At 41.2% G+C, this 72,089-nt stretch overlaps 1 protein-coding gene and 1 pseudogene across 1 annotated transcript; both read left to right on the top strand.

Annotated features, from left to right (window-relative positions):
• The first annotated feature begins 47,651 nt into the window (after positions 1 to 47,651).
• On the top strand, positions 47,652 to 51,722 carry LOC115828650 (extracellular calcium-sensing receptor-like). Its single transcript, XM_030792712.1, has 6 exons — positions 47,652 to 47,788; positions 48,392 to 48,683; positions 48,825 to 49,640; positions 50,259 to 50,486; positions 50,584 to 50,707; positions 50,824 to 51,722. Exons 1-6 carry the CDS (start codon positions 47,763 to 47,765, stop codon positions 51,720 to 51,722), a joined length of 2,385 nt encoding a protein of 794 aa, XP_030648572.1. The 5' UTR covers positions 47,652 to 47,762.
• An 815-nt stretch (positions 51,723 to 52,537) lies between these two features.
• Positions 52,538 to 55,442, top strand: LOC115804759 (extracellular calcium-sensing receptor-like; annotated as a pseudogene).
• The last annotated feature ends 16,647 nt before the right edge of the window (positions 55,443 to 72,089 follow it).

Below are 72,089 nucleotides of genomic sequence, written 5' to 3'. Positions count from 1 at the left end.
ATGCTCTTAGAATTGAGGCTTTAACAACATCATAGTCTGCACTTTGCTCCACTGACAAGGATGAGTAAATTTCTTGCGCTTTCCCAACTAAGACGCATTGCAATAAAAATGTCCAAACTCTCTTAGGCCACTGCAAAGTCGTGGCGACACGCTCAAAGTGAGGGAAATATTTTTCCACGTCTTTTTCAATGAACGGCGGCACCATTCTAATATTTCGGCCTATATCAAAAGAATCGGAGGAGGAACACCTTCTTTTTTTGCCTCAATATCAAGTTTTCTTAAAGCCAGTTTAGTTTCCAGTTCCTGCTCCCTAGCTTTTAACTGTAACCGCTCACGTTCAAAGTCAATTTCTTTTTCGCGCAGGGCGAGCTCCTGTAAGCGAATCTGAAGTTCAAGCTCTATTGTTGTTGCACGAGTTTTCGATTCTGTAACTAGAAGAATTTTTTTGTCAATTAAAACTTTCTCCAAAGCAGCTCTAATAGTTTCTTTTAAACGCTTTTCAGCGGAAGTAAGCTCAACCTCGTAGATCGTTACCAGTTCCAATAATTGCTCCTTAGTGAACTGCGCAAGTAACTCTACAGAGGGTTCTTTAACGAAATCATCTACTGATACCATTATGAAGCGATCAGATAGACTAAGTAAAAATGAAAGAAAACGAAACAGTCAAAAAGCTACAATTAATGGTAGCTGTAATCACAAAAGTTGTCGAAATAATTACACCAGTGACCACGGGTCCATCCACGAAATTCACACTAAATACCAGTGATTAAAAACATACACTGGCGACTTTACTATAAGCACAATTAACACTATTACAAAACCACACGACTTCCAGTACCTAATGGGCAATAATGCGACGGAACGAACACCCCCAATTCCTGGGCTATCTAACAACAAAATAACAAACAAACACAAAAAAAACCTACCTACCTATCTATCTATCTTCAGTGGTTTACTCAGCTCGAGGCAACTTTAAACGTCAAACTCGAGAGTGCAAAATAGACCATAGACGCAGTCTACAATGCAGCTCCAAAACGTACCCCCACTGAGATATCCACCAAAAATAATAAAGAAAACAACAAACTGACAAGCTTCCTGCTTGCCCGCCACTATCTAACTAGGGAACTAGGGTGTACAAGAGAAATTGCCTAGCAAGTACTTACAAAGCCAGTGGTTAATCCACATAGTCCCGCTAAAACTCTATATCTAAATCTGTAACCTCTACGAAAAGCTCCCGGACGAGCACCCAATTATGTTGCGGCCGATCACCAGCTCGTAGCGTAAAGGGGGAGACGCACACGATAATGGGTCAATATCTAGGGGTTTTATTATCTGAAATATGTAGACAAAGAATTAACAAAGCGAATTTAGGAAGCGAAGCGGGAACACCATCACGTTGTGCTGGGATGGACCAGTATCCTCTAGGGCACCCATGCGCGTCTCGCGGGAACGGTGCCAGGAGGGTCTAGAAATAGGCTCAGCCCACAGGTTTCAGGTGCCCCTAATCAAAAGGTCAGAAAAAAATACCAAAAAAAAAACAAACAAAAACATAATCGCCACCAGAAGGGGTTGCCAGTGCTGCCTAGCTGCAATTATATAGGCGGTAACCAGGACTGGGGAACGTAACATCATCATACTTTTTGTATACCACTTTTTATACAAATAATGCAGCTCAAAGTGCTTTTTCATTTCAGCATATAACAGAGGTAAAACAGTAATAAATAGACCACACAATAAAAAAAACAAGGATAAGCCACAAAATCCAAGGAACATAAAACAGAGAAGATCATCTAAGTTAAAGAATAAAACAATTTAAGTAAAAATAAATAAATAAATAAAAGAATGGATAAAATGGATATGGATGGATATTATGATGGATAAAAAAAGAGAGAGAATAAATTGCCAATATTAAGCTAGATTGAAAAGGTATGTTTTAGTTGCCATTTAAAAAGGTCCACTGAGCCTGCCTCTCTAATACTTTTTGGTAGGGTGTTCCACAGCTTAGGTACATAGTGGATGAAGACAGCTTCCCAAATTTCTTTTTGGAGACCTTTAGAATGTTTAAAAGACCTGCTTTAGAGGACCTAAGGCCGGAGATATAGTTGCTTTTTAACCACGCATTAGCGTAGACAACTTGCTGCGTCATGAACATAACTGTTCACAAACTTGACTATGTACTACACATGTTATTGGAGAATTCCATTAGAGGGAACAGCTTGTCTTCAAAAAGTTCTACCATTTTTATCGCTGCTGACATGCCTGCTGGCCCTGTCATGTCCCATCCCCATACTGCCCCTACCGTTCATGTATGTATTGCATCTTGCAGATGCGTAGTGCTAAACTCTGAGGACATGCACAACCGAAGCACCAAACGGACACAGGATATGCGAGGCAGCCATCATGCACGTAAGAACATGTAGTTAAAAGCAAGCATATCTTCAGCCTAAGGGCTCATAAAGGACCATAAAAAGACAAAAAATCAGTGATGTAAGAGGGTGCTAAACAATTAAGAGCTCTGTGTAGAAGTAGAAGGACTTTAAAATCGATTCTAAAAAGATGCAGGGAGCCAATGCAGTGTAGCTAAAACAGGAGTAATATGCTGTCTCTTCCTTGTTTTAGTTAAAAGTCTAGCAGTGGAGTTCTGAATTAGCTATAGTTTCTCAATAGACTTTTCTGGAAGACCAGTAAAAAGCGCATTACAGTAGTCCAGTCTACTTGAAGTAAAAACATAAATGAGCTTCTCAGCATGCTGTTGAGTTAAAAAAGAAGTACTTTGGCAATGTTTCTTAGGTGGAAGAAGGCTGCGTTGGTTACCTTGCCTATGTGGAATTTGAAACTTGAATCTGAGTCTAAATTACACCCAAACTTGTTACTTCTAGTTTATTTTAATGACTTATATTTCCTAACATGGCAGAAAGTGCATCTCTTTTGGCTTTGGGGCCAACTAATAGTACTTCAGTTCATCTTGCGGCAGGACACGAGTGAGGCCTCTTCCCCTTCACCTACAGAACTGGACATTGGACCATGATGTGGGGGCGAGTGGTGTGGAGTATGCCATGGTGTTTGTGTTGGCTCCTGGTCCAGTCCACAGGTTGCTCTCAGGATTTTTCGCCGGCATCAGATAGCATTGCTCACTGATTTCAGTGGTGGGGGTGGGAGCAATGGGTGGACATTTCCAAGCAGGAGGCTTAAGTGTCACTGCGTGAAAAATGGTGTATCTGGAAATATCTGGACAAAGTAAACTTCCACAAAACGTACTGTTTGCCGGGGGTATTCAGATGCCCGCAGAACTTTGTTATGCGGACCTGCAAACTCCCGCAAATGTCCAAATACAGCTGTCAGACGGAGGTTTTCGTGCATCCACCTGACCACAGTTGTTAACTGATAGCTTGGCCTTTCAAATGCTAAAGACAGTCAATGGTCTGGGTGGGACTGCGTACAGAATATGTATATGTAATACTATATGTAATACTTAGCGTATATTTAGCGTATATTTTGATAACCACACAAACTTGTTAGGTGTTGCATGGTGTATAATACAGCAGTGGTAGGCCCATAATGCCTTTAATGTCATTGCACTATCATGCAACTAAATTAAGATGGACTCTTCAAATGGAGCATACAAAAACACATTGAAAACATCATTTAAAAAAAAAGTCTAAATGAAAGGCTCATTAATTACATATTTGATGGTTATGCAACTGTCCTTTACTTAGGGTCAAAGTATAGGGTGACCAGATACAAACAGACCAAATGTGGGATGTGTCGTAAGTTTGTGTGGGACAATGTGGGAAATATAAGCAATGCTGAGAAATAATGTAAAACTTAGATATAATGTCTATATACCTGAATAAGAAACACTGGCATTCTGCCTTTTGACTTGTAAACACTGATACTTTGTCCTGTATTCGATTCCAAAGCACACCAGTGAGGCCATGAAAGATACAGGCTACAGCTTTTGCTACATGAAAGATATGATGAGCACAGGCACCCCAAAGGCACACTAATTTTGCAACATAACATGTCTTTATTGATAGACATCCAACATGCATTGGCCATTACAGACCCATCAAAGGCAACTGTGCTTAACACTAGAAGCGCCGTGCCGGTTTGACCTACTTATACCTAGAGGCGCCGAGTGCCGGTCATTTGACCGCTGTGACGACCTACTAGGAGCGCCGTGCTGGTTTTACCTACTTAAAGCGCGGCTAGGCGGTCAAATGACCGCCGAGTCATTAGACAAGGACACTGTTACTGACACATAATGATCGCTAGATGGCGCTTCTTGCACGAAGCAAATAGTTTGCTTACAAGATCAACTCGCGTTCGGCCAATGTATCATTCATTTCAGTGTTAGCCGTCGATTATCATTTCATTAGAACGTTTGTTGTCCAGCCCTTCCATCATGCAACATAATGTTTTGATTATTTATTTGTGGTAACCGTGTTTTCAAAGGCATAAATTCCGGAGGAAGTCTTGATCAAATTCGACTGAGAAAACCAATCTGAACAAGACTAGTTCAGGCATCTTTTTCATAGTATTTGTTTTTTTTAACATTTAATCTTCTACCTTGGACAATTAGTGTATTATACGGGATGTCATACACGTTGCGAGTTAGACTGCGGTTGGTCTGGAAATGCGTAGCCCGACTGTATCAACATTCAGTTGTCGACTGACAATGATCACGTCGTTGCCCCTAGTGATTAATTTATTGTAAGGGCACGGTCCAGGTAGTGCAAAAATCAGAGACAGTTGTGATTGTAAATTAACTACTGTAGGGAGCGATTACAGATTTGAACATTCTAATTGTTGGGCATGTCGGGTGACGGAGTAAGCTATAAACTGGACTATGCTTACTCAATAGAACAACCTATCGGAATGACAAGACAGGCAATAATTGGTTGAGAATTACAATGCGTGTAAATCAAAACTTGTGGAAGTTTAGAGTGTGAGACTGCTTTGGGTGGCGCTGGAGGAGTAAACTAAAGCGTTTCAGTTCCGAACTCGTCTGTCTCCGTGAAATTATCGCTTATACCACATAATAAGCCCAGCCGAGCATATCAAGCTTTACACTTGCATTTTAATAAATTAATTATCTACCACAACTAACAGATCATTCTATGCCATGATAGAAGCAAACACTACGACTTTTCAAGGCACTCAGTGGGCTATGAGAAGCCTAACACCTAGCCTGCCAAGTAACCTACGAGTAACACCTCCCAACCCCCTCCAATAAAGTGCCATAGTCTATTGTTAGTCTCCCGCACTAGAATGATTTGGCCAAAAGTAGTTCATACCACGAGTAGCCTACCGCCGTCTATCATGAGTCTCAGCTAAATCTAATTCCACACATATAATAGAAAATGTAGGCACCGCTTGAAAATGAATAAATATGCATGGATGTTGTTTTTACAAAATATGCATGTCGCAATGGATTTTCGTAAACAAAGCTGTGTCAGGTGTGTAGGCTTTTAGAGTAAATAACGTAGCATAAGATGGCCGAATTTTTACCATTTATTGAAACTAAATTACAGCACGAAAAAAAGCCCTTCTTTTTGGTAAATCGACAGCTGTGTAGTTTATTTACAGTAAATACTTAAGAAAGAATGAAATACACATTATACAAGATAGATACACGAGATAGTGTATACAGTGAAATGCACTAAGTAAATAAACAGATAAAGTACTTTTCGAGCTATTTAGTATCCTGTGTGTCGGGATGCTGTAACCACTATTACACAGCCTGTCCAAGTAGGGAATGTTGTACCTCGATGTTTTGTGTTCCCAATTCAAGTGGAGAGATATTCGACCGACAGCCTAGAACAATAGCCTAGGTGTGATCCCAACCCCCTCCCAACGACCGCGTCATGAATCACTTGGTCAACCAACTCAGAAGTTCCCTTCAACGTAGACCAAAATATTGTTTGCCAGTGCCAACGAGGTGAAGAAATTTCCGGCCTACTGCCGGCCTACTGTCATCTTTCCCTAGATAGAAAATTGCGCTCAACATGTATTTTGTTTCAACGTCAGCGGCCACCCAGAATTTAATAGCAAATTAGTTTAATGGCCATGTTCTGTGTGAAACGACACAGTAACAACTTGATAGAGAACAGTTGTTCATCTACAGCTATGTTCTCACTAGGTGTGTAAGAAGCAATACTTTATCGAAATTCTAATTAATCTGTCACAAGATGGGCAGCCCTTGCATTCTTGTCATCAAAGCGCAGATAGCGCATGATATCGTGGAATCTCGATAATGGGATTTCCGTCTCTGAAAATGGGATTTCCCACGTTAGCAGACCAGTAGTCGCCCGGGTTTATGATTTTACCGCCCGTAATACCTCCCAAATAAAGGAGACCTGCAGTTTGAACTTATTTTTGATCATCATTTCGATCAGTTTCTGCTTCAGAGTATTTCTGAATCTTTCACCACATTTCTGTGTCAGTCAAACACACTAAACTGCCCAATGGACTTGTAATATTGTCCTTGGCATAACATGTGGGCCCTGGGGTTTCTCTCATGATATTGCACTCTCGCGCCAGCAGTTTGTTCAATCCTTACTGTGCCGTCTCTTGCGTAGGGTGTTATTATATTGAGTGAATTAGCATTCGCAAAATTCCTGCTCACTATCTAGGTCATATAATAATTAGTTACGCCCCTCTACGTGAAACAAAAATGCGTTTATTACACGTTTTTCCGCTTTACAAAACATTTGCATTTTAATACTGTAAATTATTTTTGCAGCTTTAAAATAATGTAATGTCATGACATGAGAATAAAGCTTACCATAGTTTACACACGAACTATCAGTCATATGATGGCTAATTACGCATGGTTCAAGTAGGCTAGTCCAAAAATCAGTGACAATTGATACGCCAAATGAAATAAAAATGCGCTTCATAGTTATTAAATTGTCGTCATTTTTGCACATTATGTAATATTTATTTATGACTCTTATAACTCTCGATATATATATATATATATATATATATATATATATATATATATATATATATATATATCAGGGTTTTATATATATATATATATATATATATATATATATATATATATATATATAAAAAAGACAGAAAACTAGTACGAGCGAACCCTTGCGCCATCTGCTGCGAGAAAAGAGAATCGCAGCCTTGAAAGGCAGGAAACAACATGGCCGAACGCGAGGCTGACATCAGGTTCACAGAATTAGAAGCAAAATAGCTTTAAATTAGCTTGTACCGGGGTGATTTTGAAAATTTAAGGATACTGGTTGATTAAATGCACAAATCTAGGAAAAGTCATGGAAGGACGGTCCTGAAATTTGACCGAGTGCAAAGATTTAATTTTTTTTGGGGTCACTGCGGTCAAATGACCGGCGCTCGGCGCTTCTAGGTATAAATAGGTCAAACCAGCACGGCGCTTCTAGTAAGACGTCACAGCAGTCAAATGACCGGCGCTCGGCGCTTCTAGCGTTAAACAAAGCAGCAGGCATCATGCAGCTTAAGTTTTCAAGTTAAACCCGTGACCAAATCCAACTACAATATAAATAAGGCACAAGATAAAATATTATATAAAACAATTTCAATGCCAATCTTTATATCAAACCAAAATCTCTATTGGATGTGTAGCATGATCAGAAGAGAAAAAAGAAGATCTTTTTCTTTCCTTTTTGACCATGATGCCGGCTGATAGCTTTTACCTTCATATCTGCAAAGTTTTTCTAAGGTTGTCACATAGCAGAGGAGTTGACTGGCCCCAAGTCCACACAGTTTGATTGACGGCTGTCACAGCCTCTTGATGACAGCCCCCAATGCTCTCTTCTCAGCCACTGGGTGAAAGTGAGGTTTTAGAAAAACTTGGCTATGTTGCATTTTTGCTTTTGAGTTTGCTTTTGAGCGGTATTAAATAGATTAGAAACTATGCCGCAACGCCATAAGCGGCTCATGTATCAGGCGGGTAAAAGAACGCATCCATTTGTTCTTATTTCTGACAGTTAAAAACAAAAAAGACCAAAGAAAATGCGGGACATTATCTCAATATGTGGGATGTAAGACAAAGGGTCAAAATGCTGTGCAGTCCAACGCAAAGCAGTACGCCTGGTCACCCTGTCAAAGTAGCATAAAAGTTTATAGGGTACAGTAGGGGGTTGTTGTTGTTATTGTTGCTGTTCCTTGCTTGTCTGTTTGGAATGTTTCTCCTCAGTACAAGGACACGCCCCGTTTTCAAACCACCCAATCAGAATCTATGGTTGAGTCCAGTCTAGTCAGTTTTCTGTGAGTGTGTACGGCGTAGAGTGACAGTAACCAATAGCATTGTGTGCAACTGCAGCGCGAAATTTGCTTTGGGGAAGGGGGTTACCTGTATGTAGGAGAAGCAAGTCACAGAAGGATTAGAGAAGTTGTACTTTGTATCCTGTTGAAAGTCTGCATTTTGAAGATGGCTTGCAAAAGAACACTTGAGTTTTCTAACAGACAGTGGAGTGGAGAGGCTACTCGTATGCCGGGAATATCCAATTATTCCAACGCCGAGCCCAAACGAAAACAAACAACTGGTGACCCGTTAAATGCATTTTTAAAGATGTCTGAACAGCAGTAAACATTAATGGAGAATGTTATTCAGTGGTTGGACAGGATTGAGTCAGACAGGACAGAGCTCAAAGAGGCGCAAGAGGAGTCTCTCCCAATAAAGAACTCGAGCAGGAGATAACTGTGTTTCAGTAAGTTTATTTCTGTAGCCTGCTGGCTTTTGTTTTTGACTACCAAACATTCTGATACGTTCGCATTTCTTTATCTGCTTTATCCCTTAATGTGGTTGAATTTAACTCTTGTACTAATTTTGCTTTTACAGGAAGCTTATCTAATTTCTGGTTTCACTGTGTTTTGCAGCTGCACAAGGCCAGAGCTAGTGTTCTTTAAACTGAGAAAGAGGCTGCCATATGGAAAACCGCATCAGTAGATATGATTTCTGAAGACGAGGACCATATCTTGGATGGAAGGCCAGTGTGGGTCCTCCCGCCTAGCATAGAGTTGTCTGCACTGTGTGGGGTGCTACAGAATAGACTGGACAAAGACAAAAAATATGTTGTGAAACACTATGCACGAGTTAGTGCGGATAGATTCACAATGGAGACAGCAGAAGCTGGGTTGCTCTTCGGAATGCTCAATATTTAGTGTTTCATTTATGTTTCCAAAAAGCATTTATATTATATACTATGATATTACAACATATTATGTTCTAATGTATTCATCATCATCATCATCATCATCATCATCATCATTTTCTGCCGCTTATCCGGGAAAGGGTCGCAGTGGCAGTAGGCAGAGGAGGGTAGCCCAGACATCCCTTTCCCCAGCTATATCCACCAGCTCCTCCTGGGGGATCCCAAGGCGTTCCCAGAGGAGCCAAGATATATAATTGTCCCAACGTGTCCTGGGTCTTCCCCGGGGTCTCCTCCCAGTTGTTCATGCCCAGAACACCCCCACAGGGAGGCGCCCAGGAGGCATCCTGACTAGGTGCCCGAACCACCTCAGCTGGCTCCTTTCAATGCGTAGGAGCAGCGACTCTACTCCAAGCTCCTCCCAGGTGTCTGAGCTCCTCACCCTATCCTATTGTATTCTATTCTGTTGTATGTTATATATATATATATATATATATATATATATATATATATATATATATATATATATATATATATGTGTGTGTGTGTGTGTGTGTGTGTGTGTGTGTGTGTGTGTGTATATATATATATATATATATATATATATATATATATGTCAATTTATATGCTTTACTATTATATTATACTGTATTTTCTTTATTTGTGATAAAGTTTGTGTAATTCAGTTTTGTTCGACATACTATCTATATAATCTAAATGTGAAGACAAAACAACACTACCAATAATAATAATAATAATAATAATAATAATAATAACAATAATAAATATAGCTGCAGAAGGCAGATGTTGGAATGGCAGACGTTGGAGCCAATGATAGATGTAGAACTGCTTCATTGGCTTGAATAGCCGAAATAAGATGTGGAATTGTAAGAAATGTCAAAAATGTTGTCAGATAGAACACACAATTTCAAGTTTGTAGTGTAAAGAATACTTGAAGTACAGCAATGTACAGCAAAAAAGTAGGCCTGGTCAGAAGCTTATGAAGGGAAATGCTGTTTGTTTTGTCTCAACAAACATAATGACAGAGATGTGGACCTGAGTTTGTGACTCAGATTCGAGTTGTACTTAAGTGGCATACAAAGTGACTTGAGACTTGAAATCTCACCCTCAAAAGACTTGAGATTTGAGACTCTTGAACAATATTTATTTTGCTTATTTTTTTGGAGCATTAGCATGATGCACTGCGTGAAAAGTGGTGTATTCGGAAATATCCGGACAAAGTAAACTTCCGCTAAACCTGCTGTTTTCCGGAGGTATTCGGATGCCTGCAGAACTTTGTCATGCGGACCTGAAAACTCCCGCAAATGTCCGAATACAGCTGTTAGACGGCAGTTTTCAGGCATCCGCGTGACCACAGTCGTTAGCTGATGGCTTGGCCTTTCAAATGCTAATAACAGTCAGTGGTCTAGGTGGGACTGGGTACAGAAGCCTGCCCCCCTTCCTTGCTGTAACTTTCTATCAGTTAGCCTATATGTAATATTTAGCCGATATTTTGATAACCACACAAACTTCATAGGTGTTGCATGGTGTATAATACAGCAGTGGTAGGCCCATGTAGCCTTTAATGTCATTGCTCTGTCGTGCAGCTAAATTACAATGGACACTTCAAATGGAGCATACAAAAACACACTGAAAGCATAATTTAAAAAAAGTCTAAATGAGAGGTTCATTAATTACATATTTGATGGTTATGCAACTGTCCTTTACTTGGGGTCAAAGGTACAGGGTGACCAGATGCAAACAGACCAAATGGGGGACAAGTAGTAAGTTTGTGTGGGACAATGAGGGACATGTTACTAATGCTGAGAGATGATGTAAAACTTAGATATAATGTCAGTCTAACTGTATAAGAAACACTTGTATACACTTGTATTGATAGACATCGAACATGCATTGGCCATTACAGGCCCATCAAAGGCAACTGTACTTAAGCAAAGCAGCAGGCATCATACAGCTCAAGTCTTTCAAGTTAAACCCCTGACCAAATTCAACTATAAGAATAAATAAGGCTCAAAATAAAATATTACATAAAATAAAACAATTTCAATGCAAATCTTTATATCAAGCCAAAATCTCTATTGGATGAGAAGCATGGTCAGAAGGGATAAAACAACTTTTTGACCATGACGTCGGCTGACAGCGTTTATCTTCATATCTGTAAAATTTCACTAAGTTTGGTTTCTGTGACGTAGCAAAGAAATTCGTCGGCCCCACAGCTGCACAGTTTGATTGACGGTCGCCACAGACTCTTGATGACCGCCCTCAACGCTCTCCTCTCAGCCATTTGGTGAAAGCAAGGCTTTTAAAAAAACTCGCCTATGTTGCATTTTTACTGCTTTTGACATAGCGCTATTAAATAGATTAGAAACTATGCTCATGTGCGGGCGGGTAAAATAATGGATCCATATATTTTTTTTTTTCTGACAGTTAAAAACCAAACGACCAGCGAAAATGCGGGACATTGTCTCAGTATGCGGGATGCGGGACAAAGGATACAGGACTTTAAAAAAAAAAAAAGTTTACAGGGCATAGGAGTTTTTGTTGTTGATTCTCGCTTGTTTGTTCGGAATGTTTCTCCTCAGTACGAGGACGCGCCCCGTTTTCAAACCACCCACTTAGAATCTAAGGTTGAGTCCTGTCCAATCAGTTTTCTGTGCGTGCATGGCGTAGAGTGACAGGAACCAATAGCATTGTGTGCAACTGCAGCGCGAAATTTGCTTTGGGGAAGGGGTTACCTGTAGTAAGGTAAGGAGAAGCGAGTCACTGAAGGATTACAGATGTTTTACTCCGTATTCTGTCGATAGTGTGCATTTTGAAGATGGCTTGCAAAAGAACACTTAAGTTTTCGAACGAGCAGCGGAGTGGAGAGGCTACTCGTGCGCCGGGAATATCCAATTTTTCCAACGCCGACTCCGAACGAAAACAAACAACTGGTGTCCCCGTTAAATGCATTTTTAAGAAGATGTCTGAACAGCAGTAAACGTTCATGGAGAATGTTATTCGGCGGTTGGACAGGATGGAGTCCCATCAAAGAGGCGCAAGAGGAGTCTGCCCGAGAAAAGAAGACGAGCGGGAAATAACTCTGTCTCCGTAAGTTTATTTCTGTAGCCTTCTGGCTTTCGTCTTTGACTGCCGCGCATTCTGATACGTTCACATTTCTTTATCTGCTTTATCCCTTAATGTGGTTGAATTTAACTCTTGTATTAATTTTGCTTCTACAGGAAGCTGTGCGGATAATGCATAATGCTGAAAACAACACGCACAGATATGATCCACGGAAAAGGTAGGACAGCGTGTTTTGTTGGTAGACTATATCGTTGCGATTGTTTCATAGCAGTGCTTGGAATTCTAAACGAACTTTTAATCAATCTTCCTTTCTCCTCCGCTTTTTTTCTCTCTAGCATCCTGAAAGACCGATTGAGACTATTCGAAAGAGTTACCGGGTGAATCCAGAGAACAAAGAGGGGGGCAGGATCGCCACTCGAACGAGGCAAAGGAGGAGAAGAGTAAGTCAAAACATCATTTCCCTAGTAGTTCTTAGACTTTTTCTCCATTTGCTATTTTCAGTGATCTAATTTCTCTTTTCACTGTGTTTTGCATCTGCTCAAGGCCAGAGCTAGTGTTCTTTAAACTGAGGAAGAGGCTGCCATATGGAGGACCGCATCAGTAGATATAATTTCTGAAGGGGACGCCGCCATCTTGGATGGAAGGCCAGCGTGGGTCCTCCCGCCTAGCACAGAGTTGTCTGCACAGTGTGGGGTGCTACAGAATAGAGACCACGGAAGCTGGGTTGTTCTTGGGAATGCTCAACATTGAGTTTCATTTATGCTCCCAAAAGCATTTGTATTATATACTATGATATTACAGTATATTCTGTTCTAATGTATTCTATTCTGTTATATATTGTACATTGAGATATATATATATATATATATATATATATATATATATATATATATATATATATATATATATATATATATATAAAATTGTAAATTTATATGCCTTATATTATACTGTATTTGCTTTATTTATAATAAAATTTGTGTAATTCATTTTTGTTTGCCAGACTATCTATACAATCTACCTATGAACATAAAACAACACCACCACCAATAATAATGATATTAATAATAATAATTATGATAATAAACCATATGAATTCATGTTTGGGGACCCACAATGGACCAATGGGGAAGGGTTTTAGAGGAGGGGCAAGACATTGCTCCACCAATCCAAAGAAAGACTTTTGACCAATTGCAGGATACCTGGTGGTCCAAGGTGTGAAGTGCAAATGTTCCCTTCCAAGCACCCCAAGGGATTATTCACCATGGCAACTAAGGGCTCTAGGCAGACCCCAAAACACGGTACATATTCAGGAGTATTCCATGCCGCGTAACAGAGCTGCAAACTGCCGGATACAGCCGATAATCTGTGGAGTATCCGGGAATATACAGATGTATTCCAGGCCGAATACACCTCTTTTCACGCAGTGATGGGTCCATTCTACTCCTACTCATCATGATACAGGGTTTCAGGGAAAGTACAGCTTACAAAGCTAGGTCACATGTTTCTGAAGTTACAAGCAAAAATGTCCTCTAGAGTTTAGCCTGTTGGTGGTGCTACAGCCAATGATGGAATGACACCAGATTTGGTGACTGGATACCTTTTACTCTGCTCTATGAGGGTGCCAAATTTCATCATAATCCATGACGGGCTTCCATGGTCTGCCATTGACAGTTGCTAATTGCAAAATGGCTGACAGCTAGGGGTCATAATATTCCAGTTAGGGTTTGATACTATAATGATGCACAAGAAGTTTTTGTGAAATAGCTGCTTTTGTCTTGGAGTCATGAGCATTTTTGAATGTTTTGATATTATAGCGCCACCATGAGGCCAAATGTCATGACACTTGGTGGGGTCCCAGTATATCCCCTCTCAATTAAGTGTACCAAGCTTGGCATCAATCCAACCAAGCATTGCGGAGATATGCTCACTTCCTGTTTTGGAGGCTTCGCCATTGAAATTCATTGGACAACAGTTGCCATATCCTTTGTCCTAGCAAAGATTTTTTTGATGATTTTTGTCAGACCATTCTGTGGATGATACCAAATTTGGTGGTGATAGGACCAACGGTCTCGGACTAGTTTGCAAGAGTACAATTTTCTTCAATTTCAAAATGGAAAACAATTCAATATGGCAGATTTCCATAAAATAGGTCCGTTCTACTCATCAGGATGCAAGGATTCAGGGACAGTAAAGCTTCCTGGGTAGGTCAAAAGGTTAGGAAGTAATGAGCAAAAATGTACTCTAGGGTTTGGCCTGTTGGTGGCGCTAAAGGCAATGATGGAACGAGACCAAATCTGGTGCCTGGATACCTTGTAGTCTGCTCTATGAGAGTGCCACATTTCATCATGATCCATGAAGGGCTTCTATGATCTGTCATTGAAAATGGCTAATTCCAAGATGGCTGACAAAGAAAATAGCTGACAGGTTGGGGTCATAATCTTCCAGTTAGGGCTTGATACTGTGATGATGCACAAGAAGTTTGCCTGAAATATCTGCTTTTGTTATGGAGTTATGGGTATTTGGCTACATTTTTGATGTTTTCCAAGTATAGCGCCATCATGTGGCCAAATTTCATGAAACTTGGTGGGGCCCCAGTATTCTGTACCAAGTTTTGTTCAATCCATGCAAGCATTGCTGAGATATGCCCACTTCCTGTTTGGAGCATTCGGCATCGAAATTCATTGGATGACAGCGGCAATACTGTTTGACCTAGCCAAATGTTTTTGATGATTATTGGCCAGAGTGTGCTGGAGATGATATGTGCCAAATTTGGTGGTGATTGGATCAACGGTCTAGGACTAGTTCGCAAAAGTAGGTTTTTGGAAAAATTCAAAATGGCGTAAAATCTGATTAGGCAGAAATTGAAGCCAATGGGTGCATTCGACTTTTTTTTGAGGGAAAAAAAGATCACAACTCTAGGTCAAACGGTTGAAAAGTTATGAGCAAATATGTACCAAAAGAAAAACTTGATTTTTGGCCTGTTGGTGGCGCTACAGGGATGGATGGAGAGAGCCCAAATTTGGTGCCTGGATACCTTGGATTGTCCCTTATCAATGTTCCAAATTTCAGAAAAATCTATCAAGGGGTTCTAGGGGCTGCCATAGACCAGCATGTGACGAAGTGTAATAATAATAGTGGAACTTACTTGAAAATTACAATAGGGTTCCAGCAGCTTCGCTGCTTGGACACCTAGTGATAGTGGAACTTACTAACAATTACAACAATACCCCTAATAATAATAATGATAATAATAATAAATGTAGCTGCAAGCAGCAATGGCGGGGCCAAGCAGCTTACAGGCACCATGTAGACAAGTAATCGGAACCACCCTGGAACAAGACACCAGTCCATCACAGTGTGGGCACACTGACCCCCACTCTTAGAGCTTTAGAAGAAACCAAGGAAAACCACATATCACTCCCATGGACTGCCATAGAAAACCAGGGGAAAAAGGATAATATTGAGATGGCTATAGAACGAAATGGACAACACAGTGGGTTCATAATTTCTCAACTAGGGTCTTTTACTGTGATAACTCACAAGAATGTTCCATGAAATATCTCCTTTTCGCTGAAGTAATTGGCATTTTACTATTTTTTTTTTTTACTTTTTTTCTGGTATAGCGACCCCATGTGACCAAATTTTATGAAACTTGGTGGGTACTTACTAATCCCCCTGGCAATGATGTGTAAAGTAAAGTAAAGTCAAGTCTCCGTGATTGCACAAACACACTGTGAACAGTGAGCCCGGGGAGCATTAGGGTTAAGTGCCTTGCTCAGGGGCACACGGCCTGTGGATGTTGGCAACCCTCCGATCACAAGCCCGGTTCTCTAACTTTTAGACCACGGCTGCCCCAAAAAAGCAGTGTCGTCCCTGGGCGGGCTCAAACCACCTACCTTTTGCTTAACAGTCAAAGGCACTAACCGATTGTGCCAAAGCTGGGGAACAATAGTCTGTTAAGGAGGGGGGGAGAAAGGAAAAGAAGGGGGAAGAAGGGGGGGAAGAAGAAAAGAGAGAAAAAAGAGAGGAAAAAAAGGGGAAAAGGAGAAAAAAGGAGAAGAAGGGGACTTTTTAAGGCCTAATCCTTCATCACTAAAGTTTTCAAATGTCATTGTATACAATACATCATTTTAGAAACCTTTAACCTCTTTCTATGTCGATTTATATGAGAGAAGAGCTGATCCCAAGGTTCCCAGTTCGAATCCCATCGTTGCCAGAAATTGAGGCGTTCATTATATACCGGAAAGTTTATTTTTTATTATTGGAAATCACATAATTTGTTTATACATGACTGATTATTAACATTATATTGATAATATAATGTGAATTTCAGCTCCTTCCTTCTGGACAAAGGCTTACAGTCCCAGAGTGCAGAACAAAGTGGTATAAAAGTCACTTTGCTCCAGCAGCCGTCACTCAAATTAACAAGTCAGAACAACATTGCAGATTATATGATATAGAAGCAGCGTTTATTTATTTATGCATTTACTTATTTATTTATTTTTCATTTTAGTGGTTTAGTAAGGATTGGACCATGAGTGCTTTTACTATGTTTGTAACTTGTCTGTGATGTTTGTAAAGTGTGTCACAATGGATAATGACTCTTCTACTGCAAACCAAATACTGCAAATAAAGAAACCTGAACCTGAACCTACATACAGTGAATATTTAAATTTAAGTTCAAATTTAAGACACTTTTATCTACAACACACAAAAAACAACAGAGAGAAGCATACATTTTTGTTGTGAACAAACTTTTATTTTCAATCAGCCACTATAGTGATTCCCTCCACTCATTCATTCAACAGTAACTATAGACAATAATAAAAACATGTGCAGAACTATATACAGAAATAAAAGTGCCCAGTGTCCATGCCTCTGGGGGGGGGGGGGGGGGAGGGGTAGAGGGGCACTAGCCCAGTGTCCATGCCTCTGGGGGGGGGGGGGGGGGGGGCGGTAAAAGGGGTAGAGGGGCACTAGCCCAGTGTCCATGCCTCTGGGAAGGGGGTAAACAATCATTTTTTTTTTTTTATTTCCTCCAACCACTGCTCCTTGGGAACAGCCTCTACAGAGGGGCAGTATACAATGCCCTTGTATTGGCTGTGCCCAGTGCCCGCTGTCCTAAACTGCCCGCATTTCTTGCACGTGTTGTGCAGTACTGTGCGGGTCAGTTTTCGGACTGGAGCAGGAGCAGGAGGGGCACAGGGGAGGCTTACACCCAGGGCCTGTGGGGCAGCAACCAGCACAGGCACCTGTGAGGCCACTGGAGCCAGCATCAACAGCCGAGGGCCCGAGGGTGGAGCAGGGAGGAGCTGCCGCTGGGGGCGCTGCTTCACAGCCACTGGTGTTGCAACTGCGGGCGAGGCCTTCCTCTTCACCTGTGCCTGTCCCACGGTGCTGCTGGGCAGGTGGTACTGGTGTGTTGGGCCTGGCTGGGGGGGTGCAGAGGGGGGGCGCACATTAGCAGGGGGGAGAGGCTCAGCTGCCACAGACAAGCAGCTGGGCATGTCCAGCCCCTGCATCACCACCGCACTGTCTTGCCTCTTCACCCTTTTGTTATGCCACTGAACCAGGGTGGTGTGGCTCACATCCACCAGCTGCAGGGTGGTCAGTTGCATAACTGTCCCATTGGCCAGAATGCGCTGCCTGATTTTCCTGTAGTCCTCCAGGATGAGATCCCATCTGGACACTGTGCCAGTCCCCCTCTTCTTGGGACAGCGGTGGATGGCACAGAGCCTGACAAAGATGGTCTCAATCAGGCGGCAGCAATCTGGCCACTGGGCAAGCGGGGCAGTGGTGGTGAGTGCATGCCTCTTCACACTCTCCACCCCTGAAGTAAACTCCTGCCTTTTCTTAGGCGACCTGAACCTCCCTGTGTCCAGCCTGCTCTGGTGTCTGGCAGCAAACACCACCCTCTGCTTGTCATACTCCAGCAAGTTTTGCCACAGAGCAACAATGTTGCTCACCTAAGCAGAGAGAGAACACAACAGAACATGAGAAAACAAAAACGTGCAAGCGTGAGCCTGTATGACAGGGCACAGAGGGAAAATAGTAAGATCATAAATGTTCCTGACCTGCTGGTTGGTGAGGGCCAGAGAGGGCTGGTTCCTCAGCTCCACCAGATACTCTGCCAAGCTGTCAACTTTGTCCATGCCTGGCACGCCAGAGTCATCCACAGCCTGATTAAAAAAAAAAAAAAGAGGGAAAAACAAACAAATAAACAAAACAAAACAGGGATGAGTAACAACTTTTGAGAAAAGTGAAGTGGGACAAAACGCAGATAGTGATTTTATTTCTTTACACATAATTATGTATTTACATACCCCGGACTCGTCAGGGGATGATGAATCCAGTGCTGAGGAGACACCTGGCTGCGGCATGGTGGCAGCAGGCAGAGAGGAGGCAGGAGGTTGAGAAGGAGCAGCCTGGGAGGAGGTAGCAGGCAGAGAGGAGGCAGGAGGTTGACTGTGAGCAGCCTGGGAGGCGGCAGCAGGTGGAGAGGATGCAGGAGGTTGAGAGTGAGCAGCCTGGGAGGCGGCAGCAGGTGGAGAGGAGGCAGGATTTTGAGAGGGAGCAGCCTGGGAGGAGGAGAGAGGATCGGAGGAGGGACAAGGCCGGGAGGAGACAGAGAAACTCGGGTCATCGAGGAGACTTGACACAATAAGATCAGGTGTTTGGTCTTCCTCGAAGCCCTCGTCTTCTTCTTCCTCCTCCCCCTCATCCACATCCTCCAGCATGTCCTCTGTCTCCTCTGAGTCAGGGTGCATCCTCAGGGGCTGTCCGGTCTGACTTAGCAGGTAGTCAACACCAAGCAGCTCTCCTATGAAAAAGAATAGAGAGACAGACAGACAGACACACACACACACACACACACATTATAAGCTATATTCAAAGCATTCTATATAGATAATGTTTTCTGTATCTGTGTCATGTCATGAGTAATTCAGTGTAGGATTCGCTTTGACAGTGTGAATAGTAAAAATAAAGCCTTGCTGAAGGTAGGCTTTATTTTTTTAAAGCTTCGTTAGAGCCTTGTTAAGTTAGAACACTGAAACCCCACAAATCTAAAGTATTATATAGCCAGATAACAATTAGACATACCAGTGTATTTGGCAGGTGGCCTGAAGGTTGGTACAAACGCCCGACCAAACACCTTGAGGCTGTTGGTGTTGACACAGTGGGCCACATCCCCGGCGTAGGTGAGGAGAGATGACGGCTTGCTGGTCACTGCCGCAGTCCCCCGATCCTGGTTCCACCTGTTCAGGCCTTCCAGGAGGTACAGCTGGAAATTCAGTGCGTTTGCACTGGTTCCTGGAAAAACAGCAAAATATTTATGCCAATGAAAAAGATCTTTCAATCTGAATAATGCTTTCATAAAATAAATAAATAAATAAATAAATGATTATTTAAAATATCATACATAAGAGAGACACCAACCTGGAATGAACCTGTTCAGGTGGCAGTGAAAAGACTCCAGGGATGTGGACCCTCTGGCGCAGTGGTACCTGGTCAGGACAACACCCCCCTTGATGGTGGTGCCTGCCTCAGTGTACAGCTGCACACCTGGCACGTCTTGGATGCACCTGACGTGGCGCTTCTGCACACGCCAGATGTGCTCCATGCGCACCTGGTCCAGCAGCGGCACCCCCATGAGGTCTCTCCCGTTCGGCCCCCCCAGTTCCTGCAGCAGCCGCTTAATCACGCTGATGGTCTCCTCGCCACGCGTCCTCCTGCGGCAGAACTGGCACACCCTCCTGCCTGAGCTGCTCTCTCTTCGCCCGCCGCAACAGAGCGAGGTCCCCTGCATCCCACTCGAAGATGCAGGCAGACAGGCAGCCCATGAAGGTGGGGTAGAGGGGATGAGCGTTGGTGGTGCATCCGACAGCCAGCCTCCTCATGAAATGCCAGATATCCAGCCGTACGTGGAGATCTGGCCACCCCGCAAACCTGGCCTGCAGCTTGCTTGCCCCCTCGCTCATGCAACAGCCACAGTCGACGTACAGCAGCACTGGGGGTGGAACAGCTGCCTGGCGGTACCGCTCCACCACACCTGACACCATCCTGTCCAGTCCCGGCCCCTCTTGCACTGACAGGACACTGGTCAGGATCTGGCCGACCTCATTTCCAATGGAAGTCACCCAGAGAGCTGTCTCCCTGCCATGGCCAGCCAGCTTCTTTGTGATCTGGAATTTGACAAGTGATGTTTGAGATTACGCATTTTTCATACATGATCAAGTGTATGTAAATTTATTACACAGTACACATTTATAATAACTGCATATGTAATACCACTAACTACAACATCGATGTGTACAGGAGAATACAAATTACGACATGGAAATCTATTACATGGTCATATTACTTATTACCTTTTTGGTTGAATCCATCTTTAAGATGGAACCAAATATCGAGGTGATGCTGGCCTTGATATGGTCCATTCGAGAGAGGATGTCCCTGCCGTACACAGACAGAAGCCAGCGACTGGTGGGGATGTCAATGGGTTCCGGGGTCTCCTGGCAGACCACTGGGAAGAGGCTGGGCCGATCCACAAAGTCAGCACACTCCCCAAGATAGTGTGCTAACCGGGACAGCCATTCCTCCCCATGGTTCTCCTTCAGCTGCTTCACCAGTCGAGCTGGACTGTTGCCGAGAGTCCGGTCCCGAAGCAGGCGAATGACACGGATGTCACAAGCATACCTGAGATGCACATTGTTGCAGTGATTAGTTACTTGCTCACTGGAGGGTAATTTCAGAGGTTTAAATCTTCTCAGTCACCATCTTGTCAAAACTGCTTTACTCACTTGCGGGTCAGGATCAGCCGGAACATCTTCTGGTGCGGCAGGTCCAGCTGGTCCCGGACAGTCTGACTGGTTGACAGATAGTTCAGAGAACACGCAGTGCACCTGAGTGTCTCTGTCACCATCAGGTAATACCTGTCGATGTCCAGGACCTTCCGAGCCCTCTTATGGACACCATAGCCCGTCAGCTGCTTCCCACAAGCTGGGCAGGAGACCCTCACCTTCCACAGGTGGTAGGGCATCCACACCATCAGCCGATGGGTGAAGAAGCGGTCGGGTGTTGGTGCCTGGTGATAAATGAGGGCTGGGACAGGGGGCTCGTACCACAGCTTCAAATCTGGCCGCAGTCTGCCGGAGTGAAAGAGGGTGTTGGCAATCCACCTCTGGTCCTGCGCAGGGATGGTCTTGCTCATCTCACCCGGCAACCAGAATGAAGCTGCCGCCACAGCAGTAGCTGGCTGTGCTACTCCAGGCTCATCCTGTTCGAAAGACACAACAAATAAGAATTAGTTTATTGTGTACATAAAGGCTACACTAAAGATGACTTATACCAGAGCCAGACCAATAAATAGATGTTGCTGTTCTCACAGAGGCTGCTGCCATGCTGGTGTTCACAGCAGGGCTGGGGGTCCTCACAGAGGATGGTGCATGGCTGGGGGTCCTCACAGAGGATGGTGCAGGGCTGGGGGTCCTCACAGAGGATGGAGGAGGAGAAGGGCTGGGGGTCCTCCTAGCCACTAAATTGGGCTTCAGTGAGGCAAACTGTGACCCACCAAAGCGCGATTTAGTGAACTGAAAGGAGAAACAAAGTTAATTTTTTGATGCAACAAATACAAAATGATTCATACAAAACATTAATTACACAGAAAATATTCACCGTTGACAAACTGGGAGGGGGCCGCAGGAACGACTGCGGGGCTGCAGCAGTCGCACCAGGGGCCGAGTCTGAGGCCACAGACTGCGGGACTGCAGCAGGAGGCTGAGTGGCAGGCTGCAAAAACAACAGCGTAGCGACATGTGTTGTAACAGCAACAGCGTAACGGCATTGTAACATAAGCATAATGGGATGTAATTTTTAAACATCACCTTAATGGCATGGAAACCACAAGTACAGGCCATGGACCCTCCAAAGAGTGTGGTCTGTCCACGGGCCTGCATAGGGCATTTCTCTATCTGAAATTATCAGAATCGTTATTTAGCCTGGAGTGAATTACTCAGTGTACAGTCCTTAGTCTGATATCATCTGCACCATTGTACTGCCCATTTTTCATCAAGTGACATGCATACTAATGATTGTAATAAGTAACAGATACTAATTTTGCTATACTTTACCTTCTGATAGAGGTCATACCACTTCCGCTGCCTTGGGGCTGGTCTATTGCCTGCTCCAGAGGGCCAAACCCCAGAAGTGGCAAATGCCCTCAGCCTCACCATCCACTCACCGTCCCCCATGGCCTTGTGGCTTTTGGGCTTTGTGCTCATCTAAAGATAAATTCCATTAATGCCTGGAGGTACTTTACATCAGTGTCATTAACTAACCAATGGTGAGACTCTGGAGGTCTCCAGGCAGGCAAAGAAGCCCATGGAGCCCCCCACCTCCACCCCAGTGTGTCCAACGCCCCATAAAAACGCATAAAAAGTTTGCTATTAGGTTGCGTATCACTCAGATGTCATTAAAACCTAAATTAACTGGTGACTTGCTTTTGCATGGCCTATATCTTTGTGTCATTTTGCAAAAACACTTATAAACTGATTAGAAAAAGTGTTAATAAAATATGCACATTACAGTAGCGGTACATGTTGGCTGTCAGACGTCTTAATGACTTTGCGCGACGATGGAAATATAACGTATACTATTTAAGAAGAAAACAGAGAAATGTAATGCTTACTTACTTTGATGGGTTGTCTTGAAAAGAAAGCAGAGGAGAGATTTCCGACAGTTGGATAAAAAAATCCGTTAGAGTTGTTTGATCGTAAATGACAATTTAAGAAGAGAATAGAGACAGTTAACGGTTACTTTGATTAGTTGTCTTTGCTAAGAAAGCAGAAAAAATCGACAGAGAGTTTAAGGAAAAGAGTTTGTTTGAAAGAAAAATGCGTTTGAGATTTTACTTACTTTAAAGAGTAGAAGCAGAGAAATCCGAGCGATCGATTCAGATAAAAATTCGGACAGAGTTTGACCGTTAAAATTTCTCCCCTATAATACGTCATCCAATCTCACAATGGAAAGTAGCGCCGTGATTGGCGATGTCCAATGTCATCCCGCGCCGTGATTGGCGATGTCCAATGTCATCCCGCGCCGTGATTGGCTTACATCCAATCTCACATTGGACAGTGAGCACCATGATTGGATGATGAGATTGGATCTTAAACATACTATCCTGACCCAAGTAGCGCCACAGAAACACGTGGAATAGCATTAGTCCATGCAAGCATTGCTGAGAGAAACTCACTTCCTGTTTTAGAGGCCACTGCATTAAAATTCATTGGACAACAGTGGCCATATCCTTTGGCCTAGCAAAATTCTTTATACAACTTTTGATCAGGGTTGTCTGGAGATGATATGTACCAAATTAGGTGGTGATTGGATCTACGGTCAAGGACTAGTTCACAAAAGTAGATCTTTCAAAAAATTTCAAAATGGCGGACAATCCAATATGGTAGATGTTCAAGAAATGGATCCATTCAGTGCCACCAAGAGGCCAAATGTCATGAAAATTGGTCGGGCCCCAGTATTCTTCATGGCAATGAAAGACACCAAGTTTGGCATCAATCCATGCAAGCGTTGCTGAGATATGCTCACTTCCTGTTTTAGAGGCCACTCCATCAAATTTCATTGGACGACAGCGGCCGCACCCTTTGGCCTAGCAAAATTCTTTATACAACTTTTGCTCAGGATGGTCTGGAGATGGTGTGTATAAAATTTGGTGGTGATTGGATGGACGGTCTAGGACTAGTTCGCAAAAGTAGGTTTCTGAAAAATTCAAAATGGCGGACAATCCAATGTGGCAGATTTTCAAGAAATGGATCCATTCTCTTCAGCATGACCCAGGGAATAAGATGACACAAAGCTCACCACTCTAGCTCACAAGGTTGAAAAGTTATAAGCAAAAATATATTGTGGAGTTTGGCCTGTTGATGGCGCTAGAGACAAGGGTGGAATGACACCAAATTTGGTGACTGGATACCTTTTACTGCCCTCCATGAGGGTGCTAAATATCATCATGATCCATGAAGGGCTTCTATGATCTGCCATTGAAAATGACTTATTCCAAGATGGCCGACAAAGAAAATGGCTGACGGCTAGGGGTCATAGTATTCCTGGTAGGGCTTGATACTGTGATGATGCACAAGTAATTTGGCTCAAATATCTGCTTTTGTCTTGGAGTTATGGGTATTTGAATGCAATTTTTCATGTTTGTGTGATATAGCGCCACCAAGAGGCCAAATGTCATGAAACTTGGTGGGGCCCCAGTACATATCATGTCAATGAACTGCACCAAGTTTGGAATCAATCCATTCAAGCGTTGCTGAGATATGCTCACTTCCTGTTTTAGAGGCCACTTTCATTGGACGATAGCGACCGCACCCTTTGGCCTAGCAAAATTCTTTATACAAATTTTGGTCAGGATGGTCTGTAGATGATGCGTACCGAATTTGGTGGCGATTGGATCAACGGTCTAGGACTAGTTCGCAAAAGTAGGTTTTTGGAAAAATTCAAAATGGCGGAAAATCCAGAGGGCGGGATTGACACTGATGGGACCACTAGACTCGCCATGACCGAAGGATTCAGGGGAAAAAAAGATCATGAGTCTAGGTCAAGCAGTTCAAAAGTTATGAGCAAATATGTGTAAAAAAGTATGTTGATTTTTGGCCTGTTGGTGGCGCTACAGGGGTGGGTGGAGAGACCCCAAATTTGGTGCCTGGATAGCTTGGACTGTCCCCTATCAATGTGCCAAATTTCACAACTTTCTACCAAGGGGTTCTAGGGGCTGCCATAGACTCCCATGGCGGAAACAATAATAATAATAATAATAATAATAATAATAATAGTGAAAAATTCTACCAATAACAATAGGGTTCCAGCAGCTTCGCTGCTTGGCCCCTAAATATAGCTGCAAGCAGCAATGGCGGGGCCAAGCAGCTGAGCGCCAGCAGGTAGAGGACCCAGGCCCAGTCCGGAAGCTCTCCCCATTAGGTTGCCTGGAAGTCGGGGAAGAGCGCTGGCATCCCTGGGGCCTTGAGCTTAGCTCCAGGGACCGAGTCTCACTGGGGGAAGCTTCCCTGGGGCCTGGAGCTCAGCCAGGGCCTGGAGTATTCCGTTTACTGTGATGATGCACAAGTAGTTTGGCTCAAATATCTGCTTTTGTCTAGGAGTTATGGGGATTCCAATACAATGTTTTATGTTTGTGTGCTATAGCGCCACCATGAGGCCAAATGTCATGAAACTCGGTGGGGCCCCAGTACTCTTCATGGCAATGAATTGCACCAAGTTTGGGGTCAATCCATGCAAGCATTGTTGAGATATGCTCACTTCCTGTTTAGAGCCTTTGCCATCAAAATTCATTGGAAGACAGCGGACGTACCCTTTGGCCTAGCAAAATTCTTTATACAATTTTTGGTCAGGATGGTCTGTAGATGATGCGTACCAGATTTGGTGGTGATTGGATCAATGGTCTAGGACTAGTTCGCAAAAGTAGGTTTTTAGAAAAATTCAAAATAGCGGAAAATCCAGGGGGCTGGATTGACACTGATGGGTCCACTCGACTCGCCATGATCCAAGGATTCAGGGGAAAAAAAGATCATGAGCCTAGGTCAAGCGGTTCAAAAGTTATGATCAAATATGTGTAAAAAAGTATGTTGATTTTTGGCCTGTTGGTGGCGCTACAGGGGTGGGTGGAGAGACCCCAAATTTGGTGCCTGGATAGCTTGGACTGTCCCCTATCAATGTGCCAAATTTCACAACTTTCTACCAAGGGGTTCTAGGGGCTGCCATAGACTCCCATGGCGGAAACAATAATAAATATAGCTGCAAGCAGCAATGGCGGGGCCAAGCAGCTTACAGGCACCATGTAGATAAGTAATCGGAACCACCCTGGAACAAGACACCAGTCCATCACAGTGTGGGCACACTGACCCCCACTCTTAGAGCTTTAGCAGAAACCAAGGAAAACCACATATCACTCCCATGGACTGCCGTAGAAAACCAGGGGGAAAAGGATAATACTGAGATGGCTATAGAACGAAATGGACAACACAGTGGGTTCATAATTTCTCAACTAGGGTCTTTTACTGTGATAACTCACAAGAATGTTCCATGAAATATCTCCTTTTCGCTGAAGTAATTGGTATTTTACTATTTTTTTTTTTACTTTTTTTCTGGTATAGTGACCCCATGTGACCAAATTTTATGAAACTTGGTGGGTACTTACTAATCCCCCTGGCAATGATGTGTAAAGTAAAGTAAAGTCAAGTCTCCGTGATTGCACAAACACACTGTGAACAGTGAGCCCGGGGAGCATTAGGGTTAAGTGCCTTGCTCAGGGGCACACGGCCTGTGGATGTTGGCAACCCTCCGATCACAAGCCCGGTTCTCTAACTTTTAGATCACGGCTGCCCGAAAAAAGCAGTGTCGTCCCTGGGCGGGCTCAAACCACCTACCTTTCGCTTAACAGTCGAAGGCACTAACCGATTGCGCCACAGAAACACTAGAATGGCATCAGTCCATGCGAGCATTCCTGAGAGAAACACACTTCCTGTATTAGAGGCCACTCCGTTAAAATTCATTGGACAACAGTGGCCATATCCTTTGGCCTGGCAAAATTCTTTATACGACTTTTAATCAGGGGGGTCTGTAGATGATATGTACCAAATTTGGTGGTGATTGGATGTACGGTCTAGGACTAGTTCGCAAAAGTAGATCTTTCAAAATAATTCAAAATGGCGGACAATCCAATATGGTAGGTGTTCAAGAAGTGGATCCATTCAGCGCCACCAAGAGGTCAAATGTCATGAAACTTGGTGGGGCCCCAGTATATATCATGTCAATGAACTGCACCAAGTTTGGGATCAATCCATGCAAGCATTGCTGAGATATGCTCACTTCCTGTTTTTAGCCTTCACCATAAAATTCATTGGATGACAGTGACCGCACCCTTTGGCCTAGTGGAATTCTTTATACAACTTTTGCTCAGGATGGTCTGGAGATGGTGTGTATAAAATTTGGTGGTGATTGGATGGACGGTCTAGGACTAGTTCGCAAAAGTAGGTTTCTGAAAAATTCAAAATGGCGGACAATCCAATGTGGCAGATTTTCAAGAAATGGATCCATTCTCTTCAGCATGACCCAGGGAATAAGATGACGCAAAGCTCACCACTCTAGGTCACAAGGTTCAAAAGTTATAAACAAAAATATTTTGTGGAGTTTGGCCTGTTGGTGGCGCTAGAGACAAGGGTGGAATGACACCAAATTTGGTGACTGGATACCTTTTACTGCCCTCTATGAAGGTGCTAAATTTCATCATGATCTATGAAGGGCTTCTATGCTATGCCATTGAAAATGACTTATTCCAAGATGGCCGACAAAGAAAATGGCTGACGGCTAAGGGTCATAGTTTTCCTGGTAGGGATTGATACTGTGATGATGCACAAGAAGTTTGGCTGAAATATCTGCTTTTGTCTTGGAGTTATGGGTATTTGAATGCAATTTTTCATGTTTGTGTGCTATAGCGCCACCAAGAGGCCAAACGTCATTAAACTTGGTGGGGCCCCAGTACGTATCATGATAATGAAGTGCACCAAGTTTGGGATCAATCCATCCAAGCGTTGCTGAGATATGCTCACTTCCTGTTTTAGAGGCCATTCCATCAAATTTCATTGGACAACAGTGACCGCACCCTTTGGCCTAGCAAAATTCTTTATACAACCTTTGGTCAGGATGGTCTGTAGATGGTGTGTACCAAATTTAGTGGCGATTGGATCCACGGTCTAGGACTATTTCGCAAAAGTAGGTTTTTGGAAAAATTCAAAATGGCGGAAAATCCAGGGGGCGGGATTGATACTGATGGGTCCACTCGACTCGCCATGATCCAAGGATTAAGGGGAAAAAAAGGTCATGAGCCTAGGTCAAGCGGTTCAAAAGTTATGAGCAAATATGTGTAAAAAAGTATGTTGATTTTTGGCCTGTTGGTTGCGCTACAGGGGTGGGTGGAGAGACCCCAAATCTGGTGCCTGGATAGCTTGGACTGTCCCCTATCAATGTGCCAAATTTCACAACTTTCTACCAAGGGGTTCTAGGGGCTGCCATAGACTCCCATGGCGGAAACAACAATAATAATAATAATAATAATAATAATAATAATAATAGTGAAAAATTCTACCAATAACAATAGGGTTCAAGCAGCATCGCTGCTTGGCCCCTAATAATAATAATAATAATAATAATAATAATAGTGAAAAATTCTACCAATAACAATAGGGTTCCAGCAGCGAAGCTGCTTGGCCCCTAATAATAATAATAGTGAAAAATTCTACCAATAACAATAGGGTTCCAGCAGCTTTGCTGCTTGGCCCCTAATAATAATAATAATAATAATAATAGTGAAAAATTCTACCAATAACAATAGGGTTCCAGCAGCTTCGCTGCTTGGCCCCTAATAATAGTGAAAAATTCTACCAATAACAATAGGGTTCCAGCAGCTTCGCTGCTTGGCCCCTAAATATAGCTTCAAACAGCAATGCCGGGGCCAAGCAGCTTAGTGCCAGCAGGTAGAGGACTGATCAGAGGAAGCCCTGAAGAAGACAGCAGTTCATCAGACTGTGAGAAGACATCCTTTGGTGGGACTTTGCGGGAAGCAGGGACCCTGGCCCGGTCCAGAAGCTCCCCCCATTATAGTGACTGGAAGTTGGGGAAGACCGCTGGCTTCCCTGGGGCCTGGAGGTTACCTCCTGGAATTGAGTCCCACTGGGGGAAGCAGGGAGCCAGGCCCAGTCTCGGAGCTCCCCCTATTAGGATGCCTAGAAGTCATGGAAGACCGCTGGCTTCCCTGGGACCTGGAGGTTAGCTCCAGGGACCGAGTCTCACTGGGGGAAGCTTCCCTGGGGCCTGGAGCTCAGCTGGGGCCTGGAGTATTCCATTTAGGGCTTGATACTGTGATGATGCACAAGTAGTTTGGGTGAAACATCTCCTTTTGTCTTGGAGTCATCGATATTTGAATACAATGTTATATTTTTGAATGTGATAACGCCACCATGAGGCCAAATTGCATGTAACTTGGCGGGGCCCCAGTATTCTTCATGTCAGTGAATTGCACAAGGTTTGGCATCTATCCATCCAAGCATTGCTGAGATATGCTCACTTCCTATTTGGAGCCTTCGCCATCGAAATTCATTGGACGACAGCAGACGCACCCTTTGGCCTAACTAAATTCTTTATACAACTTTTGATCAGGATGGTCTGTATAGGGTGTGTACCACATTTGGTGGTGATTGGATCAACGGTCTAGGACTAGTTTGCAAAAGTAGGTTTTTGGAAAAGATCAAAATGGCGGACAATCCAATGTGGCAGATGGTCAAGAAATGGATCCATTCTGCTCAGCATGACCCAGGAAATAAGATGACAGAAAGGTCACCAATCTAGGTCAAAAGGGTCAAAAGTTAAAAGCAAAAATATATTGTGGAGTTTGACCAGTTGGTGGCACTAGAGGCAATGATGGAATGACACCAAATTCGGTGACTGGATACCTTTTATTGTGCTCTATGAGGGTGCCAAATCTCATCATGATCCATGAAGGGCTTCTTTGGTCTGCCATTGAAAATGACTTATTCCAAGATGGTCGACAAACAAAATGGCTGACGGCTAGGGCTCATAGCATACCCTCGACTGTCTTCTATCAATGTATCAAATTTCACAACTTTTTACCATACGGTTGTAGGGGCTGCCATAGACTCGCATGTGACGAAGTATAATAATAATAATAAATATAGCTGCAAACAGCAATGCCGGGGCCAAGCAGCTGAGCGGCAGCAGGTAGAGGACTGATCAGAAGAAGCCCTGAAGAAGACAGCAGTCCATCAGACTGTGAGCAGACATCCTTTGGTGGGACTTTGCGGGAAGCAGGGACCCGGGCCCGGTCCAGAAGCTCCCCCCATCATAGTGACTGGAAGTTGGGGAAGAGCGCTGGCTTCCCTGAGGCCTGGAGGTTAACTCCAGGGACTGAGGCCCCAAGGTGGAAGCAGGCACCCAGGCCCAGTCCGGAAGCTCTCCCCATTAGGCTGCCTGGAAGTCGGGGAAGAGCGCTGGCATCCCTGGGGCCTTGAGCTTAGCTCCAGGGACCGAGTCTCACTGGGGGAAGCTTCCCTGGGGCCTGGAGCTCAGCCAGGGCCTGGAGTATTCCGTTTAGGGCTTGATACTGTGATGATGCACAAGAAGTTTGGCTAAAATATTTGCTTTTGTCTTGGAGTTATGGGTATTTGAATACAAAGTTTTATGTTTGTGTGCTATAGCACCACCATGTGGCCAAATGTCATAAAACTTGGTGGGGCCCCAGTATTCTTCATGGCAATAAATTGCACCGAGTTTGGCATCAATCCATCAAAGCATTGCTGAGATAGGCTCACTTCCTGCTTGGAGCCTTCGCCATCACAGTTCATTGGACGACAGCGGACGAACCCTTCGGCCTAGCAAAATTCTTTATACAACTTTTGATAAGGATCGTCTGTAGATGGTGTTTACCAAATTTGGTGGTGAATGGATCAACGGTCTAGGACTAGTTCGCAAAAGTAGGTTTTTGGAAAAATTCAAAATGGCTGACAATCCAATGTGGCAGATGTTCAAGAAATGGATCCATTCTCTTTAGAATGAGTCAGAGAATAAGATGACACAAAGCTCACCACTCTAGGTCAAAAGGTTCAAAAGTTATAAGCAAAAATATTTTGTGGAGTTTGGCCTGTTGGTGGCGCTACAGCCAAAGATGGAATGACACCAAATTCGGTGACTGGATACCTTTTACTGCCTTCTATGAGGGTGCTACATTTCATCATGATCCATGAAGGGCTTCTATGATCTGCTATTGAAAATGACTTATTCCAAGATGGCCGACAAACAAAATGGCTGACGGCTAGGGGTCATAGTATTCCTGGTAGGGCTTGATACTGTGATGATGCACAAGAAGTTTGGCTGAAATATCTGCTTTTGTCTTGGAGTTATGGGCATTTGAATACCATTTTTCATGTTTGCGTGCTATAGCGCCACCAAGAGGCCAAATGTCATGAAACTTGGCGTGGACCCAGTATGTATGAGGTCAATGAAGTGTACCAAGTTTGGGATCAATCCATGCAAGCTTTGCTGAGATATGCTCACTTCCTGTTTGGAGCCTTCGCCATCAAAATTCATTAGACGACAGCGGCCGCACCCTTTGGCCTAGCTAAATTCTTTATACAACTTTTGATCAGGATGGTCTGTAGATGTTATGTACCAAATTTGGTGGTGATTGGATCAACGGTCTAGGACTAGTTCGCAAAAGTAGGTTTTTAGGAAAATTCAAAATGGCGGAAAATCTAGTTAGGCGGAAATTGACGCCAATGGGTGCATTCGACTGACACTGATCCAAGAATTCAGAAGAAAAAAAGATCACGACTCTAGGTCAAGCGGTTCAAAAGTCATGAGCAAATATGTACCAAAAAAGTACCTTGATTTTTGGCCTGTTGGTGGCGTTACAGGGATGCATGGACTGACCCCAAATTTGGTTCCTGGATACCTTGGACTGCCCTCTATCAATGTGCCAAATTTCTTTTTTTTTTTTTTTTTTTTTTTTAGGCTCTCCACTACCCCCCCTCTTCGGAGGACAACTTTATTTATTTATTTTAAACAAGTGCAAATTCAGTACGTTCAGTGAAGTCGCTCCACAACCCACCCCCCCACCCCACCCTTCCTTCTCCCTCCCTCCCAATTCCTAGATAGACAGACAGACAGACGGACAGACAGGACAAACCTACAGATAGAGGAACGATGGGACATAACAACAACAAGCAAAAGGTCAGACAGGCACATAAAAACACAAGCATGACAAGACATGACAAGGCTAAGTTGGCAGACGGACAGACAAACAGACTAACAGACTGACATCACTGGCCATAATGGGACATGACAAAACCAAGCAGGTGGACGGACAGACAGACAGACAGAGAGACTGACATAACAAGACAAGACAAGACCAAGTATTGCATACAATGGGTTGTGTGGAAGTAATGGGGAAGTATATGTGTGGATGTGGGAGGTACGAGATCCGAGTGCAAGATGATGAAGGGGAGGAAGTAAGATTTCGTAGGCGGATTGTAGTGTGTGTGTGTGTGTGTGTGTGTTTGTGTTTGTGTTTGTGTTGGTGTTGGTGGAGTTAGTTAATAGGGAAGTCTAGTGAACTCATAAAAGAACCCCAAATGTTTTCAAAGTGTGAGATTTGATGCTGGGATGAAATTTGTTCCATGGATATATAATCTTTGAGGAGGTTTAACCATTGTGTGATGCTTAATGTATTCCTAGTTTTCCAGTTTAGGAGGATTGTTTTCTTGGCGATAGTTAGGGCGATGAGTATAGTTTTTGGGTTCTGGATTGGTGGTTGAATTACTGAGAGATCTCCGAGTAGACAGAGGGATGGTGATAGTGGAATGCTACAGCTCATTATAAGAGAAATTTTGTCAATGACTTGTTGCCAGAAATGTTGAGTTGGAGGGCATAGCCAGGTTGAGTGGAGATAATTATCTGGGATGTTTAGTGAGCAGTGTGAGCATGTGTCATGGTCTGTGAGTCCCATTTTATACATCCTGTGCTGAGTGATGTGTGCTCTGTGTATTACCTTGTACTGTATTAGTTGTAGGTTGGTATTTTTTGTCATTGTGAAGGTGTTTCTGCAGATTTGGGTCCAGAATTCAGTATCAGATGTAAGGGATAGGTCTTTTTCCCATGCTTTAATTGGAATGGAGATTGTTGAGTCTGTGGTGGATATTAGTTTGTATAATTTTGAAAGAATCTTCTTCTGATTGGTTATTTTTTTGATTTCTTCTACAAGTGGTGGAGGTAGTAAGTTGTTATTTGATAAACTGATTTTGGATTTTAAAATAGACTTTAATTGAAGGTATTGAAGATATTGTTCTTTCCCTATGTTGTAGTTTTGGACCAGATGTTGGAAAGTGATGAATGTGTTATTATGGAAAAGATGGTGAAGGTGCGTGATACCCCTTTGTTTCCATGTGTTGAAGATAAGTGGTGTCTTGTTGAGTAGAAAGTCAGGGTTGTGCCAAATTGGAGTGTATTTACAGGGTTTCATTTCAGATTTGAAGATTTTGTTAATTTTCCACCAGGCTGTCAGAGTTGTTGAAATTACTGTGTTATTAAAGCAGTTATGGTGTTTTATCTTGTTGCTGAGAAACGGGAGGTCAGATATTGATATTTCTTTACATTCTGATTGTTCTATTTCTAACCATGAGTTGTTCTGCCGGTTTGGGTAAATCCAATTGGTGATATATTGTAGCTGATTTGCCAGATAGTAATTTTGGAAGTTTGGGGCTTCTAATCCTCCTTGAGTTTTGTGTTTCTGTAATGTGGCCAGTTTGATTCGTGGTGTTTTATTTTTCCAGTACAATTTGCTTGTTATGGAGTTTAATGAGTTGAATCATTTAGTAGTGGGCTGGGTTGGAATCATTGTGAAAAAGTAATTGATTTTTGGTAATATGATCATTTTTACAGTCGCTATTCTGCCAATTAATGAGAGAGGTAAATTTATCCAGCGGTTTAAGTCGTCTTCTACTGTTTTTATTAATGTGGTGAAGTTTAGGTGGAACAACTCTGACAGTCTGGTGGAGATGTTAATTCCCAGATACTTAATGTTTCCAGTAGGGATGGGAAGAGGTGGGTTTTGAGCTGCAGCATTCCAATCATCACCACATACAGGTAGAATTGTTGATTTGGTCCAATTTATAGCATAGTCTGAGAGTTCGGAGAATGAGTTAATAACCTTGATGGCTTCTTGTAGTGAGTTAGATGGTTCCTATAAATAAAGCAATACATCATCTGCATAAAGACTAATCTTGTGGTGAGTGTGGAGGGTTTGGATTCCTTTAATGTTGTTGTTTTGACGTATTGCAGCAGCGAGAGGTTCGATGAATAAGGCAAAAAGCGACGGAGAGAGTGGGCATCCTTGTCTGGTTCCCCTGTGCAGTGTGAAGCTCTGTGATGTTAAACCATTAGTAACAACTGTGGCCATTGGTGAACTGTACAGAATTTTTATCCACTGGAGGAATGACTCTCCGAAACCAAGTCTGTGTAGTGTTGCAATTAAGAATTTCCAGTTTAATCTATCAAAAGCTTTTTCTGCGTCTAATGATACTATTATTGTTTTCAATTTGTTTTGTTTTGATACATTAATTAGATTAAGTAATCTGCGCATGTTGTTTGAAGAGTGTTGTCCTTTAATGAAGCCAGTTTGATCTGAGTGGATTAATGATGGGATTACCGTTTCAATTCGGGTGGCTAGTGCTTTGCTGATGATTTTGATATCTGTGTTGATGAGCGATAGGGGGCGGTAGCTGGAACAGAGAGTTGGGTCTTTTTCAGGTTTAAGTAGTACTGAGATGAGGGCAGTGTTCATGTGAGGTGGGATTGCTGAGTTTTGTTTAATATTGAGTACCATTCTGTGCAACAGTGTTGAGATTGTATTCCAAAAATGTTTATAAAATTCGGCAGGAAAGCCATCAGGTCCTGGAGCTTTATTGTTTGGCATCTTATTGACTGCTTTGTGGAGTTCATTAGGTGTTATTGGTGTGTCCAGTTCATCTGCTTGTTCCTTATTAAGTTGGGGAAGTTCTATATTACTGAGAAAGGTGTTAATATCTATTAAATTGGGTTCTTTATCGGGTGTATATAATTTGTTGTAGAATTCCCTGAATGCGTCATTAATGTCTTGGGGTGACTGCATAGTGTTTCCTATGGAATTCTTTATAGCTGGTATGAATGATTTTTCTTTATTTCTTTTGAGTTGATTTACCAGATATTTTCCTGATTTGTTATTATGTTCAAAATGATCATGTCTGAGTCTGTGTATCAGGAAGTGGGTTTTTTTGTTTATGATATGGTTGAGCTGTGATTTAGTTTCTGTCAGTTCCTTCTGAATTTGCTCTGTGGGGTAATGTGCCAAATTTCACAAAAATCCACCAAGGGGTTCTAGGGGCTGCCATAGACTCCCATGGCGGAAACAATAATAATAATAATAATAATAATAATAATAATAATAGTGAAAAATTCTACCAAAAAAAATAGGGTTCCAGCAGCTTCGCTGCTTGGCCCCTAATAATAATAATAATAATAGTGAAAAATTCTACTAATAACAATAGGGTTCCAGCAGCTTCGCTGCTTGGCCCCTAATAATAATAGTGGAACTTAATAACAATTACAATAGGGTTCCAGCAGCTTCGCTGCTTGGCCCCTAATAATAGTGGAACTTACAAACAATTACAATAGGGTTCCAGCAGCTTCGCTGCTTGGCCCCTAATAATAATAGTGGAACTTACTAACAATTAAAATAGGGTTTCAGCAGATTCGCTGCTTGGCCCCTAATAATAATAGTGAAAAATTCTACCAATTACAATAGGGTTCCAACAGCTTCGCTGCTTGACCACTAATATAAATAATACTGGAACTTACTAACAATTACAATAGGGTTCCTGCAGCTTCGCTACTTGACCCCTAAATATAGCTGCAAACAGCAATGCCGGGGCCAAGCAGCTTGCAGGTCCCATGCAGACAAGTAATCGGGAACCACTCTGGAACAAGACACCAGTCCATCACAGTGTGGGCACACTGACCCCCCACTCTTAGAGCTTGAGCAGAAACCAAGGAAAACCATATAGCACTCCCATGGCCTTCCATAGAAAACCAGGGGGAAAAAGGATAATACCAAGATGGCTATTGAACAAAATGGACAACACAGAGGGTTCATAATTTCTCAACTAGTGTCCTTTACTGTGAGAACTCACAAGAATTTTCCATGAAATATCTCCTTTTCGCTGAAGTAATTGGTATTTTACTATATTTTTATTTTACTTTTTTTCTGGTATAGCGCCCCCATGTGACCAAATTTTGTGAAACTTGGTGGGTGCTTACTAATCCCCCTGGCAATGATGCGGACCAAGCTTGGCATCAATCCATGCAAGCATTGCTGAGAGAAACTCACTTCCTGTTTTAGAGGCCACTCCATTAAAAGTCATTGGAGAACAGTGGCCATATCCTTTGGCCTAGCAAGATTCTTTATAGAACTTTGGCTCAGGTGCCTCTCTAGATGAAACATACCAAATTTTGTGGTGATTGGATCTACGGTCTAGGACTAGTTCGCAAAAGTAGGTTTTTGGAAAAATTCAAAATGGCGGACAATTCAATGTGGCAGATTTTCAGGAAATGGATCCATTCTCCTCAGCATGACCCAGGAAATAAGATGACACAAAGGTCACCACTCTAGGTCAAAAGGTTCAAAAGTTATAGGCAAAAATGTACTGTGAAATTTGGCCTAATGGTGGCGCTGGAGCCAATGATAGAATGACACCAAATTCGGTGACTGGATATCTTTTATTGTGCTCTATGAGGGTTCTAAATTTCATCATGATCCATGAAGGGCTTCTATGATCTGCTATTGAAAATGACTTATTCCAAGATGGCCGACAAACAAAATGGCTGACGGCTAGGGCTCATAGTATTCCAGTTAGGGCTTGATACTGCGATGATGCACAAGAAACTTGGTGGGGCCCCAGTATGTATCATGTCAATGAATTGTACCAAGTTTGGGAGCAATCCATTCAAGCATTGCTGAGACATTATCATCTCCTATTTTGGTAGATTCGCCATCGAAATTCTTCAGAAGATCGCCGCCAAATCCTTTGACCCAGCAAGATTCTATATACAATTTTTGATCATACTCTGTAGATGATGTGTACCAAATTTGGATAGTGATTGGATCAACAGTCTAGGACTAGTTTCCAAAAGTAGGTTTTTCGAAAAATTCAAAATGGTGGAAAATTTAATTAGGCGGAAATTGACGGGAATGGGTGCAATCGACTCGTCATGCCCTAAGATCACAACTCTAGGACAACAGGTTCAAAAGTTATAGTCAAAAATGTACCCTGGAGTTTGTCCTGTTGGTGGCGCAACAGGGCTGCATGGATTGACTCCAAATTTGGGGCCTAGATACCTTGGACTGACATCTATCAATCTGCCAAATTCTAGGGGCTAGGGGCTACCATAGACTCCCAGGGGGGAAAGTATATAATAATAGTGAAGCTTTGCTGCTTGGCCCCTAATAATAATAATAATAATAATATTGATAATAATAATAATAATAATAGTGAAGAATGCTAACAATTACAACAGGGTTCCAGCAGCTTCACTGCTTGGCCCCTAACAATGATAATTACAGAGAAAAATTCTGCCAAGTACAATAGGTGCCTGCAGCTTCACTGCTTGGCCCATAATAAAAATCCGAATACAACAGGGTTCCCACAGCTTCGCTGCTTGGACCCCTAAAAATTTCAAAAAACACAATAGCGTTCCCTCAACTTCTCTGCTTGAACCCCTATTAAAAATCGGAACAAACACAATAGGCTTCCCGCAGCTTCGCTGCTTGAACCCCTAATAAACACTACAGAGTCAATAAGGGCCTTCGCACCGCTCGGTGCTCTTGCCCCAGTAATAAATATTAGAAAAAACAAAACAGGGTTCCAGCAGCGAAGCTGCTTGGACCCCTAACAATGATAACTTTATAGGATATACTTTTATACATAAGTATGATAATGATACAAAACAAATACATGAATGAAATGTCAGTAATATTACATTTACAGCAAATAATATATCAGTAATATACAGTATTGTTATGTTAATTCATTATTACACATGCACAATAAAAAGCATAAAATCAACAACTAAACAAATTGCATCCAATTACGAGTGTTATAGAAAAGAGACAATACATTTCAGGAGAGCAAGCCACAATGAAATCTTTATGTATGTGCATTAATATGCATTAATATCTACTATCATTAATAATTATATATGATGGTTTGACCATCTGACACCTTTATTCCACGTCCAGTGTCTCCAAGCTAGAGGGCAGACTGTTTAAGAAACACTTCATATAGTTTATATGGAAAGGAAATATTTTGTAGACAAAGGCTGTATCAGGCTAGGTAAACATTGTTCTCACAAAGGCTATAAGGCAAAAGAAATTCTTTGTTGTTGAGAAGTAGTCCATCCTGTTATGTCAGAAATGTCTCAGTGTGATATCTACATGTCTGTATGACATCAACTCCTCGATAAGGAAAACTACATGAATAGAATGATGCCAAAGTCAAATGAGAAAAACCAAGCACACGGTTAGGTGTAGTTATTTGCTGTTCCTTCATAATATTAGTGGAGAGCAGAACACTTGCCCGTATGACCTTGTGTTTAGTTCCTCGAGGCTATTTTGTAGTTTTCTCTCATACCAAGACATTAAGAATCCTAACACTAGCTAATAGCTAATTTAGCTGTGAATAAAATTCCCCAATTTTGAATGATGGTGATCTTAATATGCCGACAGGCTCTTTCATAAATCTGCACAAACCCTGTTTTTTGTAGGTGGGACTTTGCCAAACAGCTGGTGCTCTGTAAACAGGGATCTCCGAGTGCTATTTTGTAAAGCTCTATCACCCTAAGACATGTAGAATGCTAATGTTAGCTAATTTAGCTTTGGTTGACTTCTCTAGTTTTGACTGGTGGCAATTTTAAAATGCTACCATGCCCTGGCATGATTGACTGAGGTTGGCAAACAAAGTTTGTGGAGAGAAAGCTCCTGTGGTAAAGCGTTTATACTGATTTGACTAGCTGGATAATATTTCGAAAAAAGTTCTTTTTCTAATGGAATTGCACTACACTAAGTTACTGGGGCGTTTATGTTTCCATACATGTGTCGGCATTCAACAGCATTTTGTGGATCGGAAGGGCCTGGTAAAAGGATAGAGAGGTGAATTAACTCTGATGGCACTGTGCCAGCTACCTACATTCGAGACCTACATTCTCCACTTGCACTCCTTTTTGAAGTAAGGACTTAGCTGAAGCATACTGCACAAGGAGAAGAAGAAATGTGAGCATTATTTTGCAACAGGCCACAAAGAGGTCCTACTGATATTTGGATGGATTCAGAGTCCAGAGTGCTAACCATTACACAATAGAATCTAAACAAGAAGCTCCAAGTCTCTCGGGCACTGCTGAAGCAGGACGAGGACAAGAGGGTCCCCTTGAGTATTGCGGTGGTCCATAAAAAGGCCACCTCTGAATCTTCCGAAGGTCACAAGGACATCATAACTGATTTTGCTCAGACAGTAACAGACAAGTCCGAGTGCTCACAGATATTCTGCAGTTATTTTGTGATATCACTGAAACAAAAACACTTGCAGATTCTAAGTCTCTGTTAGGGATGGCAGGGTTACCTTCTCCACAGATGCTCCTCTGTTTAGCTGGCACTTTACCAGACAGCTGGCTCATGACAAACAGGGAGTTGCAAGGGTTTCTCCCATTTTCCCATTTCCCTTTTGGGTTTTTGAGTTTTTTCTTGCCTGCCATGAGGATTAAATCAGGGGGTGCCGTCATATTTTGATTTGACTGTTGTGGCCTGTAAAGCCCTTTGAGACTGTAAACAGTGATATTGGGCTCTAAATAAACTTGAACTTGAGTTGCAATAGGCATGGCCCTTTTGGCAAAAGGTTGCTGAAGGTCCCACCAAGTGTTGAGAACTGATTACTGGATTCTAAGTGTTATGGTGTAATGCTATCCATTACACCATAAGACCTTGGGTTCCTCAAAAGATTTGCAAAATTTTCCAACCACTCGATGGGGACCAGCTCTCCACAAAAGATCTTAACACTAGAAGGACCGAGCGCTGGTCATTTGACCGCTGTGACGTCTTACTACAAGCGCCATGCTGGTTTGACCTACTTATACCTAGAAGCGCCGAGCACCGGTCATCTGACCGCAGCGACCCAAAAAAAAAAAAAACATCTTTGCACTCGGTCAAATTTCAGGACCCTCCTTTCATGACTTTTCCTAGATTTGTGCGTTTTATCACCCAGCATCCTTAAATTTTCAAAATCACCCTGGTACAAGCTAATTTAAAACTATTTTACTCCTATTTCTGTGAAATTGCCCTCAGCCTCGTGTTTGGCCATGTTGTTTCCTCGCTTGCAAGGCTGCGATTCTCTTTTTTCTCAGCAGATGTCACGAGGGTTTGCTCGTAATAGTTTTCCATCCTTATATTTATATATATATATATATATATATATATATATATATCAGGGTTTTATGTAGCTATCTATCGAGAGTTATAAATTAATATTACATTAAATTAATATTATATAATGTGCAAAAATGACGACAATAATTTAATAACTATGAAGCGCATTTTTGTTTCATGTAAACCTACATGGGTGTATCAATTGTCACTAATTTTTGCTCTACCCTACTTCAACCGTATGTAATTGGTCATCATATGACTGATAGTCCGTGTGTAGACTATGGAAAGCTTTATTCTCATGTCATGACATTAGATTATTTTAGATCTGCAACAATAATTTACAATATTAAAATGCAAATGTTTTGTAAAGCGGATAAACGTATAGTAAACACATTTTTGTTTCACGTACAGGGGCGTAACTAATTATTATATGACTTAGTTGGGAGGAATTTTGCGAATGCTAATTCATCCAATATAATAACACCCTACGCAAGAGATGGCACAGTATGGGTTGAACAAACTGCTGGCAACCCTCGGGGTAGAGCGCGAGAGTGCAATATCATGAGAGAAACCCCAGGGCCCACATGTTATGCCAAGGACAATATTACAAGCAGTTTAGTGTGTTTGACTGACACAGAAATGTGGTGAAAGATCCAGAAATACTCTGGAGCAGAAACTGATCGAAATGATGCTGATAAGTTCAAACTGCGGGTCTCCTTTATTTGAGAGGTATTACGGGCGGTAAAAGCATGAACCCGGATGACTACTGGTCTGCTAACTTGGGAAATCCCATTTTCAGAGACAATGTCTCGACAGAGATTCCAAGATCTCATGCGCTATCTGCGCTTTGATGACAAGAATACAAGGGCTGCCCGGCTTGTGACAGATAAATTTTCGATATTAGATTTTCGATAAAGTATTGCTTCTTACACACCGAGTGAGAACATAACTGTAGATGAACAACTGTTCCCTATCAAGTCGTTACTATGTTGTTTCACACAGTAAATGGCCATTAAACCGGGCTAATTTGCTATTAATTACTTGGTGGCCGCTGACGTTGAAATAAAATACACGTTGAACGCAATTCCCTATCTAGGGAAAGGCCGGCAGTAGGCCAAAAATTTCTTCACCTCGTTTGGACTGGCAAATCTTTTGGTCTACATTGAAGGGAACTTCTGAGTTGGTCAGTTGACCAAGGGGTTACAGCATCCCGCCACATAGGCGCTTTCGCACCGGAGGAACTTTTCATAGTTCTTAGAACTGTTGGAGAAAGTACCCCCTTTTTGGCGTGTTCGCACCGCAGGAACTTAGAACGAGTTTAGTTCTAAGAACGCCGTTTTGAGGGGCTTTTTTAGCCCCTACTCCAGGGTAGGTACTTTTGCAGCACAGTAGGAACCTTGTGACATAAGGCGCTTTCGCACCGAACAGTTCTAGGGTCTAATTCGATAGGAACTACCCCCTGTGGAGCTTCCCCTAGAACTACATTCGTTCTAGGGCCTTTTTTCTGTTTGCTTTCGCACCGCCAGTAGGAACGCTGAAGTGACGTAAGCCGGCCGACGGTATAGCAGCTAAGAGCTGTTGTTTACGACTAACCAGGATAACTGCACATTTTGAAGTACAAATTTAATGACTTTTAAGACCTTTTAAATAACTCCAAAAGGAAAAAAAGAACCATTACTGCGGCAAAAGAAATCGACAAACTAGACTACAGTATACGCAATGAGTTTTATTGAATTTGAATGACAGAAATATTGATTGCACATTAGATAACCTATAACTGCCTTCTCATTAACAAAAATAAAACTGTATGGCGATAGACCCAGTCCAATGGAGAAAATAATTTCCCAATGCATTTATGCATTTACCACCGCAGTAGCAGTGAATGACTTGATGGGCATAGTACTTTTTGGGTGCTAGCATAGCGGTTGTGCCTGACCCTTGCTCGCGGCATCGTGTTTTTTTTCCTCCTTTTTCCCCGCCGCAGCCCTAAAATCGTAAGCTGGATAAACACATTCTTATTTTAGGTTAAAATGCAGATCACAGCCACACAAGCGGACACACAAGCGCCTACCGAAGCGGAGTGTACGCTACCTCTTCAATGTACAAATATACATTAGACGTTGCAAAATGGTCATTTTTGGGGGATATAAAATACCGGTAAAATAAAACATAAAAACGATGTGCCCCCTCCTACAATTCCAGACATTTTGAGACATGAATATCAAAAGCTAAATGAAATACGTTCTAAGACTTTATATTTTGCACGGATCTTTAAAAATGGCGGTTGCAATCATTGTATACCTGCGTCTGGGCCAATGGCTGTACACCTACGTCACAAGGTTCCTACTGTGCTGCAAAAGTACCTACCCTGGAGTAGGGGCTAAAAAAGCCCCTCAAAACGGCGTTCTTAGAACTAAAATCGTTCTAAGTTCCTGCGGTGCGAACACGCCAAAAAGGGGGTACTTTCTCCAACAGTTCTAAGAACTATGAAAAGTTCCTCCGGTGCGAAAGCGCCTATAGGTGTACAGCCATTGGTCCAGATGCAGGTATACGACAATTGCAACCGCCATTTTTAAAGATCCGTGCAAAATATAAAGTCTTAGAACGTATTTCATTTAGTTTTTGATATTCAGGTCTCAAAATGTCTTAAACTGTCTGGAATTGTAGGAGGGGAGACATGGTTTTTATGTTTTATTTTACTGGTATTTTATATCCCCCAACAATGACCATTTTGCAACGTCCAATGTATATTTATACATTGAAGAGGTAGCGTACACTCCGCTTCGGTAGGTGCTTGTGTGTCCGCTTGTGTGGCTGTGATCCGCATTTTAACCTAAAATAAGAATGTGTTTATCCAGCTTACGATTTTAGGGCTGCAGCGGGGAAAAAGGGGAGAAAAAAAAAAAACACGATGCCGCGAGCAAGGGTCAGGCACAAGCGCTATGCTAGCACCCGAAAAGTACTATGCCCATCAAGTCATTCACTGCTACTGCGGTGGTAAATGCATAAATGCATTGGGAAATTATTTTCCCCACTGGACTGGGTCTATCGCCATACAGTTTTATTTTCGTTAATGAGAAGGCAGTTATAGGTTATCTAATGTGCAATCAATATTTCTGTCATTCAAATTCAATAAAACTCATTGCGTATACTGTAGTCTAGTTTGTCGATTTCTTTTGCCGCAGTAATGGTTCTTTTTTTCCTTTTGGAGGTATTTAAAAGATCTTAAAAGTCATTTAATTTGTACTTCAAAATGTGCAGCTATCCTGGTTAGTCATAAACAACAGCTCTTAGCTGCTGTACCGTCGGCCGGCTTACGTCACTTCAGCGTTCCTACTGGCGGTGCGAAAGCAAACAGAAAAAAGGCCCTAGAACGAACGTAGTTCTAGGGGAAGCTCCACAGGGGGTAGTTCCTATCGAATTAGACCCTAGAACTGTTCGGTGCGAAAGCGCCTATAGGGTACTAAATAGCTCGAAAAGTACTTTGTTATCTATTTATTTATTTAGTACATTTTTCACTGGATACACTGTCTTGTGTATCTATCTTGTATAATGTATAATTCATTCTTTCTTAAGTATTTACTGTAAATAAACTACACAGCTGTCGATTTAACAAAAAGAAGGGTTTTTTCGTGCTGTAATGTAGTTTCAATAAATGGTACAAACTCAGCCATCTTAATCTATGCTATTTACTCTAAAAGCCTACACACCCGACACAGCTTTATTTACAAAAACCCATTGCGACATACATATTTTGTAAAAACAAGTCGACGATTGAATGTTGATAAAGTCGGGCTACGCATTTACAGACCAACTGCAGTCTAACTCGCAACGTGTGTGACATCCCTTATAATCCAAGGTAGAAGATTAAATATTAAAAAAACAAATACTATGAAAAAATTGCCTGAACTAGTCTTGTTCAGACGGTTTTCTCAGTTGAATGTGATCAAGACTTCCTTGGAATTTATACCTTTGGAAACACGGTTGCCACAAATAGGTAATCAAAACATTATGTTGAATGATGGAAGGGCTGGACAACAAACGTTCTAATGAAATAATAATCGGCTGTTAACACTGAAATGAATGATACATTGGCCGAACCCAAGTTGATCTTGTAAGCAAACTATTTGCTTTGTGCAAGAAGCGCCATCTAGTGATCATTATGCATCAGTAACAGTGTCCTTGTCTAATGACTCGCCGGTCTTTTGACCGCCTAGCTGCGCTATAAGTAGGTAAAACCGGCACGGCGCTCCTAGTAGGTAGTCACAGCGGTCAAATGACCGGCACTCGGCGCTTCAAGGTATAAGTAGGTCAAACTGGCACAGCGCTTCTAGTGTTAAACTCTACTTGTCTAGCTAAACCTCCAGTTTTTGGGTTCCTTCAAGGTCATCCAGAGGGTAACTAAGTAACTCCCCAGTAATTTCCACATTTCACCAACATTTTGTGTTTCTCTCCGCAGGCCAGTAATACCTGAGCCACTGGCCAACATATCACCCCATGACACCGCCACCACTATGGATATTGATGGTTCACCCACCTACACTGTTCAAGCACTGCAAGACTAGAAGCGCCATGGGGCCTGCATAGAGTACTTGGTAGACTGGGAGGGGCGTGTCCTCAGGAGCAGTGTACGGTCCCAACTGCAGACATCCTGGCCTGAATCTAATCCATGAACTCCACCAGAATCACCCAGACTTTTTGTCTCTCACTCCTGAGGTCTCAGCATTGCCCTGCTGCTGGGTCTGTGCATCAGAGAGTTAGTACTGTCATGTCTACTCCTCTCTCTGGTCTTATCTATCAATGTTTGATTACTAATCACTGGTTAATTCTGCTTATCATCTAATTATATTGTTCCCTGTCATTCATTATCTCATTGCTCCTAGAGTATACATACTCCTTGGTTTCATTCAGCACCCTGAGAAGTCTATAGAGTGGTCTGAGCTGTGTTATTGTGAATCAGGGTTTCTCCCCATATACTTTCCTAGTTTACTGTTTATGATTCCTATAATGCCTACATATACCTGTTCCTGTGTTTTGCCCTGTGGCCTGTCTCTCAACTTGTATTGGATAACAATTTAGTAAAGTACATTGCTCAGTACATGCATCCTGGTTCCCTTACTTAATGTGACACAATGCTTTACTTGCAGAACAACAGCCAACTCAAAAATACTCTGAGACTGTGAATGAACTGATCACTAACATAATAACATACCCACTACAAAGCATCTCAATAAATGACATACACTTCCTAGTCACCTTGATAGGCAACATACTACTTTATTACTCAGCTTACAGCATAATGAGTTCATGTCTTTAAAGAAAAACAAAATAATTATATTGTGATGCCTCTACTTTTTATATGAATTACGAGTCAGAAATTTAATGTTGCTGGCAGTATAATCAATAAACTCATTATCAATACTAGTTGGCCAACTAAACCTTGAACTGGAATTGGTACACACGATGCATAACTGTATGTTTGTCAGAACGCTGAAAGTCGAATTCAGTTGATTTAGCATGTTACCTCGCAGGAAAGAGCTGTTGACTCCATCACACTAGATGTATTACACCCTGAGATTCTCAGCAGCATCATCTGTTGGTTTGCTGTTCCTTACTTGCACAAAATACAACTTTATTCTCTCTTCCACTGTTGCTAGTGCTAAGAGCGCAACACACTTCAGTTTTTTTTTAATTACTATTATTATTATTATTATTATTATTATTATTATTATTATTATTATTATTATTATGGGGGCAGCCATTATCTAATGGTCAGAGAAGCGGGCTTGCAACCGGAGGGTCGCTGGTTCAATCCCCAGGACCAGCAGGACAAAATGGGCAGGAGGGTGGGTGAATGGCGCTTTCCCCTCCCTTAACATTCATGGCTGAAGTTCCCTCGGACAAGGCTCTTGACCCCTACGGTTGTGTGGCTGCCCACTGCTCTGGGTGCCTGTGTGCTCATTTGCTCACTGCTCATAGTGTGTGTTGTGTGTTCACTGCTTTGGATGGGTCAAAATGCTCATCAAATTTCCCCGTTTTTGGGATTAATAAAGGAAATAAACTTAAACTTATATAGCTGCATCAGTCTTAAGGGGTTTCTTTTTCTTCTCCCTGATTCACTTGGCAACACCCTTTGTTTTGTGTACTTCTTCTTAAAAATTTTAAATGGTTGTTAATAGTTAGGAAATAGCATTTTTTTCCAAGGTCCATTTTAGACAATGGATGTACCAGAGCACTCTAAATTCTTCCGGTGCTCCTGATGGGCAAACGGTGCCTGGTTTCAGGGTGTGTGTACACAGTCAATTCAAAGAGCTCAGGAAGTCTCACAGGAAATAAAAGGGAAAGACATTGAGTAACCCAATATTAGAAGAGCACATCTTTACACATACAGACACATACTACATATTAGACACTTTTTTTTTTAATCCCATGATTTCCTCATCTCTGTCCTACCAATACAGGGAAAAATCATTCAACCTGAATCCCCTGTCACGCACTGGTAAATTAAAGTTTGCCTCGAGTTAATCTATACAACACTTCAGCAAATGAACACTGGACAGGATCATAGGATCAAGAGGAATCAAGAGGAAATCTGTTTTTTATTGATCTTTAACCTCAGCCCACTTTGGTTATGTTTGTAACACTTTGATAATCACGAGTTCATCTGAATATACTTGAAAAAATATTCTCAAAAAGTAGGTCAAGAGGTTGGATTGCATTCCTTTGTAGTCCTGAAAGAATCATGTTTGTTGGAAAGTATAATCATCTACATAATTACAAATTGACTGGCTTCAGAATAGAAAGTTCAGACATTCTAGGTATATCCATGTTAAAAAGCAACTGTTTGTGATGTGACCAATCAATTCTTATTTATTTACTTACCTACTTGAAATATGGTTCACATATTAATGGTTTTCTATTATAAGATACACATTGCCTCAACAAGTTTCCTCTGACTGTGTCAAGAATCCTTTGTCACTGTCTGTTTGTATTTGCCATGAGCACAAACAGGTTTGTCCGGAGAGGAGAGAGAGAGAGAGAGAGAGAGAGAGAGCAGGTTCATAGGCCTATATTTAACTTTTAAATTTCTTCATGACCATTGTAACCCAAGTGGACATTATATATTGAGGCACAACCACTGCATATAAACAACCACAGACATCTAGATTCTGGCCGGTGGGGTCTGACGTATTGCTATATAAAGGCTGTGTGGTGACAGAAATGTGAGACAAGGGGTAAGAATGGGGTTACTGCACACATGGCTCCTGTTCACTCTGGTGAGAGCAGCTGATCTTCCTTGCAGGTTATTGGGGTTATTGGATCCTCCCCAGTTGAGGAAGGATGGTGAAGTGATCATTGGTGGAATTTTCTCATTCCACAACAGCTGGGAAGAGACCATACCCACCTATACATTAATGCCAAAGAAGCCACATTGTAAGAGGTAGGTCACAAATTTAGTCATTATTCTTACTTATTTAAGAAAATGCCAGTAGAACTTATGAGGAATTCTAAGAAACCACCAGAGCACAGCTCTATTTGGATTTTTTCCCTCTTCAGCAAGTTTCTGAAAATGTCATTTTTTGTCTTATCAGTACACTCAATTTTAGCACAATGGCTTCTTCGGCACTGATACAGATTGATGAAGAACCACTTATGATTTTGGTTCGGAAACAAAGTAAAAAAAAAAAAAAAAAATCACATTTTTTTACACATTCTTACTGTGTTGCAGATTACACACCACAGTATTTAGCTGTACTCATATCATCTCACAGTAACATTTGATTAAATAAATATTCAGAAACAGAGGTGATAAAAAATTATAGAACACTGTTTACACTCAGATCGCACAAGGTATTGCTTGATCAGTCTGAGTACTCCCTCCTGAGTAAGATACTCTTTTGCTTCAGAATATGTGTAGATCGCTTAATAGATATATTCAACTTTAAATGTGAACTGATTTTCATTTGCAATTAAATGATGAATATTTGTACTGTGCATTTTCAACAAAAAATGTATACACTAACTAGTCTTCTCTCTCCCTCAGTCTGAGCCTCAGAGAATTTAAAAATGCACAGACCATGGTGTTTGCCATTGAGGAGATCAACAACCGGACTGACATTCTTCCTGAAGTCACTCTCGGCTATAGAATCTATGACTCCTGTGGTTCTATAGAAATGGCAATTAGAGGTGCTTTGTCTTTAATTAATGGATATGGAGGTGGCACAGAGTCTATATACTGCTCAAAACCTGAAACAGTACAAGCTATAATAGCAGAAACATCTTCAACTCCAACTATTGCCATTTCTGCCACCATTGGGCCTTTGCATATACCTTTGGTAATACTGTATTTACCATGGCTTATTAAATGTTTGATAAGCCTATTAATTTGTAGGCTACACACTTAAATGTCTTTGATTAAATATCCATGATTAATTGGATAATTAAATGCCAATGTATTTTCTCACAAACTTACACAGATCAGCCATTTTGCAACATGTTCATGCCTCAGTGAGAAAAGAAAGCATCCGTCTTTCTTCAGGACTATCCCCAGTGATTACCACCAGAGCAGAGCACTAGCCAAGCTGGTCAAGCACTTTGGTTGGACCTGGGTGGGGGCTGTGTGCAGTGACAATGACTATGGGAACAATGGCATGAAAACATTCATAAAAGAAGCAATGCAAGAGGGAATATGTGTAGAGTTTTCTGAGGCATTTTTTAGAACGAACCCTAGAGAAAATATTTTGAGAATAGCCAACATTATTAAAAGTTCAAGCTCAAAAGTCATTGTGGCCTTTGTTTCTTATTCTGACATGGCGGTCCTTCTAAGAGAACTGTCCCTGCAGAACATCACTAGTTTACAGTGGATTGGTAGTGAATCCTGGATTTCTGACGTGAATATTGCCACAGGAGAATGGAAGCACTTACTTGAAGGATCCATTGGTTTTGCCATCCCAAAAGCAAAAGTCCCAGGCCTGGGAGAATTTTTAACCCATCTCAACTCATCCACGGAAATACCTCTATACAAAGAAGTGTGGGAGGCAATTTTTCAGTGTAGGTTATCAAAATCAGACAAAGTTGAGAGCACAAACATATGCACAGGCACTGAAAATCTGGGTGATGTTCAGAATGAGTACACAGATATGTCAGAATTACAAATTGCCAGTAATGTTTATAAAGCTGTCTATGCTGTAGCTCATGCTCTCAGTAACAGGCATGCCTGTGCAAAGAAGGAGCTTCACCAAGAGAGCACTCATATGTGCAAAAATACAATAAATGAGTCAGAACCGTGGCAGGTAAGCTTTGGTATATCTAAATAACATAAAGATAGGATCATCTGGGTGAGGAAAGATTTTATTAGACATCAGTATGGCATGGCATGACAAAAAATGATTTTTGAATGATGCTGGTTTTTCTTTGATGTATGAGAGTACAGGGTAAATGTACACCATTTCTACTTCTTTCAAGTCAAATTATTTTCAACAAAAATGTAGATGTCTCAGTCCCTGAGTATGTTCATCAGGATTATTAAAACAATCATCAGATTGTTTCGGTGCACTTGTCATATTGATATTGATATGTCATATTGTCATATTGAGTTATTCTTGTACTTTTTCACTTCCAATGATCATGTGTCTACCTGTAAACTTTGTAAATTTGTAAAGTATTTTCTTTTTTCACACCAGAATCAATTATTATTTACTTATTTTCAGTTTCACAGTAATCTCAGGATGGGCTCACTTATTTGACGTTATCTTATCAGTATGACTTCTTCAGTGTATCACTCTAATGATTAGATAATAGATTATGGTGTTTGTTTCTGACATTTAATGTGCAAAATTAGGGAAACTGAATTCTGTGGATGTTATTTTTCAGCAGGAATGGCTATTTTATCTTTAACCATATGATTTCAGGTTCTTAATGACTTGAAGAGAGTGCATTTCTCCATTGCGACTGGAGAGGAGGTAAACTTTGATGAGAACGGAGACCCTGCAGCAAGATATGACCTCCTGAATTGGCAGCAGGGTCCGCATGGACAAACTAAATTTATCAAAGTGGGTTTCTATGATGCTTCTTTACAAGAAGATCTTCAGCTTTCATTCAATAACATCAAAATTATCTGGACACAAAAACAGTATAATGTAAGCAAGTTCAGCTAAGTTGTTCTTTTAGAAATAGGTTGATCGTTGAGAAATTTGTTAACAGAGCTTTCGGAGTTTAACTGATCATATTTTACAGGTGCCTGTGTCAGTGTGCAGTGAGAGCTGTCCTCCAGGCACTAGGAAAGCTGTACAGAGAGGAAGGCCTGTCTGCTGTTATGACTGTATACCATGTGCTGAGGGAGAGATCAGTAATGAGACAGGTGCAAAGTCATACAGAGTTTAGAAAGTACAAACAAATTATTTAATTGTTTTCATGTGATACTGCATTTTCAGCTGATTCCACTTTTAATGTACAATTTTAATGTTTGATTCACAGATTCCATAACATGCTTCAAATGTCCACTGGAGCTTTGGTCAAATGAACTACAGAATGACTGTGTCACAAAATTCATAGAATTTTTGTCATTGAATGAAAAGATGGGAATAATTGTGGTGGCATTTTCATTGTTGGGTGTGATTTCCACAATAGGCATTGCTATAATTTTCTCTATGCATAAAGACACACCTATTGTGAAAGCCAACAACTCAGAGCTGAGCTTTCTCCTGCTCTTTTCTCTAACACTGTGTTTTCTCTGTTCACTTACATTCATTGGTCGACCCTCTGAGTGGTCCTGCATGTTACGCCACACAGCTTTTGGCATCACCTTCGTCCTCTGCATCTCCTGTGTTCTGGGGAAAACAATAGTTGTGTTAATGGCCTTCAGGGCTACACTTCCAGGCAGTAATGTCATGAAATGGTTTGGGCCCCTACAGCAGAGACTCAGTGTCCTTGCCTTCACTCTCATACAGGTTCTTATTTGTATGCTGTGGTTAACAATATCACCTCCATTTCCGTTCAAGAATATGAAGCACTACAAAGAGAAGATCATTCTAGAATGTGATGTGGGTTCAGCTGTAGGTTTCTGGGCTGTGCTGGGTTATATAGGACTCCTGGCTGTCCTGTGTTTTGTGTTGGCTTTTCTGGCCCGCAAGCTGCCTGATAATTTCAATGAAGCCAAATTCATCACATTCAGCATGCTGATTTTCTGTGCAGTGTGGATCACCTTTATCCCAGCTTATGTCAGCTCTCCTGGAAAGTTCACTGTGGCTGTGGAGATATTTGCCATTTTAGCTTCCAGCTTCAGTTTACTATTTTGTATATTTTTACCAAAATGCTACATAGTTTTGCTAAGACCAGAAAGGAACACTAAAAAGAAAATTTTGAGTAAGCTGTAATGATTGCATTGATGATGAATATGTAAGATGATAAAACTCCATTTAAAAATCAAGTCAGATTGTGAGTGTATATTGTAATAAACATTTTCTGATAAGTATTTACAGTTCTGAGGAGGGATTTTCAGCTATCTATTTATTTAATGTAACAGTAAAATTTGACTGGCGGTCCTAATATATCATGAAACTGTATATCTTCTAAAATAAAAGATTAATTGAATTGAATGAAAATGACATTTATTCTTTTGTTAGTTTTCACTTCAGCACCTAAAGACACTTTAGACATAATGTACATGCCTACATCCTACTGATTGGGGAGTGAATAATATATCCTTTGCTCAATTTGCCTCCCAGGATTCCAGGCTCCAGAAGGGGGCTTGGCCACATCGCTCTAGCGTACCTATAAACAATGCTACGCCTTGAACTCCTGTTGATTGTTTTACAAATCCATGCTAAGGAGTCTGTCTGCTGGTTGTGGGGCACAGCTGATCTTCCAGAGTTTACCAAAGATGGGGACTCCAGCATTGGAGGCATCTTCACCTTTGTCACTGGGAACAATAGGGAGATACCAACATTTCAGAGCTTACCAGCAGAACCAAAGTGCAAAAAGTGAGTATTCTGGCCAAAATTTAATTTTTTCACAATCCTTTTTCATTAAGCTGTGCTGTGAAACTAAAATATTGTAATTCTTTGCTGATACACTGATTTAAAAAAATAAACTGATAACTATAGTATTTATTTTGAAAATCTTTTTTATAATCGATCTGAACCTTATTTTCTTCAGTCTAAACTACTGGGAATTCAAATTTGCTCAACCCATGATATTTGCAATTTAGGAAATTAATAAAAACCCAAATATTCTCCCCAAACTTATGCTTGGATATAAAATGTACAATGCTTGTGGATATTGAAACATCCTCAAGTCTGCTGCTGCACCACTGAATGGACAGGAGGAACTGATTAATGAAAACAACTATAACAGAGCAGATACTGTTCAGGCAATCATCGGCCACTCTGCCTCAAACCCCACCACTGGCTTTGCAAGAATACTATGGACGTTTTGTATACCACTGGTAGGAGACAGCAGTCATTTATTCTATACATGAAGATGAAACTTGGGTCAAACAGCTATCTAAATGATTTGGCAAGGGAATCCATATGCATACTAAGCCGCATACTCATAACTAGGCAGCAAGTGGTCACCTGAATTTATGAAAGTACATTCATCACAAATAAATACATTCTGCTCATTTTTAGAGTGAAAACATTAAGAAAAAGAATGTTATATTGTCTCTCTCTTGCTCAAATTTGCCTGCACATAGATCAGTCACTTTGCTACCTGTGCTTGTCTGAGCACCTGAAAAGAATTCCCCTCCTTCTTCAGGACTGTGCTCAGTGATTATTACCAGAGTAAACCACTGGCTCAGCTGGTCAAATACTTTGGCTGGACTTGGGTGGGTGCAATAAGCAATGACAATGACTATGGGATCAATGGCATTACTAACTTCATTCAGGCTGCCGAGGAGGAAGGAGTGTGTGTTGAGTACTCCGAGGCCTTTGAAAGCACAGGCCCACGCAAGCAGCTACTGAGGATAGTGGATGTCATCAGACAGTCCACCTCAAAGGTAGTAATGGCCTTCATGTCACACAGAGAAATCAAGTTGTTGGTGGAGGAGTTGCACAGGCAGAACATTACAGGATTGCAGTGGGTCGAAAGTGATGCCTGGATCACAGACAACTCTCTCACAGACAGTTTGGGCCATGCTGCTCTCACTGGCTCTGTCAGGATTGTTGTACGCAAGGCACAGATCTCTGGGCTGGGCCAGTTTCTACACGAAATCAACCCTTCTCATTTCCCAAACACTGTGTTTCTCAGAGACTTTTAGGAAACAGTGTTTGACTGCTCTTTGAGTTCACAGGGTGTAAACGATGGAAGGAGGAGATGCAATGGCTCTGAGCTCAACGTACACAACGTACACAAAGAGATGTACACGACGAGTTCACAGACACGTCACAGTTAAGATTCACCAACAATGTTTACAATGCCATGTATGCAGTGGCTCACGGTCTGCACAACCTGTACACATGTGAACCAGGGAGAGCTCCATTTGAGAATGCTAGCTGCGCTGATCCAACAAGAATACAACCACGGCATGTGAGGAAAAAACTGTAGAACTACTTCAAACTTAAAAAAAAAAAAGAAAGAAGAGGTTATATTGTGATATTTCTCTCAGACATTAAATTTATAATCTCATCCTTAATTATACTGGATGACATTTATCCATGATTGGTGTCAAAATAGTGTTGAAAGGGCGGACAGGACATGACACAGTAAACATTTCACTAAGACTTCCTTTTCATTCATAGACAACAAGACAACAGCCACACAAGGTGTGGAACAAATTAATTATCATGCACGTGTGTGTGTGTGTGTGTGTGTGTGTGTGTGTGAAGCAGGTGCTTGTGTCAGTGTGCAGTGAGAGCTGTCCTTCAGGCACTAGGAAAGCTGTACAGAAAGTAAGGCCTGTCTGCTGCTATGACTGTAGACCATGTGTCGAGGGAGAGATCAGTGATGAGACAGGTGATGAATGTGTGGTTGCTCTTTTAGCAATGGCAGTCCATCAAAACTGGATATACATAAGCAGAACCATGTATGGTTACATCAATGCATAAATGCATAAAACACAAAATAATACGTATACGTTTAAATACATTTTACCGTAAAGAAAGCAGATCCAACAGGATGCTGTGGAACAATAAATTAAATTAAAATAATGAATACATCACAGATATCAAGTATTTTGCTTTCCATTCCATAATAATATTTTCATTTAAATGCAGATGCATCAGAATGTGTGAAATGCCCCACTGACTACTGGTCCAGCAGGAGAAGAGATGGATGTGTTCAAAAAGACGTGGAATTCCTGTCATACACTGAAGCATCATTTTAATATGTTTAGTTTTATGGGAATGTTCTTAACAGTTATTACATTTGTAATATTCTTCATGTATAGAAATACTCCCATTGTGAAAGCCAGCAACTCAGAGCTGAGCTTTCTCCTGCTCTTTTCTCTAACAATGTGTTATCTCTGTTCACTTACATTCATTGGTCGACCCTCTGAGTGGTCCTGCATGTTACGGCACACAGCTTTTGACATCACCTTCGTCCTCTGCATCCCCTGTGTTCTGGGGAAAACAATAGTTGTGTTAATGGTCTTCAGGGCTACACTGCCAAGCAGTAATGTCATGAAATGGTTTGGGCCCCTACAGCAGAGACTCAGTGTTCTTGCCGTCACACTCATACAGGTTCTTATTTGTGTGCTGTGGTTAACAATATCACCTTCATTCCCGTACAAGAATGTGAAGCACTACAAAGAGAAGATCATTCTAGAATGTGATGTGGGTTCAGCTGTAGGTTTCTGGGCTGTGCTGGGTTATATAGGACTTCTGGCTGTCCTGTGTTTTGTGTTGACTTTTCTGGCCCGCAAGCTGCCTGATAATTTTAAGGAAGCCAAATTCATCACATTCAGTGCAGTGTGGATCACCTTTATTCCAGCCTATGTCAGTTCTCCTGGAAATTTCACTGTGGCTGTTGAGATATTTGTCATTTTAGCCTCTAGCTTTGCCTTACACTTTTGTATTTTCATACCAAAATGCTATGTCATCCTTTTCAGGTCAGATTACAATACAAAGAAGCATATGATTTGGAAAACAACTCATTAACTGCAATTCTGCATATTATAAACTGTAAGATTCCCATCACACAGCTGACCACATGGACCTTTAATTAATCTTATCAATCTGTCTTTTCACTTATTATAATCTGCATGATCACTGCATATGTAGTGACTGCAAAATCACCATAAATATGTTGATATGATTATCAGTCATTCACAGAAAATACAGTTCTTAAAGATTACTTGTCTAATAATGAGTAAGCAACTTCACACAAACAGTATAAACAGAAGTCTCCAGGGATGTCCACAGAGTAAAAAGCTTCTGAACTAATTTTAAACAGGTGAGAGATTCCCTCTAGTGGAGACAGTTTGCCCTGCCATGTTAACAATATTTACATGGTGCATTTGCTAATTCAGAGAGGTGGCACCTCCTGTGTGCCAGACCAAGTGTATGATACTGGATAGCTAACTATTCTTTGTGAAAAAGGTACTGTGGAAAAAAAAAATCTCCTAATCCTAGCAATTTCCCTGAATCTTTAAAATTATAGATTTCACATCCAGATTTATCTGCAATTAGAATATATGATTATTTTCATTGACAGAATATACATACACTAACAGTAAATTTCACCTAGTAAGATCTGTTTTGTCCAATGTTAAATTTCATTTTGTTTTGTCATCTAGAGTCTCAACATGGCCAGTGGTGTTAGAACCCCAAAAAAACCCATGTGTTCTATAGGTGTCTGAAAGATGACAGTTCAGAACAGGGTTAATGCAATTACCCTACACTTCTGCCTGTCTTTTAAAAACAACACAAAAAAAATCTGAACCTTTCACTGTTTACACAAACAGTCCCACTCTGCAGCTGTAGTCAACCCAGTCCCTGTTGTCAAGTCTCTTGAATTTCATTATTAGGCCATGTGCACTTAGGCACAGAGCTGCTTTGGAAAGATACTTTCCATACCACTGGTATGCTACCTGAAAATTAGCATGCGCAGTTACACACATTTACATATGCTGTATCCAATTTTTGTGCTCAGAGATGTACAAACTACCAAATAAATGTCATTCCTGCTCAGCTAGTGGTATGTTGCTTTTTGACCCCTAGAGTCGTTTCACAATAGACAGTTGTACCTCTGAGATTCTGCCACTGTGTTGTTACTCAGTTGGCCTTTCCACCTGTCTCTTTGCAGAAGGAGAGAGTATATAAGTATGAGTTCTCCTCAGCTGGAAATCTGTCTGAGACCAGCCTCTGATATGAGAGCAGTAGCATTGGTACTACTTGCTCTTTTAATAAGGGCTCCAGATACCTGGTATGGGTCATTTGGTCATGTTGAATCTGGAACCCCCAATAAATGTGCTCCAGGAGGAAGTGATATGATAGATGGCAGACACTGTTGTGTTGTTTCAGCTCAGCACAGAGTGAGGGTCCTAAGGACACGTGACAGGTGAGTAATAAGTACATTTTTTTCTCTGTTTGTCCCTGTTTTATCTCTCTATTTTATTTCTACATTGTCATAGATTCCAGACTGTCTTGTTTAATACAGCTATACAATTTCGCTTTTCTCTCTCTCTCTCTCTCTCTCTCTCTCTTTTTTTTTTTTTTTTTTGTAACCCACATCCAAGAAATGACTTAAAAAGAAAACACAAAAAGTTTTCTCTCAAAACAGAAATTGTGTGCTGTTTTCGTGCCTGTTGCAATGTGACTACAAAGCTTCGTGGCACACTTTGCCTGGTGCAACCGCTTATCACCCCTTTGAATCTGTAGAAATGCATGAATTTACTGTCTCATCAATATTTCAACCTGTGACAGAAAATAATGCTCTTACACAGGGCAGATAGATATGACCATGTGATTTACTTTGCAGGAATACAAGCTGGTTTGTATGCCATCTGTTTGATATGCAAGCTGTGAAAAGTAAGAGCAAGTTTTCTTTCTTCAATGTGTTCAATCAGGTCACTCATGGAAGATCAGACTACCTGTGCCATCAGGTTTAGGGGAAACATCAAAGGCTTAAATGAAATCAGTTTGTTCTCCCAGCACCCCTCTGTGTGTGGGATCCTGAGACTGCAGGCACTCATTAAGGATGATATACCAGTGAGCTGCTTATATGCATCACAGGTGAGCTACACTACACTGATTGTCATTTCACAGGTGAGCTACACTACAGTGAGTGTCATTCAAAAGCTGTGCATACATACAATGAGAAAACTTTCATGTGCAGATAATTATGTCTAATAAAAACGTATTATATAAGTAATAAAACGTATATAAGTTATGTATGTATGTGTGAATGCATGTATTTATATGTGCCATATTTTTTGTATCCACAAAATTGTGGATTGCTTTTTCATGAGAATAAATTGATTGGTCAAGGGTGACTAAGTCATCATTGTATGTGAATTTACATCTCATCATTTTCTGTTGATTCATTTGTATAGATCTGGTTCCTTTCCACATGTAGCAGATATGCCTGGTCTGTGCTGCAAAAAATTGTGGTCAGTAACAGTTTCAAAGATATAGCTCTATTGCAAGTCAGGAAACAGCAGGTCTGGAGCTGTTTGACTGTTTTGGAGTTGTTTTGGAGCTGTAGGGACAAAAGAAACATGATTCATCCAAGCGTTAAATCTGAAGTACAGAAAGTGGACAACTGCGTGGACATACATGGAAAACAACCATTCCACAGACAACTGTGCTGCATTGCAGACAGCATTAACAATTGCATTTCCTCATCCAAGATACAGAACTTAACTAAAATAATGAATGTAAGAGACATACAATACACTGGAACTGAATTTTGGACCACAAAAAATTGCTTTGCTACAGCTGGGTGCAACAATTGCATGTTTGGAACATTATTGTTTTCCAGCCTGGCATCTCTCATACCAGGTTTTACTGAGACTGTATTGAGTCAGAGGCCTTCGAATATACCACAGAAAGCTTTCTTCAGGACCTTCTGGGAGGATATGTTTTATTACAGTCTGTCTATCTCTGTATCATCAATCAAGTGCCATTCTACTTATACAGTCTACAGGGCATTATGTGCACAAACAGCCACCATCCCAGTAATAAACAAGAGAATTTTCCTTCGCTTTCTGTGTAATGAATTACAAACACACAAGGTATGACCAATCTCTGACAGATATATACTCACATGGTATATATCCTGAGCATTAACAATAAAGAGGCCGATATCTTAGTATGCTGCCACAGTAAATGTTCATAAAACTGAAAAACAAACAAAAACCTTAATCTCTGATGGCTAATCTTATAGTTTTCAGGAAGTTTATAAAGGTGAAATTATTGTCATGAATTTCATATAACTGACATATTTTTGTTTCTTGTAGCTGCTGAAGTCAACATGTACCCTACACAGTCTACTAAAGAGATTGACAAAGGCAAATGCAATACCAAAATGCCACTTTAAATCAGTTGTTTCTACTAACACAAGAATCGTTTGGGAACAAGGTGACATTTTCTTCTTCAGTTCTTAAAGTTTGGATTTGATGTGGCTTTTCATTCATGTTTTTTCTCCTATATGGCACACAATGTAAACTGTTTTACCAATATAATTTTAAAAATTTCTTAGAAGAGAGAGCAAGATACAGAGAAAGAAAGACAGAGAGAGATACGGTGTGGTACCAAAAGTTTCAGGTTTGTTTACTAAATTGCCAGGAACATCGTGAAATGTTGTATTCATTCAGCTGGTCATTATTACTAAACAGATGATGTCTATGCTCTGTTTTAGCTGCCAAGGATAACAGTCCACCTCTAAAACGAAGCAGGAATGCAGATATCAGTAGAGTGACTGTTGGACTGCTGCTAACAGTTGTGTCCCTTCTAATAATTTTCATCATAGCACATATGATTTTCGCCAGCTCTCAACTCCACATACTCACTTATTCAGAGCTTTGCTTACTGCTGCTATTCAAAATGACATGGTGCTCTTTCACTCCATATATTTTACTAGGGCAGTCCCTTGAGCTGTCATACACACTACGGCAAAGAGCCTTTGATAGGATCTTCATTTTCTGCATCTCCTGTGTTTTAAGAAAACCAGTGGTGGTGTTTATGGTTTTCAGAACAACACTTTCAAGTTGTGAAATTTATTGGGCCACTAAAACAGAGACTTCTGTCTTCATTACTCTGTAAGAGCATGAAACACTACAAAGAAAATTTTATTCTAGGATGTATGGTGAATTTGGCCACAGCTTGCTGGTCCACATTAGTCTACATAGGACTATTTGTTTCCTTGTACATATTTGCAGCCATTCTTAGAGGACTGGTACATTTTGTTGTGACCAGCTGCTTTATATTGAGAGTGTATGTTCTAGTGTATATGTCAGTGTGGATTGTATCTATGCAAATTTTAAAAGCATCGCAAAAGGTACAATATTTTCCTGGCAATGTCTAAGCAATAATGTTCAAGATTAACTTTTCATTAGAATTATCAGGCATATGACACAAGTAGAAAGAAAAGAATAACCAAAACAAGCAAGGTGACATCTCTTTTCAGTTTCTTTAAACTTTTGTGTTCCATAAAGGTTTAAGAATATGTAGACTTAGCAGTATGTTAAAATGGCCAACAATACTTTGAAATAAAAACATAACTTCCCTTTTACACTCAGTTTGTTCATGATCTGACTGTGGCCTGGTTGTCATTAATGATCCTTATCATTAAATAATAGATAAATACAAAGCGTGCTGTATATAATACTGCTTAAACAATGGAAATGTTTGAGTAAACAAGGGACACGAGGTAAACTGAAAACAGATGCTTTCACATTAGTGTGACTGAACAATTTTGAATAAAATGGTGTAAAGAACACAAACAGCAGCGTAAGATGTTTGAAATTGAGTCTTGAGTCTTCCTTTGCCCCTTCTTGACAAGGAAACAATGCATGTGTTTTTTGTTTTTGGCACATGCCAAAAGAGATCACAGACCTAATTGCTTGCTTCCCCTCATGAAATGTTCTAGTGGCAGTGTCATGGTGTTGGGTACATTCACAGTCACCAGTCAACAAAACACCACACAATTAAATTTCTCGTGGAAGTTTAGTGTTGTTGGGTGGTGCAGTGGGTAGCACTGTTGCCTCACAGCAAAAAAGACCCAGGTTCAATTCTTGACGGGATGGCCATGGTCCTCTCTGCATGGAGTTTGCATGTTCTCCCTGTGCCTGCGTGGGTTTCCTCCAGGAGCTCCGGTTTCCTCCTGCAGTCCAAACATATGCAAGTCAGGTGAACTGGAGATACTAAATTGCCCCTAGGTGTGAATGTATTTGTCTGTGTGTAGCACTATGTGTGGAACAGCATTACTCCATCGCAGGGCAGGACTGGCGACCTGTCCAGAGTGTTTCCCCGCCTTTTGCCCAATGAATGCTGGGATAGGGTCGCATCCCCCATGATCCTAATTAGGATAAGTGGTTTAGATAGTGAGTGAATGAGTGAGAGTTTGGTGCTGTATTGTTCCAGACATAGAATCTTAGACAAGGGGCGCTGAAGCTCTAATGGCTCAGGATTGCACAATACCCTACTAAAACACATTGTTTGATTCATTGTTGCAGTTACCGGATAATTATAGTGGAAATCAAAGTGGATTTACGCACAAAATAAGTCTTATTTATTAAATATCTAGTACTAAGACTAAAAGAGCATAAAAAATAAATTAATTAAAAAAAAAAGAGAAGAAGAAGAAGAAGAAGTCCTGAGGGGACATTGTGAGACTTTTAATGAGTGATTAAACACATTTAGGTTGTCAGTGGTATTCGTTTTTAGTTAATTAAATCTTAACACATCATCATGTGGTATTTTGGGGAATTATAAAAATGCAATTTCAAATAAACTGAAAGCAATCAGTCCTGCTTACTATAATTTTTAAAACAAGATATGTCCCATATGTCCCATGTTCGGGTGTTCCAGGTTCACACTATTTTGTCTCACTGGGTTACAAGCACAAAATGACTACCCAGTAGTACAAATCTACAATTTGTAAAACAACCCCAGTAAACATGGTCTAATGAGTGGATGCTTAACATTCTGGCAAGTTTTGTCAAATATAGTTTAATGCTATTCTAAATGCGATATTTTCCTACATGTTAAAGCTACAATTTCTGATCCATACTGATTAAGTAAGGAGCCAAAAACAAACTGATAGGGATACAAATATGCATACGACTACATCATCCACACATTCAATTACTGTGAGTAATAAATATTTATCTTTTCATTATTTTAATTATTTTATCTTTCATGCAAAAACTGTAACAGGTTTTAGAATATGTCAGTATGCTATATATTTATATATGTCAAGCAATTTTACGGGTAAACCCCTCAGTTTGCAGACTCGTGGCACTGACTTCTTTGTCAGCATGGACCACAGATTGAACTGTGTCATGTCCGTATTACAGCTGCTTAATCAATTGTCCCAGCTGATCAGCTTGGTCAGTGACTGAGTAGACAGTTTCTTTCAAAGTCTTTGGCTGAAGCTTCAGGTCATTTATTTAAGGGGACAGGATACCATCCTTCAGAGAAGCTGTGATTATCTTGTTTAAATCATCCTGCTACTCACTGGAGTGAGCTCTATGCTTGCAAAAATGTTTCGTTCCTCTTTGGATGTGCTAGCTGCCCTCTTAAGCCCTTATTTTTTGTTTTGGTTTGGTTTAATAGGAATGTCCACGCATCCTTAACTGGATAGTTATTATGCTAGTTAACACAGATTGAAAGTCCTCTGATTTGCTTCCTAAAAAAGGTCAAATATGTGAGTCATACATGGAGCTCAAAATGCAGTACTGCATCACTGCTTACAGGTCACATTTTTTTTTTTTTTTTAACCGGTACTTGCACATGCAAAATAGACTTGAAATGTCCCGACAGTCGTTTACTCTCAATAAAGACAGAGACTGGTCTTTAACTGCATGAGCTCAACATTTATTAAAGACAGAGGTATACCGCATTACATGCACTCTGAGCTAAACTGGACTAAGCACACATCATGTTACTCTGCCAGTAACTTCATCACCTCTGTATCAGTATGCGACACTATATACTACACTGGCGGATGTATGACCAAGCATAACTTTTATATTTACATATGTTTTTACTTTATTTTTAAAAATGCATACAGCATTTTTTTCTGGTTGTATGTACGGATGGCCGTAAGTTGCATAGGTTGTAAGTTGGGGAGAGACTGTATGCACTTCAGGAATATTAAATAAGTGTAGTTGTAGTACTATTTCAAAATACTTTGTGGAAGTGTTATAAAAGATTGTATATTGAACTACAACCTCACTGTGTCTATATTACATTTAAAAATCACTGAAAGACTTCTAAAAATGCAGTTATGTATCACTTAAGTGGGACTGAAGTATGTTACTGATTTACAAAATGTATTTCAAAGAAATGTGTTCCAAACATATTTTTAAATAGTGCTCTTCTAACATCTATACTTATACTACTGTAACAAACTGGGTTCCTCTTAAAAGTTATGACACTGCTTTAACTCTCCTTGGCAAAGTCCCTATTAAGTAGCAACAGCATAAACCAGTAAGTGACACGTTTAACATAGGTAGGAGGGGAAGAATATCATTTGCAAGGACAGTTACATTCACAGTGCACAGGTAACTTTCAACTATCACACAAATTAATCAACACAACACAAAGACTAGATGATGAACGATATATAGACCTCTACTAGACACAAAGGGAAACATAAACTGAACAATAAAGAACCGGAGCTAAACATCAGTCCATTGCCCCAAGGCAAGCTGGGAAGATCCACCATCTACCCCCAACTCCCCTTTGAGTACTTTAGTACACTTAAACACATAAATAGTATGTTAATATATAGCCATGGTACGCTGAATCCATTGTCTGTTGGTGTTAAAATTAGGCACAATAGAATAGCAATTAAGTACACTGTTGTCTAAAGACCACCTATGTAACCTGCTTTGCTTCAAATAAAATGCACTACAAATGCATTTAGTTGAGTTTGAGTGTATGTATGACATGAAGTGAGTAAAAAGTGAATGAAAAATGCATTAAACAAAAACGTTCCATTCAAAACACTTTATTTAAAAGAATGCAAAAATGACATAAACCTATTTGAACATTGGGATAAAATTTGCCCCAGCCGAACAAAAAACTAAAACAGCCAAACACAAAATTTAGTAAGTATATATCCCCAAAGTTAAAAGCTAAGTTGGAAATATTTTGTTTCTTAATGTATGTTTTAGCGGTATACAAACATTTGTTTAAATAAGTAGAGGCAGTTCACTCCAGACAGCTACCATCAGCTCCCAGTAGCCATGAATTTATCTTTGTCTACTTTATATTCTAAATCATGGCAGCACAGGAACAGGCCCTGTGAACAAGATCTTTAGAGGCCGAGGTCTACCACACCAGACAAGACCCCAGGTGCAGACCCCTGAGACAACCCAGCACATAACAGCAGGGTGTAAGACACTAGCAGGCAGGGCGTACAAGAATGCTTTCCTTTTGGGGGTGTCTCTACCTGAAGGGAGTAGACACTCCTTGGAATTTCGAATTGAAATAATTTTACGTAACGTTTTCCTATTAAAGAATTGTAGAATTACATCCACTTATTCGTATCTGCTGCTTTTTAGGCTTCCAAACAAGACCAAATATGGTTTCTTTATGATTAAAAACAGTGTGACTTGGCTCCTGGTTATTTTTAAGTTTTACCTTGCATTTATGACTGTGGCAACAGTTATGATCCAATATGCATACTTAACTGATAATATCGTATGGTTAGTTTCATTTTTCATTTGTTCTACATAGTTTTGCCCGAGTGGAGCAATGCAGATGGGGCCTGTGGCATGGTCTGAATTCCATTCTCACAGGGAAACTAACCTCCCGAGGTGATCTAGTCTCCCTCGAATTGATTGTTATCAACTAACAAAATGATACGGGGGTTGCTGCACTGAAACATCGAGCCTGGTGTCTGTTAGGTGTTAAAGCGAGTGGTTTCTGCTTTGGTGTGCATTGGTCCTGAACGCAGGGAGGCCTGGGCCATAAAAGAGAGAACTAGGATCAAAGGGGATGGGGACAGAGAGGCTGAGTGAGAGTGACATAAGGAAGGGTGGAAAAAGAGGGAGAGAGTTTACTCAACTGCCAGTTTAATTACTAAGGAACACTCATGGTTAAGAAATGTCCTTTTCTTTCTGAAAGCTGCACAGTGTCCAGATATATACATCCACACATATCTAATCTAACCCCGCGTTCCTTTTTGATACAGTATCTAAACTTACCCAGAATCACTCCCCTCAGTCTAGCCCTTTTTACTGCAAATGATTTTGTTGAATTTTTCTCGCAAAAAATAGACTTAATTCATCATAATATTCAAATTAATTTATCAAATCAGACTGCCTGCGCGCTCTCCGTTACTGCGCATAAGATTAATCATGATGTGCACCCTTTAACTCAATTTAAGCCTCTCTCTCAAGACGCGCTGTCCAAATTGGTGCACTCTGCTGAACCAGCTTCTTGTCTCCTTGATCCCCTACCTGCTAAACTTTACATAGAGCTTTTCTTGGTTCTCGGTCCAACAATCTTAAACACTCTAAATATGTCACTTAAATCTGGTGTTGTACCCTCCTCTTTTAAAACAGCCGTGATCAGGCCTTTACTTAAAAAAACGAACCTTGACCCTGAAGCCTTAAATAATTATAGGCCAAACTCTAATCTCCCGTTTCTTTCAAAAATACTTGAAAAAATTGTAGCTGCTCAGCTGATAGCTCTAATGTCCTCTAACAGTCTGTTTGAAATATTTCAGTCAGGCTTCAGATGTTTTCACTCTACTGAAACCGCACTTACTAGAGTAACTAATGATCTTTTATTAGCCATGGACGCTAGTGCTACCTCTGTTCTTATTCTGCTTGATCTGAGTGCAGCATTTGACATGGTCGATCACACTATACTGTTAAAGCGCCTGGAAAACCAAAGTGGCATTCGTGGCCTGGCACTCTCTTGGTTTAAATCTTTAGATCTTTAAAATAGGTTCTTCAAAACATTCAAAATGGAGGAAAGTCCAATATGGCAGAACACAATGGTACCATTAACATTTTTGCTCATCAGGAACCAGTGCATCTAGGAAAAAAAGAATTTTTAGTCTAGGCCAAAGGGGTCAAGGGTTACAGACCAAAATGCGTTTTGGCTTGCTATAGCGCCACCATGTGGCCAGTCGAGGTAAGTTTTCTTGCCTGTGTAGTGGGTGACCATAGGAACCTAGGTGCTAAGGTTGGAAGCTCTTACAAATGCAGTTTTTGCTGTGCAAATACTTTTAGTGCAGAAAAAAATAATAATAGTAATAAGAAGAAGAAGAAGAAGAAGAAGATCAAACACAATAGGATTCCTGCAGCTTCGCTGCTTGGATCCCTAAATATAGCTGCAAGCAGCAATGCCGGGGCCAAGCAGCTCATGGGCACCGGGTAGAAAAAGAATCAAAAGAACTTGTGAACAAGACGCGAGTTCATCACAGTGTGAAAAGACACATCAGTCTCGCGTTCGGCCATGTTGTTTCCTGCCTTTCAAGGCTGCGATTCTCATTTCTCTCAGCAGATGTCGCAAGAGTTAGCACGTACTAGTCTTCTGTCTATATATATATATATCAGGGATCAGGGTTTTATATATGTGTGTGTGTGTGTGTGTGTGTGTGAGTGTGTGTATATAGATAGATACATCGAGAGTTATAACAGTTATAAATTGATATTACAGAATGTGCAAAAATGACGACAATAATTTAATAACTATGAAGCGCATTTTTGTTTCATGTTGGCCTACATGGGCGTATCAGTTGTCACAAATTTTTGCACTAGCCTACTTGAGCCGTGCGCAATTAGTCACCATATGACTGATAGTCACCATATGACTGTGTGTAGACTATGGTAAGCTTTATTCTCATGTCACGACATTACATTATCTTAGAGCAACGATAATTTACAATATTAAAATGCGAATGTTTTATAAAGCGGATAAACATATAATAAATGCATTTTTGTTTCACGTACAGGGGCTTAACTAATTATTCTATGATAGTTGGCAGGAATTTTGCGAATGCTAATTCATTCAATATAATAACACCCTACGCAAGAGACGGCACAGTATGGGTTGAACAAACTGCTGGCAACCCTCGGGGTAGAGCGCGAGAGTACAATATCATGAGAGAAACCCCAGGGCCTACATGTTATGCCAAGGACAATATTACAAGTCCACTGAGCAGTTTGCTGTGTTTGATTGGCACAGAAATGTGGGAAAAGATTCAAACATACACTCATACGGAAGCTGACCGAAATAATGCTGATAAATTCAAACTGACAGCTGACGAACTAAAAGCATTCGTGGGTCTCCTCTATTTGAGAGGTATTACAGGCGGTAAAAGCATGAACCTGGATGAGTACTGGTCTGCTAACTTGGGAAATCCCATTTTCAGAGAGACAATGTCTCGACAGACATTCCGAGATATCATGCACTATCTGCGCTTTGATGACAAGAATACAAGGGCTGCCCGCCTTGTAACAGATAAATTTGCTATGATATCCAAGATTTTCAATAAATTCATGAAAAACAGTATTGCTTCTTACACACCCGGTGAGAGCATAACTGTAGATGAACAACTGTTCCAGACCTAGTCGCGCTGTCGTTACACTCAGTTCATGGCCAATAAACAAGACAAATTTGGTATCAAATTCTGGGTGGCCGCTGATGTCGAAACAAAATACGTGCTGAACGCAATTCCCTATCTAGGGAAAGAAGACAACAGGCCGGCTGGTCAGCAGCTATCGGACAGTATTGTGATGCGTCTAATGGAGCCTTTCCTGGGGAAAGGAAGAAATGTCACGACAGACAATTTCTTTACCTCGCTGGCACTGGCAAACAATCTTTTGGTGAACAAAACCACCATTGTTGGCACAATGAATAAAAACAGATGAGAGATGCCCCTTTATATACAGGCACAGTCTGAAAGATTTTCCACCAAGGTGCTGAGGGCTGGAAAAGCTACACTCACCATTTATCAGGCAAAGCCAAAGAAAAACGTTTGCATCCTGAGCAAAATGCATCAGACAGTTTCAAGTTCAAGTTCAAGTTCAAGTTTATTTAGAGCTCAATATCACTGTTTACAGGGCTTTACAGGCCACAACAGTCAAATCAAAATATGATGGCACCCCCTGACTTAATCCTCATGGCGGGCAAGAAAAAACTCCCCAAAAACCCAAAAGGGAAATGGGAAAATGGGAGAAATCTTGAGGAGGACCACAGAGAGAGGAGACCCCTCCTTGGCCAGACAGGTGTGCAATAGGTGCCGACCACGTGGGCAGTTACAATTGAAAGTAAATTGGGGCATGAACAAAGGGGATGGCGATGTAGACAGGAGGCTGACAGGGGGATGAAAGATAACACCAGGATGGATCAGTCCACAGGGCGGGAGGAGTCAGGATCACTGGTGTCTCAGGAGTAGCATGTGTGGCTCGACAGAGAGAGAAAGAAAGAGAGAGAGAGAGAGAGAGAGAGAGAGAGAAGGAGAGAGAGAGAGAGACACACATTGTTAGATGTTCATTTCCACATAATGGTTAAGGTAAATATACATCGTGTGCCGAGTGCCGGCAGAGACTCCAACAAGACTAGCTAGTACAGCATAGCTAAAAGGGAGAGCTAGAAGGTAATACGGACATGATGGCACTCTGGGACACAAGGCGGCCACCCACTCCACAGTCAACAAACCTGAGTGAACATGTTAGAGTGGGGGGGCGACAGCATCCAAACATCCCAGTTCACCAAACAATCTATGCCCGAGAACCCTCCAGATCTGCTTCTTTGCCTAATAAAGAGCTATTAGCAAAAGGCTTGGCTAAACAGATAAGTTTTCAGCCTTGACTTAAACATAGAGACTGTGTCTGGGTCTCGAACATTAATTGGGAGGCTGTTCCATAACTGTGGGGCTCTGTGAGAGAAGGCTCTGCCCCCTGCTGTAGCCATCATAACTCGAGGTACCAACAAATAGCCTGCACCTTTTGATCTAAGTTGGCGTGGTGGATCATAAAAGACCAGGAGTTCGCGCAGGTACTGTGGCGCAAGACCATTTAGTGCTCTATATGTTAATAGTAAGATTTTATAATCAATACGAGATTTGACTGGGAGCCAGTGCAGTGTGGATAAGATAGGGGTGATGTGATCATTTTTTTGGTTCTAGTAAGAACTCTGGCTGCTGCATTCTGAACTAACTGTAGCTTATTTATACACCTATTAGAACATCCAGACAGTAAGGCATTACAGTAGGCTAACCTAGAGGTAATGAAAGCATGAACCAATTTTTCAGCATCTTGAAATGACAATGCATTTCTTATCCTGTTAATATTTCTAACATCCTAGTAATGTTATCTACATGAGCTTCAAATGAAAGACTGGAGTCAATAATTACACCAAGGTCTTTTGCTGCTGCACATGATGAAAGAGAAAGGCCATCCAGAGTTACTATGTGATCGGAAAGCTTACTCCTAGCTGCATGTGATCCTAGTACAAGTACTTCTGTTTTTTCAGAGTTGAGTGAGAGGAAGTTAGTATGCATCCAGTGCCTAATATCCTTTAGACATTCCTTAATTTTGTTAAGTTGGTGTCTCTCGTCTGGCTTCGCTGAGACATACAACTGTGTGTCATCAGCATAGCAGTGGAAGCTAATACCGTGTTTACGAATAATATTACCTAGAGGTAGCATATATAAAGAAAAAAGCAGTGGGCCTAAAACAGAACCTTGCGGGACTCCAAACTTTACCTCAGTATGTGCAGAGGACTCACCATTTACATCAACAAACTGATAACGATCAGTCAAGTAGGACCTAAGCCATAAGAGGGCCGTTCCCTTAACTCCAACAACATTTTGTAGTCTATCAAGGAGAATGGTATGATCAATGGTGTCAAAGGCGGCACGGAGGTCAAGCAACAACTGATGATGGTGCAAAGAAACTGCCTGAAACAATTTCCTACTACAATAGCACCAAAGTTGGTGTTGATGTGATGGATCAAATGGCACGGCTGTATTCGGTAAAGGGAGGCAGCCGCCGTTGGCCTGTGGCTGTGTTTTACAACCTCCTTGACCTGGCTGCGATTAATGCACATGTTCTGTACAAACAGTGCATGAATGTCACCATAAGCAGAAGGAAATTTATTCTCAAGCTGGTAAAAGAGCTATGTGCGCACCAGAAAATGGCAAAGGCAACAGGGGCAACAGTGCGCAAGCGACTTTTGCCTGAAACTCCTTGTCTGCCTGTGAAAAGGAGACAGTGCCAAATCGGCAGATGTTCAGGGAACAAAACTTGTGACATCTGCCAGACATGTAAGCGACTTGTCTGTGGCAAATGCTCAAAGAACGCACCAAAGCTGTGATTGGAATGTTGATAAAGCGATGTACATGTCCCGAGCACAGTTCAAAGGGAACATAACTTGAGTTGGTGAGCAAATCAAACGATTCATAATGCGGTCATTATGAACACAATGCATCAGACATTTGGGATTGACAGTGGCGCAAAGAAACGACATTTCCTCACTGTTCAAGTCGGCAGACGTTCAGGGAACAAAGCTTATGAAGTCTGTCAGACTGTTTATGTATTTTACTTGGCACATTTTTCATATTATAGAGTATCTTGCGTATCTTGTATAATGTGTAATTCCTTTTTTCTTTAGTATTTCCTGTAAATAAACAAATGGTAAAATACACCTCCTGTTATGCTACGCCATTTATTCTAAAAGCCTACACACCCGACACAGTTTTGTTGACAAAACTTCATTGCGACATAAATATTTTGTGAAAAAAAAAAAAAAAAAAAAACATTCATGCATATTTATTCATGTCCAAGCTGTGCCTACATTTCTATTACATATGTGGAATTAGATTTAGCTGCTCGATGGAAGGCAACTCAAGGTATGAACTAGTTTTGGCCGAATCATTCAAATGCGGGAAAGTAACGATAGACTATGGCACTCTATTGGGAGGGGGTGGGGAGGTGTTACTCCTAGGCTACTTGGCAGGCTAGATGTTAGGCTACTCATAGTCTACTGAATGCCTTGAAGAGATAGGTTCAGAACTGAAATGCTTTAGCCTTAATCTCCAACACCATTCAAAGCATTCTCATACTCTAAGCTCTTGGACCGTACCCTTACAATAAATCAATGACGAGGGACAACGACGTGATCATTGTCAGTCAACAACTGAATGTTGATAAAGTCGGGCTACGCAAGTGTAGTCTAACTTGCAACGTCTGTAACATCCCTTATAATAAATTAACTCTCCAAGGCAGAGGACTAAATATTAAAAACAAATACTTAATATGCTCGGCTGGGCTTATTATGTGGTATAAACGATAATTTCACGGAGACAGACGAGTTCAGAACTGAAACGCTTTAGTCTACTTCTCCAGCGCCACCCAAAATAGTCTCACACTCTAAACTTCCACAAGTTCTGATTTACACGCATTGTAATTCTCAACCAATTACTGCCTGTCTTGTCATTCTGATAGGTTGTTCTACTGCGTAAGCATGAAGTCCAGTTTATAGCTAACTCCGTCACCCGACATGTCGCCCAACAATTAGAATGTCCAAATCTGTAATCGATTCCCTACAATAGTTAATTTACAATCACAATTGTCTCTAATTTTTGCACTACCTGGACCGTGCCCTTACAATGAATTAATCACTAGGGACAACGACGTGATCATTGTCAGTTGACTATTGAATGTTGATGAAGTTGGGCTAAGCATTTACAGACCAACTGCAGTCTAACTGGCAACATGTGTGACATCCCTTAAAATAAACTAATTCTCCAAGGTAGAAGATTAAATATTAAAAAACAAATACTATGAAAAACTAGTCTTGTTCAGGTGGTTTTATTGTCGAATTTGATCAAGACTTCTTCCGGAATGTATACCTTTGGAAACACGGTTCCCACAAATGAGTAATCAAAACATCATGTTGAATGAGGGAAGGGCTGGATAACAAACGTTCTAATGAAATAATAACCGGCTGTTAACACTGAAATGAATGATACATTGGCCGAACCCAAGTTGATCTTGTAAGCAAACTATTTGCTTTGTGCAAGAAGCGCCATCTAGCGATCATTATGCATCAGTAACAGTGTCCTTGTCTAATGACTCGCCGGTCTTTTGACCGCCTAGCCGAGCTATAAGTAGGTAAAACCAGCACGGCACTCCTAGTAGGTAGTCACAGCGGTCAAATGACCGGCACTCGGCCCTTCAAAGTATAAGTAGGTCAAACCGGCGCGGCGCTTCTAGTGTTAATCCAACCAAGCATTGCTGAGATATGCTCACTTCCTGTTTTGGAGGCTTCGCCATTGAAATTCATTGGACGTCAGTGGCCATATCCTTTGGCCTAGTGAAATTCTTTTGATTTATTTTACTCAGAGTGCTCTCTAGGTGATATTTACTAAATTTGGTGGTGATAGGCCCTACGGTTTAGGAGCAGTTCGGAAGAGTACAGTTTTCAGAAAATTCAAAATGGTGGTCGATTCAGTGTGGCAGTTTTCCATCAAATGGGTCTATTCTATTTCATCACGATACAGGAATTCAGCGACAGTACAGCTTCCTGGGCTAGGTCAAGTGGTTAAGAAGTTAAGAAGGTTAAGGTTAAGAAGTTCTAATCAAAAATGTCCTCTAGGGTTTGGCCTCTTGG

Source organism: Chanos chanos, chromosome 2 (assembly GCF_902362185.1).
Source record: "Chanos chanos chromosome 2, fChaCha1.1, whole genome shotgun sequence".
NCBI lineage: Eukaryota > Metazoa > Chordata > Actinopteri > Gonorynchiformes > Chanidae > Chanos > Chanos chanos.
Note: the sequence above shows the minus strand (reverse complement) of the source record. Positions and strands in the feature narration are given on the sequence as shown.

Bases quoted from the DNA above. Each gene is read 5' to 3' on its own strand.
- LOC115828650 (XM_030792712.1), top strand. From the start codon at position 47,763: ATGCCAAAGAAGCCACATTGTAAGAG. The intron at 48,684-48,824 runs GTAATACTGTAT...AAACTTACACAG, and splicing joins GGCCTTTGCATATACCTTTG to ATCAGCCATTTTGCAACATG. The intron at 50,487-50,583 runs GTAAGCAAGTTC...CATATTTTACAG, and splicing joins GGACACAAAAACAGTATAAT to GTGCCTGTGTCAGTGTGCAG.